This window comes from Pelecanus crispus, chromosome W (assembly GCF_030463565.1).
Source record: "Pelecanus crispus isolate bPelCri1 chromosome W, bPelCri1.pri, whole genome shotgun sequence".
Lineage (NCBI taxonomy): Eukaryota > Metazoa > Chordata > Aves > Pelecaniformes > Pelecanidae > Pelecanus > Pelecanus crispus.
This window is the reverse complement of record NC_134675.1, coordinates 3983122-4055210: the sequence shown is the minus strand read 5'-3', so window position 1 is coordinate 4055210 and position 72089 is coordinate 3983122. Positions and strand designations below refer to the sequence as shown.

The window sequence follows — 72089 nt, the reverse complement described above, 5'->3', positions numbered from 1 at the left end:
TTGTGCACCCCCAGCCTACTTGCTGGTGGGGTGTGGTGGTACATCTCCCCCTGCCCCTGTTTTTCTGTTCTGTTTTTCCCCCTTCACTTCGGCCGCTTTACAATCTCAGGAATTCCAGGCCGCAGCTTTTGTGTAGCGAGCTGGTCAGTTAAGCGCCCCTTAATTGTACCAGAAACTCCTACATGGCTGGAGCAGATAGCGGCCCTGTCCTTATCAAGATTCATATTATGGCTAACGAGGGGAACGAGAACAAACAGCTACCCCAGACAGCCTTGAAACAGGGTGGTATCATCACTGCTGGAATTCCAGCAACAAGCTGACCCGAATTGTGGCTCGGATGGAAATTTACTGGTGATTCAAGTCAATCGTCTCACAATCCTATAAACGGCAGTCCTAAGTGAGGCCCTTTTAGCTCTCCTGGACCGCCGAGGGCCGCACCAGCACCTCCCTCTGATCGAAATGTCTCTCAGAGTCAGCGAAAACTAGCAGACTCCGAAAGTCTGCTGCCACCAGAACTCCATTGCCGGAGATCGACAACGGAGCCTGGGCTGCTGATATTCTTCACTCCTCGAGGCTCTGCTCTCGCCCGTTGAGAAATGCCAAGGCATTAGACGTGAGTATTTCACTAAACTCGAGGGGAATTTTTAACAGGTATACTATTTTCATATATGCATTTATAGTTGTAAGTGTGCATGCATGAATCAGTTTAAGTAGTTTGTAGATGTATGATTTATTTTTAAAAGGAGTTTTATATTGCTGTATTATTCTTATAGCATTACTCTCCTAAACCGTTGACCAAGTCTGAAACTAGGACTAGACCTAGCCGCACCTAGGCTCCTCTCTGAGAAGGAGTTTAGAAAGCAAGGGGGTCTAGTCTAAACCTCGTGACTCAACCGGCGCCCCCCCCCCCCCCGCTTTTATTCCATATATATGCAATGCTTTTATGAATCATTTTAACTTGTTGTGATTTAATTCTCTTTTATGTGCTTCTATGTAGTAATAGAGTGAACCTTGCCATCTTCGAATCTGTAACTAAGTCACTGTTTTGATCAATTTTGTCTAATCACTTTATTAATCATTGATGATTGAGTGCTATTAAAAATACTATAATCAGATTCTGCAATTCGCTACAAGTAAATTCTAACCTTTACTAAATCAAACTGTGTAAAGCCACTCATTCATAGTGAATCGACATAATCAGCAGGATTCACAAACCTGCATTCGTGACATGGGGTGGTGTGAGAAGCAGAAAAGGCCTTGACTGTGTAAGCACTGCTCAGCAGTAACTAAAACATCCCTGTATTATCAACACTGTTTTCAGCACAAATCCAAAACATAGCCCCATACTAGCTACTATGGAGAAAATTAACTCTATCCTAGCCAAAACCAGCACATGAACCTAGCAATTGGTATTGGCAAGGTTGCTGAACAGCTTAAAATATTGCAGTGGGTTGACCTTGGCTGGATGCAAGGTGCCCACCAAGCCACTCTATCACTCCCCCTCCTCAACTGGATGGGGGAGAGAAAAATATAACGGAAAGCTCATGGGTCAAGATAAGGACAGGGAGAGGTCACTCAGCAATTACCATCACTGGCAAAACAGACTCAACTTGGGGAAAATCAGTTTAATTTATTGCCAATCAAATCAGAGTAGGGTAATGAGAAATAAAACCAAATCATAGAATGTTTTGGGTTGGAAGGGACCTTGAGAGATCATCGAGCCCAACCCCCCTGCAGTGAGCAGGGATTGAACCTGTGACCTTGGCATTATTAGCACCACGCTCTAACCAACTGAGCTAACCCAGCTGGTCAAATCTTAAAACACCTTCCCCCCACCCCTCCCTTCTTCCCGGGCTCAACTTCACTCCCGTTTTTCTCTGCCTCCTCCCCCTGAGTAGCACAGGGGGACAGGGAATGGGGGTTGCAGTCAGTTCATCACATGTTGTCTCTGCTGCTCCTTCCTCCTCAGGGGGGGTCCCTCCCACGGGAAACAGTCCTGCAGAGCGACAGCCTGCCTCACCATGGTCTTCACCAGGGGCTGCAGGGGAATCTCTGCTCTGGCACCTGGAGCACCTCCTCCCCCTCCTTCTTCACTGACCTTGGTGTCTGCAGAGTCGTTCCTCTCACATATTCTCATTCCTCACTCCAGCTGCAGTTTGTGTCCCGGTGGGTTTTTTTTTTTCCCTTCGACCTTCTTAACTATGTTATCACAGAGGCGGTACCACCATCACTGATTGGCTCGGCCTTGGCTAGCGGTGGGTCCGTCTTGGAGCCGGCTGGCACTGGCACTGTCGGACATAGGGGAAGCTTCTAGCAGCTTCTCACAGAAGCCACCCCTGTACCCCCCCACTACCAAAACCTTGCCTCACAAACTCAATACACTAACCCATTACATTTATATATAAATGCCTATATATATTAATTAAAACTTAAAGAGGTTTTAGTGAAATGTTATGTATATATATATGTTTTTTAAATAATTGTTACTAAACTTTTTTTTTAACACAGAAATATATTTCTGGGAGAGATGTTTTCCAGTTACATTAGTGTACATAATGATAGTAATCAGGTTGTCAAGGACATACTGGTAAAGGTATGTGAAGATAAATCTACTTACTGGATTTATAAAAAATAAAATATGTTGAGTAGGTTTTCTGACAATATCTGGTATGTTTAACGCTAATATATAGACTTGAAGAAATATCTCACTTTTTCCAATCCAGAAAATATCCCTGGAAACTGGAAGCAATAAAATAAAAATAGAAATTATGATAGAAATCTTTAAAGATTAAAATAACAAATTAGGAGTCTATTTAAAAAAAAAAAAAGATTGGTTGTAAAGCTTCTCTGGAAAATTGGTGAAGCAAAACTTCCACAGCCAAAAAATTGGACTTATATACTCTTACTTGCACTTTCAGTGAGGTAATCGAAGCAAGTCTCTGTAAAGCATGTGTTGACTTGTATTTTGCTTATATTTCAAATGAGTTCTTTTCTAGTGTATCTTTTTTTTTCATTTTCTGCTGAACAAATAATACGTTGAGATTAGAAATTCTAGAAATCATTGTGGAACTCAGTGTAAAAAGTAAATGGAGATTTTTATAAACTGCATGTTAAAGGATTGGACCGTTTATATATATTTTAGAGTTGTCTTTAGCTTTGACAAGTATCTTGTCATCTTAACATATCTTAGTTGTATTATATGTATAAAAGCGTGTAGGCTACAGAATGCTCAGTGAAACCTAGTACTTTTCAACATAAGTTATTTTTCTTTAGATTGCTTTAAGCAGCTGTAGTTCTAACCAATGCTTTTTTTTTCTGTCCCCAGGCTGATCTTCAAGCAAGTTCTCAGTGCCTGAACCTTTTAGCTTCTAGTGCTGCAGTGGCAGAACTTAAACCTGACTGTTGTACTGATGATGTGATCCATCATGAAGTAAAGGAAATAGGAACACACATGTAAGGTTTTAAATTTTTCCTCTTTATTTTTTTTTTTTTTAAATTATGGCAGAGCTTAATCACGCTTGAATGAAACTGCAGCACATGCATGCTATTCTGTTTCTGCTTTGATATAGGCACAAAATTTCAAGTAATTAAAAATTCTTTTTTAAAAAAATTGTTTCTTTCAGCTTAGTGTGTCCAGTAAGTTACACTATGCAGACAGGAGAGAAGATGTACTTCAGAAAGTTCTTCAAATTTCAGGTATTGCATGAAGTATTCTACTCGTAATAAGTAGGTAAATCTGGAAAACCCATTTTAAAAGAGTTGGTACTTTAAAAGCACTTTTACATACTGAAAATATATTTTACTTTTAAAATTGAACCAGTAAAAACTATAGCTTCAAACTTCACATGAACTGATGGTTTCTAATTACCATGCAGTTAAACATTTCAGAAGTAATAAATATTACCTCTTATAATTTTTATTCATTTATTGGGAAAGAAAAATCAACCCTTTAAAAAAATCTTTTTATAGCAGACAACTTTATGATTATTTTTAAACAGAACAAGTACTGTTCATTCTGACTTTGACACATCTAATTGTGAAATTCTTGTTTTGTTTTAGTGTGTGTAACCTTTTTTTTAATTGGAACTTAATGTATGTGTATGTTTATTTAATGGATGTTTATTTTTTAGAGAAATATGCTGAGACTTGGATAATTGTGGGTCCTTTTCCATGGAAAGGAGGATTAGGCAACATGCTTTACTGAATACATTTTTAGATATTGTCATAGAGTTTCTGGCAATACAGGAGTATTATATCATTTAGACCTGTATCTTTTGCAAGTTGCAGGTGATTTAATTTTGCTCTTTTAGCCCTATATTCAATCTAGATACTTCAGACAAAAGTATTTCAGTCTTTAGAAGGCTAAATTGCCATGTGCTGCAGACAAAGAACACCCAAGTGCTGTTAGTACTTGTGGGCCTTGAAATGGGAGGTATCAATTAGGCAAGATGTTTATAGAGTAATCCTAGGGTATGATCCCTACCAATTTTTGTGTTATACTTTCCTCTGAACTCAGAAACTCTGCAGTGTTTCTTCATCTTTATTGAAGTTGATTTTCAGCTTTGTGTGTTTTGTCTTGCTCTCCTTGTGAAACTGTTTCCCTTTCAAATTCTCCATTATTTGTCCCCCAGGTGTTCAGTATTCTGTCCCTCTGTCTCCTCTAGGCTTTCTCTGATCTCTGATGTATGTATCTGCAGGCTTCCAGTTCTCATCATCTCTCCCCTCCCTGCCCTTGTTCTTGCCAGAGCCTCATTCAGGATTGTTGATTTGTCTCCTTTACATTTGATACAGACACTTATTTGGACACATTTTTCAGGGGTCTACATACATTTTTTTGTATGTAGAAAAATTTTCCCTGTTTAAAGGAAAATAAATGTCTTTGGCAAGATAATTTAAATTTGTTTCCTTACAAGTATAATAGAAGATTATTTCTGAGTTATATCAATGTATATCCATTTTGTATTTGAATATGTTACCTGTAGGGGCTTTATGCACAAAATTCAAGCACTTAAGAACCAACATTTTATTATCACCTTTTACATCATCAAATTGTTCTCTCTTGCTGATTTAATCTTATGTGATTAAAATGTTGGGGGTTTTGTGTGTGGTGTGGGTTTTTTTGTTTGGTTGGTTGGGTTTTTTTTAAATTTCTTGTAACGGTTGCATTTTCAAGAAGGAAGTGAAGGCTAGTAATGGTTTGTTGCTTAAGCCAACCACATGAATAGTTCTCTATTTAATTTATTTTTAGAGAAGCCCTCAGCAGCTTTTGTTTGCTGCAAAACACTGAAGGACTTTTAAATATTACATGGTTCTTGCTCCCTCTTGAAAGCAAGTGCAGACCACTTCAGGATACAAGATGGATGTAATGTTATTTTAAAGACCTAGATCTACTCAGTGCACTGGATTTGTCTGGTTTCATAAGAGGCCAGTGCTTAGGTGGAAAAGTATTTGTTATTAGTCTGAGAAAACTGCTCAGTAGCAAAGCAGTAAAGTGTGCAAATAAGAAGCAGCTAGCATATACTATGAATTGTGAGGTTTTAGCTGAGTTGATTCTATCATATATTCCATTATGCATCTGTTCTGCTTAAGATGAAAAAGAAAAATAACAATTTAGTAAAGGTCCTAGCACTTATAAACAGTTTATGCTGAAGTTGTCTGAGAAACCCATTGTCAATCTCTCTTTTTTTTTCATTTTGTTCAGGTTCTTAAACCACTAGATGTGAAAACCAAATTCTGCAATGCTGAGGCGAGAGCTGTGTGTATTTGGGTTTGTTTTGGTGTGCTGGGTCTTTATCACTTCACATTAGGTGGTTAGATTAAATTTAAAGAGCTTCTTAAGTACACAGTTTCTTAGAAAGATGATCTGTTCTAAAGGGATAAATTAGGTGGTAGATTTATATCAGTTAGTTTAAAAATATATCTATTTTTGATGAAGGGGAAAAGAGATGGTATCTAAGGCAGACACATCAGGACCTTAATGTAATTGACTGAAAATTTTGCATATTTTCTGCTTTCCCATGAACTCAAATACTTGCAGTTATTGCTTGTATATTTAGGCTGATAGAGTACTTACTGTAAGGGAGATTAATTGTTTGGAAAGCAGATAATAATTTACCAGACTGGGAAAATTTAAATTTATTTTTCTCCAGTGTAAATATGACCCCTCTGTTAAATGATTTATTTTTTAGGTTTGTGGCAGTTATACACAGTACTTCAAAACTAAATGACCTTACATATGCATTAAATATTTTTTGGACATACTCAGGCATCTGTCTTCAGTTATTTACAGGAAGAATTTTAATTGAAGGTGACTCAGATAGTGGAAACTCTTACAAATTACATGCAGCATTCTTTTTGTTTGTAGATATTCCCTGCAGATATATGTATTGTATGGGTCTGTTGTAGGGTATAAACTTCCACAATATCTCACTAGGAGTAGTTCATAACATAGGAAGTTAGGGCATTTGTTTCCATTGTTACTTACTTAGTGAGCATGTTCTGTATTGGTTGTACGAAGTTCAGAATGATACTTGCAAAGTACTTTGAGAGCTTCCATTATGAGTATTAAACTTGTTCCATAACCCCTGAAATATGGGCAACTCTTACACTGCTGTTCATTTGGTTGAAAACCTTCATTAGTATTCTGAAATAGTTTGATTGAAATAGTTTAAAAGATACAGTGAAGTTGCTGGTGCTTTATGCTACAGTGAATAGTAGATGGGAGAAAAAAGACCAAAGTGTCAGGGAGAGAGGAGAAGAAAATAGTTGGAATATTGGCAGTTTGAAAAATAACTTGTGTTAAGCTAAGTAGAAAATATTTTGCTACCCTGTTTGTTTTTAACTAAGCAGATATATGTGCTATGAATCTGCATGTAGAAAAGCAGTCAGTCTCCAAATCTATTGTTCTAACTATTTATCTCCATCATAGTCACACCTGCGGTTCATCATGCAAGATTATGGCTATAGAGGTGTAAAAAGGTATATTTCTTTCCCTTCCTGACAGTATCAACAGAGAAAACAGAAGGGAGAAATAATGGAGAATAATTTCTGGTCTACAAATGAGGATTCCAGATGCAAAGATCTGTCTTGTTCAGAGTTGTACAGGGAGTTTTCCATAAAGATTTTTTTCTCTGCTGTGAATGAATAGCATGTAAATTATGAGACATTTAATATATAGCATGTAATTTATTTAGAAGGAGGATAAATCAAGGTATAGGCCATAAGGGATTTAAATATCATAGTTGTCGTGGTTTAGCTCCAGCCAGCAACTAAGCACCATGCAGCTGCTCGCTCACTCCCCCTACCCCGATGGGATGGGGGAGAGAATCGGAGGAGTAAGAGTGAAAAAAAACCACTCCTGGGTTGAGATAAGAACAGTTTAATAATTGAAATAAGGTAAATAATAATAATAATAATAGTAGTATAATAAAGATAATAATAATAACAATATACAAAGCAAGTGATGCACAATGCAATTGCTCACCACCCACCGACCGATACCCAGCCAGATCCCAAGCAGCGATCGCTGCCCCCCAGTTTATATACTGAGCATGACGTCATATGGTATGGAATAGCCCTTTGGTCAGTTTGGATCAACTATTCTGGCTGTGCCCCCTCCCAGTTTCTTGTGCACCTGGCAGAGCATGGGAAGCTGAAGAGTCCTTGACTGGCATAAGCAGTACTCAGCAACAACTAAAACATCAGTGTGTTATCAGCATTCTTCTCCTACTAAATCCAAAACACAGCACTGTGCCTGCTGCTAGGAAGAAAATTAACTCTATCCCAGCTGAAACCAGGACAATAGCACAGAGGAAAAAAGAGAAAAATGTTTTCCTAAAAATATCTTGGTACATGTATCTAGGCCACAGGCTTCAATCCTTAGGTTGACTAGGCATGAGATAGCTGAGTACGGTCAGAATGTTGGCACATACCACTAGTCAAGGGCTTTATAGAACTGGTGTTATCTGTAAATGGGAATGCCTGGAAATGTCTTCTGCTGTGACTTAGGATTATTTTTGTTCTTAAGAGACTAGGTAATTCCTCTGGGAGCAAAATAAACCTCCATGTACATGTACATCCATGGTACATGGATTATTTTTTCAGATAGAAAATATGTAGTAGATGAAAGAGGGACAGATATCTTAAAGTAAATGTTGCTGTCTATACTTCAGGTGTAAGAGGTTTTTTTGTGCTGAAACACTTCATAACAAATGGAAATAAAAACCTTTTAAGGTAAATTTTGGGCAAACTTTTGACATAGATCAAAAGTATCCTTTTCTTACAAAATTGTTTTACTGCCTGGCCTTGATAAAGGACTGAATAAAATATCTCCATTCCTCAATTAGCCGCCAATTCCTCATGATAAAGATCTATGAGCAGTTTTGGTGTCTGAGCTGGTATTTGTGGGTGGGGTTTTTTTTCTGCTTTTTTTTCCCACCCCACAAAGGTTTTAAAAGGCTGCTTTGATGCCTTTTCTTCTTTCCGTCCAGGAATTTATGACTCCCATTACCATAGAATCCATATGATAATTTTTTTTTTAACTTGGGGAAAATTAGTTTAATTTATTGCCAATCAAGACTAAGTAGGGTAATGAGAAATAAAACCAAATCTTAAAACACCTTCCCTCCACCCCTTCCTTCTTCCCAGGCTCAACTTCATTCCCGATTTTTCTCTACCTCCTCCCCATGAGCAGTGCAGGGGGACAGGCAATGGGGGCTGCGGTCAGTTCATCACGCGTTGTCTCTGCTGCTCCTTCCTCCTCAGGGGAGGACTCCTCTCACTCTTCCCCTGCTCCAGCGTGGGGTCCCTCCCACAGGAGACAGTCCTCCATGAACTTCTCCAACGGGGGTCCTTCCCACGGGCTGCAGTTCTTCACAAACTGCTCCAGCGTGGGTCCCTTCCACAGGGTGCAGTCCTTCAGGAGCAGACTGCTCCAGTGTGGGTCCCCCACAGGGTCACAAGTCCTGCCAGAAAACCTGCTCCAGCGTGGGCTCCTCTCTCTCCATGGGGTCACAGGTCCTGCCAGGAGCCTGCTCCAGCATGGGCTTCCCACGGGGTCACAACCTCATTCGGGCACATCCACCTGCTCTGGCGTGGGGTCCTCCGTGGGTGCAGGTGGATATCTGCTCCACCGTGGACCTCCATGGGCTGCAGGTGGATATCTGCTCCACTGTTAACCTCCATGGGTGCAGGGGGACAGCCTGCCTCACCATGGTCTTCACCAGGGGCTGCAGGGGAATCTCTGCTCTGGCACCTGGAGCACCTCCTCCCCCTCCTTCTTCACTGACCTTGGTGTCTGCAGAGTCGTTCCTCTCACATATTCTCACTCCAGCTGCAGTTTTGTGTCCCTTTGGTTCCCCCCCCCCCTTCTCAAATATGTTATCCCAGAGGCGCTACCACCATCGCTGATTGGCTCGGCCTTGGCCAGCAACGGGTCCGTCTTGCAGCCAGCTGACATTGGCTCTGTCGGACATAGGGGAAGCTTCTGGCATCTTCTCACAGAAGGTACCCCTGTAGCCCCCCCGCTACGAAAACCTTGCCACGCAAACCCAATGCAATGTGATACTACATTGCTGTCAGAAGCACCAACACCTTTGTCCTGAATATTAAGAAATACTCTTATCCTTGGGATCAGGGGAGAAAAAAATTGTATGTGTCAGTTACTGGTTAAGAAAGGTCTTTAAAGGTTGACTAACATTTACTGTTACCATTAATGTTACAGATGTGATACTATCTATTCATAAAGTCTGTCACTAAAATTATTTTCTACTAGAAACTGTAATCCATAATTTCATTTTTTCTGAGACAAGGAATGCTGCTGAACCTTAATCTTTTTGCTTGTCACTCATATTGCAGTAGCATCCAAATCAAGTTGATTGCTGAAATTTGTGCATAGAATGCATGCCCTGTCACCCTAACCTGCTGCAATCCTGGGATTGAATTACCTGCCCCGGTCTATAGAAAGTCTCTCACTGACTTTGGTGTGCCTTGGAAAAAGCTCTGTAAAAGGTTCTGTTCCTGCAAACATGCGTAGGAAGACAAACATGGAGATGCTTAAGAAAATAAAGTTTGCAATTAATGTTGGTTTTTGGGAATGATGGATATTCAAAAAAGAGTTTTTCCTGATTACGTTATGCCAAATTTTGTTATAAGCTGCAGTATTATAGGTTTGTTAGAACACATTACCACATAATTTGAAGTATCCACATATATAAGGTCTCAAAATAAAAATGATCTGTGAAATGACAAGGACTGTTTTTTTCCATTTCATATACAACCCATTTGCATGGATTTAAATTCAGGACAAACTTTAAACTTGCTCAAAAACTAACTCTTTTTTTAGGGCCAATTTGTTCATACCTTATCTGTGACTTGTGTGCTTTAGGTTCTACTTTGGATTGGTTCTGAAGCAAAGCTAGTAAACCATGTAACAATACTAGCTATAACTTATTAGAAATGCAGCGGTCATCTTTGTTTGCATCCATTTTTATTTACATTTCTGTCTTACTAATGATATCTTGTTTAGATGGTGCAAAAAAATGCAAAAAGCATTTTGTTTGAAAGTTAGCCTCTGTTTTCTTTAACATTTAACCCTAATTTCTCTAATGTGCTCTTTTTTTTTTTAATTTTCCCATTAGAGTGACCTCAGTTTTGTGGTATTTTTTATTTATTGTTTTCTAAATATGTATTCTTTTTTAAACTGCCCATCTGTCTCTGTGCTTGTTGTTGACATTGCTTTTCCATTATGTCTTTAAAATAATGTTTGTTCTGCATATCATGAACTGATGTTTTATGATCATAGAATCGTTTAGGTTGGAAAAGACCTTTAAGATCATCCAGTCCAACCATTAACCTAACATTACCAAGTCCACCACTAAACCAATTAAGGGTAGACTAGACTAAACCATGTCCCGAAGTGCCACGTCTACCCATTTTTTGAATGCTTCCAGGGATGGTGACTCCACCACCTCTCTGGGCAGCCTGTTCCAATGCTTGACCACCCTTTCCGTGAAGAAATTTTTCCTAATATCCAATCTAAACCTCCCCTGGCGCAGCTTGAGCCCATTTCCTCTCATCCTATTGTTATCTACTTGGGAGAAGAGACCAACACCCACCTCACTACAACCTCCTTTCAGGTAGTTGTACAGAGTGATAAGGTCTCCCCTCAGCCTCCTCTTCTCCAGGCTAAACCACCCCAGTTCCCTCAGCTTTTCCTCATAAGGCCTGTGCTCCAGACCCTTCACCAGCTTTGTTGCCCTTCTCTGAACACGCTCCAGCACCTCAATGTCTTTCTTGTATTCAGGGGCCCAAAACTGGACACAGTATTCCAGGTGTGGCCTCACCAGTGCTGAGTACAGGGGGACAATCACCTTCCTGCTCCTGCTGGCCACACTATTCCTGATACAAGCCAGGATGCTGTTGGCCTTCTTGGCCACCTGGGCACACTGCTGGCTCATGTTCAGCCGGCTGTCAACCAGCACCCCCAGGTCCTTTTCAGCCAGGCAGCTTTCCAGCCGCTCTTCCCCAAGCCTGTAGCATTGCATGGGGTTGTTGCGACCCAAGTGCAGGACCCGGCCCTTGGCCTTGTTAAACCTCATACAGTTGGCCTCGGCCCATCGGTCCAGCCTGTCCAGGTCCCTCTGCAGGGCCATCCTACCCTCGAGCAGATCGACACTCCCACCCAACTTGGTGTCATCTGTAAACTTACTGAGGGTGCACTCAATCCCCTCATCCAGATCATTGATAAAGATATTAAACAAAGCTGATCTTTATATGTGCAGCTAATCATTTAAATGGTTAGCTCTTTCTTTAATAACCATTGTTGAAACTAAAAGTTGATTATCACAAACTCTTGTTTGTGGGGGTCCTTCTATAAATGTGCTCTCCAACTTTTAACTGCATATAGCAGTTGATGAGTTAGTATGATACTTCTGCAGTCTGATTTCACTTTAAGGTGTGCATTGTATTAAAATAAACTGCATTCTTGTGAAGTACTAAAGGATTTTTTTTTAAAACCATGTGATATTAAAAGAACTTAGGAATAACACTAAACTAACTTGTTTTTTCATTTTGCTGCTTGTTTTTTCTTTTCCCTTTCAAATTAGCTTTTTCTAAATTTCTGCCTATGGTTGCTGCATTGAAAACAACTAAAACTTGGGTAAATGGAGGTCTGACGCAGCGTGGGCGGGGCCAGGAGTGACGGCGGCAGTTTAAAACCTGGTGTAACTGCCACTTGAGCGCAGTCAGCAAGGCGAAGGGCTCTGGAGCGGACGCTCGTGCCGGGGCACCCTTGCCAAGGCGGCAAAAAAGCACAGGGCGAGAGCGGGCAGCCCAGCCCCCCGCCTAGAGCAGGGAAGAGCGGGAAAGGGCGAGCTGGAGACGTGCGGCAGCTCTGACGCACATGGGCGGGGCCAGGAGTGATGGCGGCCAAACCCCCCTCACCTATAAAAGCAGCCCCCAGGGAGCGCGAGTGACCAGGAGCACGGCGACCAGGACGGGTAAACAGGGCGTGGCGCATCAGTTTGCATGGCAGTTCATACGGGCAAGGCATGCGGGGAAGGCCAAGTCCCCCTCCTAGCTCAAGAGGTAGGTTCAGTAAGTTCAGCTGGTGAGAGGGAGCCTTGGCATGGCCATGGTGTCCACCTGGCGGAAGGCTGTATCCTCTACACTACCCAGAAAGGCTGTATCCACCCAGACTGAGCTCCCAGGGAAACACACAGCCATCCAGGTCTCCGGCTGCAGGGAGTGCCACCAGCTTGCTCTGGGAACAGATGGCAGTGGAGCAAACAGCTGTGTGCGCTGTGACCAAGTGGATTATCTGCTTGGCTTGGTGGCAGAGCTAAGGGAGGAAGTAGACAGGCTACGGAGCATCAGGGAGTCTGAGCAAGAGATAGACTGGTGGAATCTCGCTCTGAGCTCCTGGAAACCTGACCAGGGACAGCCTCCAGAGAAAGCCTGTGACCAAAGGGAGCCAGTATCCTCCCCCCACCAGGATGTAGGCAGGGTCTTAGAGGGAAGCGGCGAGTGGAAACAAGTCCACAATCGGGGTGGCAAGCGAACCCTTTCCTTGCCCACCATGACTCCCCAGGTGCCTCTGCACAATAGGTATGAGGCTCTAGAGGTGGAGGACCAGTCAGTGGACGATGTGGGCGTTGATCCATCTACACCCGAAGAGTTGCCAAGACCACAAAGACCTACCCCCCATATTGCTACCACCTCCACAAGGAAGACAAGATGGGTCATAGTCATAGGAGACTCCCTCCTGAGGGGAACGGAGGGTCCAATATGCCGGGTGGACCCTCCTCATAGGGAAGTCTGCTCCCTGCCAGGAGCCCGGGTCAGAGATATCACCAGGAGACTTCCCAGCCTGGTACGGCCCTCAGACTACTACCCCTTACTGCTCTTCCACGTGGGTGGTGATGAAGTTGCAGTGCACAGCCCAAGGGTGATTAAAAGAGACTTCAGGGCCTTGGGACGCTTAGTGAGGGAATCGGGGGCACAGGTCATCTTTTCCTCCCTCCTTCCAGTTGTGGGAGGTGACATTGGAAAGAACAGGTGGATCCAATCTCTTAACACATGGCTCCGAGGCTGGTGCCACCATCACAACTTTGGGTTTTTTGACAATGGGACAGCGTACATGGCACCAGGCTTTCTGGCGTCAAATGGGAGCCACCTTTCTCAAAGGGGAAAGAGGGTCTTTGCACAGGAGCTTGTGGGACTCATTGACAGGGCTTTAAACTAGATGTGAAGGGGGAGGGGGAACATACCAGGCTTGCCTGTGACAAGCTGTGGGATGGTACACAATGGTTAGAGGGACGGGGTGCTACTGTGAGCCCTCAACCTGTTGCACACAGGCATGATGGGGACGTTGCAGCACAGTTGAAGTCTTTCAGAGATGAGCCGGGGGCTCCTGAGATAGTTAGAGCTCACAAGGAAACCTTCGTGAAACACCCCAAGGGAAACAAGGGGTGTTCCACTAAGAAGGTGACACGGCCAACAGCCCAGATGAAATGCCTCTACACGAACGCACGCAGCATGGGGAACAAACAGGAGGAGCTGGAAGCTGCTGTGCTACTAGGCAGCTACGACCTGATTGCCATAACCGAAACCTGGTGGGACGAATCCCACGACTGGAATGTGGCTATCGATGGCTACAGGCTGTTCAGAAGGGACAGGCGAGGAAGGAGGGGCAGAGGCGTTGCCCTCTACGTAAAGAAATCAATACAGTGTGAAGAGCTGTCCCTGAAGAATAGCCACGAGCAGGTCGAAAGCTTATGGGTAAGTGTCCTGGTTTCGGCTGGGATAGAGTTAATTTTCTTCCTAGCAGCAGGCATAGTGCTGTGTTTTGGATTTAGTAGGAGAAGAATGTTGATGACTACGAAGAAAGTATCTCTTCGTCTCTACGGGCCTGTGTCTCGGCTGTGGAAAAACTGTCTGAAAAAATATGCCAAGAGTTCCAACAACTCAGAGAGGATCTGTCCTACTCCCCACCTGCACAGACCAGTGTCTCAGCCATTAGGAGTCAACGTCCCTATGCTCAAGAGAGAGGATATAGAGGATACACACCACGGGGCACCCTGTGGTTTTACCTGCGTGATTATGGAGAGGACATGAGAAAGTGGGATGGAAAACCCACCTCAACCTTAGAGGCACGGGTGCGTGAGTTGCAAGGAAAAACTATTACAAAAGGTGGTTCTCCCAGGAAAATTGCAGCTCCAGTTTCCAGTGAGCAGTTCCCGAGACAGAGTAAGAGGGCTAATTTTATTTCCAACCTTGATCAGGGGACTTTTGATTCACATTTACAGGAAGTGAACAGCGAATCCTGTGACCAGTGTTAGAGGGGCCCTGCCTCCAGCCAGGTGGAGGAAAGGGACAACCGGGTTTACTGGACTGTGTGGATTCCATGGCCTGGAACGTCAGACCCACAGGAGTATAAGGCTCTAGTGGACACTGGTGCACAGTGCACGCTAATGCCATCAAGCTATAGAGGGGCAGAACCCATTTGTATTTCTGGAGTGACAGGGGGATCCCAACAGCTAACTGTACTGGAAGCTGAAGTGAGCCTAACTGGGAATGAGTGGCAAAAGCACCCCATTGTGACTGGCCCAGAGGCTCCGTGCATCCTTGGCATAGACTACCTCAGGAGAGGGTATTTCAAGGACCCAAAAGGGTACCGGTGGGCTTTTGGTATAGCTGCTTTGGAGACAGAGGAAATTAAACAGCTGTCCACCTTGCCCGGTCTCTCAGAGGACCCTTCGATTGTAGGATTGCTGAAGGTTGAGGAACAACAGGTGCCGATTGCTACCACAACTGTGCACAGGCGGCAATATCGCACCAACCGAGACTCCCTGATTCCCATCCATAACCTGATTCGTCGCCTGGAGAGCCAGGGAGCGATCAGCAAGACTCGCTCACCCTTTAACAGTCCCATATGGCCAGTGCGAAAGTCTAATGGGGAGTGGAGACTAACAGTGGACTATCGTGGCCTGAACGAAGTTACACCGCCGCTGAGTGCTGCCGTGCCAGATATGCTAGAACTTCAATACGAACTGGAGTCAAAGGCAGCTAAGTGGTATGCCACAATTGATATTGCTAATGCATTTTTCTCCATCCCTTTGGCAGCAGAGTGCAGGCCCCAGTTTGCTTTTACCTGGAGGGGTTTTCAGTACACCTGGAACCGACTGCCCCAGGGGTGGAAGCACAGCCCCACCATTTACCATGGACTGATCCAGATGGCACTGGAACAGGGTGAAGCTCCAGAACATCTGCAGTACATTGATGCCATCATTGTGTGGGGCAACACAGCAGAAGAAGTTTTTGAGAAGGGAAAGAAAATAGTCCAAATCCTTCTGAAGGCTGGTTTTGCCATAAAACAAAGTAAGGTCAAGGGACCTGCACAGGAGATCCAGTTTTTAGGAATAAAATGGCAAGATGGACGTTGTCAGATCCCAATGGATGTGATCAACAAAATAACAGCTATGTCCCCACCAACTAGCAAAAAGGAAACACAAGCTTTCTTAGGCGTTGTGGGGTTTTGGAGAATGCATATTCCAAATTACAGCCAGATGGTAAGCCCTCTCTATCAAGTGACCCGGAAGAAGAACAAATTCAAATGGGGCCCTGAGCAACAACAAGCCTTTGAACAAATTAAACGGGAGATAGTTCATGCAGTAGCCCTTGGGCCAGTCCGGGCAGGGCAGGATATTAAAAATGTGCTCAACACTGCAGCCGGGGAGAATGGCCCTACCTGGAGCCTCTGGCAGAAAGCACCAGGGGAGACTCGAGGTCGACCCCTAGGGTTTTGGAGTCGGGGATACAGAGGATCCGAAGCCCGCTATACTCCAACTGAGAAGGAGATACTGGCAGCATATGAAGGGGTTCGAGCTGCTTCAGAAGTGGTTGGTACTGAAGCCCAGCTCCTGCTGGCACCCCGACTGCCGGTGTTGGGCTGGATGTTCAAAGGGAGGGTGCCCTCTACACATCATGCAACTGATGCTACGTGGAGTAAGTGGGTTGCATTGATCACACAAGGGGCTCAAATAGGAAACCCCAGTCGCCCAGGAATCTTGGAAGTGATCATGGACTGGCCAGAAGGAAAAAACCTTAGAATATCACCAGAGGAGGAGGTGACACATGCTGAAGAGGCCCCACTGTATAATAAATTGCCAGAAAATGAAAAGCAATATGCCCTGTTCACTGATGGGTCCTGTCGTCTTGTGGGAAAGCATCGGAGGTGGAAAGCTGCTGTATGGAATCCTATACGACAAGTGGCAGAAACTGCTGAAGGAGAAGGGGAGTCGAGTCAGTTTGCAGAGGTGAAAGCCATCCAGATGGCTTTAGATATTGCTGAACGATAAAAGTGGCCAGTCCTTTATCTCTATACTGACTCATGGATGGTGGCAAATGCCCTGTGGGGGTGGCTGCAGCAATGGAAGCAGAGCAACTGGCAGCGCAGAGGCAAACCCATCTGGGCTGCCGCATTGTGGCAAGATATTGCTGCCCGGGTAGAGAACCTGGTTGTAAAAGTTCGTCATGTAGATGCTCATGTACCTAAGAGTCGGGCCACTGAAGAACATCAAAACAACCAGCAAGTAGATCAGGCTGCTAAGATTGAAGTGGCTCAGGTGGATCTGGACTGGCAACATAAGGGTGAATTATTTATAGCTCGGTGGGCCCATGACGCCTCAGGCCATCAAGGAAGGGATGCAACGTATAAATGGGCTCGTGATCGAGGGGTGGACTTAACTATGGACAGTATTGCACAGGTTATTCATGAGTGTGAAACATGCGCTGCAATCAAGCAAGCCAAGCAGTTCAAGCCCCTCGGGTATAGTGAACGATGGATGAAATATAAATATGGGGAGGCCTGGCAGATTGATTGCATCACACTCCCACAAACCTGCCAAGGCAAGCGCTATGTGCTCACCATGGTGGAAGCAACCACTGGATGGTTGGAAACATATCCCGTGCCCCATGCCACCGCCCGGAACACCATCCTGGGCCTTGAAAAGCAAGTCCTGTGGCGACATGGCACCCCAGAAAGAATGGAGTCAGACAACGGGACTCATTTCCGAAACAACCTCATAGACACCTGGGCCAAAGAGCATGGCATTGAGTGGGTATATCACATCCCTTACCATGCACCAGCCTCGGGGAAAATTGAGCGATACAATGGACTGTTAACGACTACCCTGAGAGCAATGGGTGCTGGGACATTCAAATATTGGGATATGCATTTAGCAAAAGCCACCTGATTAGCCAACACCAGGGGATCTGCCAATCGAGCTGGCCCTGCCCAATCAAAACTTCTACGTACTGTAGAAGGAGATAAAGTTCCTGTAGTGCACATGGAAAAATATGCTGGGGAAGACAGTCTGGGTTACTTCCCCCTCTGGCAAAGGCAAACCCATTCGTGGGATTGCTTTTGCTCAAGGACCTGGGTTCACTTGGTGGGTGATGCGAAAGGATGGGGAAGCCCAATGTGTACCTCAAGGGAATTTGATTTTGGGTGAAAATAGCCAATGAACTGAATTGTATGATATTAATTGCTTTATAATACTGTATGTTATCTCTTAACTGCATGTTAATATAATAATATAGTATAATGTTAATATAATAATATAGTAGGTTAATATTAAGTATATAATACTGTATATTATGATTGCTATATGCCACATCAATGGTATTGCAGTAAGAATTGCCCAGCTTAATGAAAATGAACTTTGATTAAACCGTGTTGCAATGAGAACTGACTTCAGCATGCAACAGTCCAACACTGCACACCACATCTGCTCTGAAAGACTGTGATCTGTGATGACAGATGGTACCCAAAGTCATGGGCTAAATGAACTCAATGGACATTTTAGAGGGTGGGCCATAGACGAAGGTAATGATATCTGTGTGTATATCAAGATAGGGAAAGCAGTGGTGCTTAATTGGAACACATTGGAAAGGGGAGTGCCTGTGCATGACGTAGATGGTACAGAATAAGGGGTGGATACTGTCCTGGTTTCGGCTGGGATAGAGTTAATCTTCTTCCTAGCAGCAGGCATAGTGCTGGGTTTTGGATTTAGTAGGAGAAGAATGTTGATAACACGCTGATGTTTTAGTTGTTGATGAGTACTGCTTATGCTAGTCAAGGACTTTTTCAGCTTCCCATGCTCTGCCAGGCGCACAAGAAACTGGGAGGGGGCACAGCTAGGATAGTTGATCCAAACTGACCAAAGGGCTATTCCATACCATATGACGTCATGCTCAGTATATAAACTGGGGGGGGGTGGCCAGGGAGCAGCGATCGCTGCTCGGGAACTGTCTGAGTATCGGTCGGCGGGTGGTGAGCAATTGCATTGTGCATCACTTGCTTCGTATATCATTATTATTATTATCATTATTATACTGTTACTAGTAGCATTACTATTTTACTTTATTTCAATTATTAAACTGTTCTTATCTCAACCCAGGAGTGTTTCTCACTCTTACTCCTCCGATTCTCTCCCCCATCCCATCGGGGTAGGGGAGTGAGCGAGCGGCTGCGTGGTGCTTAGTTGCTGGCTGGGGCTAAACCACGACAGTAAGAGTCGGAGACAGAGGCAACAAAGGGAACCTTGTGGTTGCTGTCTACTACAGGCCGCCTGATCAAGGGGAGCCTGCTGACGAAGCCTTCTTCCTCCAGCTCCGGGAGGCTTCGCGCTTCCAGACTCTTGTCCTGCTGGGGGACTTCAACCACCCTGACATTTGCTGGAAAAGCAACATGGCAAGCTGTAGGCAATCCAGGAGATTCCTGGAATGCATAGATGACAACTTCCTAAGCCAGGTCTGATCTCCCGGAAACCTGACCAGGGACAGCCTCCAGAAAAAACCTGTGACCAAAGGGAGCCAGTATCCTTCCCCCACCAGGATGTAGGCAGGGTCTTAGGGCGAAGCGGCGAGTGGAAACAAGTCCACAATCAGGGCGGCAAGCGAACCCTTTCCTTGCCCACCATGACCTGGCTGATGTAGTTGCCAAGCCACCCTCCATGATATTTGAGAAGTCATGGCAGGCAGGTGAAGTCCCTGCTGACTGGAAAAAGGGGAATGTTGTGCCCATTTTTAAAAAGGGAAGAAAGGAGGACCCTGGGAACTACCGACCTGTCAGCCTCACCTCTGTGCCTGGGAAGATCATGGAACAGATCCTCCTAGAAGCTATGCTCAAGCACATGGAGGACAGGGAGGTGATTCGAGACAGCCAGCACGGCTTCAGCAAGGGCAAGTCCTGCCTGACCAACCTAGTGGCTTTCTATGAAGGAGTGACTGCATCAGTGGACAAGGGAAAAGCAATGGATGTCATCTACTTGGATTTCTGTAAAGCCTTCGACACGGTCCCCCACAACATCCTTCTCTCTAAATTGGAGAGATATGGATTTGATGGACGGACTGTCCAGTGGATGAGGAATTCGTTGGATGGTCGCATCCAGAGGGTCGTGGTCAATGGCTCGATGTCCACATGGAGACTGGTGACAAGTGGAGTCCCTCAGGGGTCCGTACTGGGACCGGTGCTGTTTAATATCTTCATCAACGACATAGACAGTGGGATCGAGTGCACCCTCAGCATGTTTGCAGATGACACCAAGCTGAGTGGTGAGGTTGACATGCCTGAGGGATGGGATGCCATCTAGAGGGACTTGGACAAGCTCGAGAAGTGGGCCTGTGTGAACCTCATGAGGTTCAACAAGGCCAAGTGCCAGGTCCTGCATCTGGGTCAGGGAAACCTCCAATATCAATACAGGCTGGGGGAAGAAGGGATTGAGAGCAGCCCTGCAGAGAAGGACTTGGGGGTACTGGTGGATGAAAAGCTGGACATGAGTCAACAATGTGCACTCACAGCTCAGAAAGCCAACTGAATCCTGGGCTGCATCACAAGAAGCATGGCCAGCAGGTCGGGGGAGGTGATTCTGCCTCTCTGCTCTGCTCTCGTGAGACCTCACCTGGAGTACTGCGTCCAGCTCTGGAGCCCTCAGCACAAGAAGGGCATGGACCTGTTGGAGTGGGTCCAGAGGAGGGCCACAGAAATGCTCAGAGGGATGGAACACCTCTCCTATGAGGACAGGCTGAGAGAGTTGGGGTTGTTCAGCCTGGAGAAGAGAAGGCTGCGAGGAGACCTTATTGCAGCCTTTCAATACTTAAAGGGGGCTTATAAGAAAGAGGGGGACAGACATTTTAATAGGGCCTGTAGCAATAGGACAGGAGGTAATGGTTCTAAACTGAAAGAGGGTAGATTTAGACTAGATATAAGGAAGAAATTTTTTTACGATGATGTGGTGAAACACTGGAACAGGTACCCCAGAGAGGTTGTAGATGCCCCATCCCTGGAAACAGTCGAGGTCAGGCTGGATGGGATTCTGAGCAACCTGATCTATTTGAAGATGTCCTTGCACATTGCGGGGGGGGGGGGGGGTGGTGTGGTGTGTGTGGGGGGGGTGTTGGACTAGATGACCTTTAAAGGTCCCTTCCAACCCAAACTTTTCTATGATTCTATGAGTTTAATTTTCCCAAGTCGAGTCTGTTTTGCCTGTGATGGTAATTGCTGACTGATCTCCCTGTCCTTATCTTGACCCATGAGCTTTTCTTTGTATTTTCTCTCCCCTGTCCAGTTGAGGAGGGGGAGTGATAGAGCGGCTTGGTGGGCACCTGGCGTCCAGCCAAGGTCAACCCACCACAAATGTTTACACTAAAATATGAATAAGGTGCTGGAGTTAGGTTTATTTGTTGTCTATGGGAGGGATTGTTTTTCTTAAGTGTATCATTCTTATACACCAGCCTTCCCCATGCTGTGAAGCTGAGGTGATTTGTTCTCAGCATCTGAAGTACCTTCCTCCATTTTCCTTATGTTTGAGAAGATAGTTGAACTAATGTTGGAGCAGTCAGTTGTAAGAACTCTTGAAAAATAGGATGATGAAATTTAATTTAATTGATCTTTACTGCTGTCCTTGCCTTCAGGTTATTATGTGATAACATCCTAATTCGTTCATTAAGTAATGTTTCAGCACATTTCAGGCAGTAAATTTATTCTTTTATGTTAGAAGCGCCATTAAGTTACTGGCCTTTTTATGGAACCTTTTCAGCATTTTAATAGCAAATTAAAGAATGTATTGAGTTTAGTAAAGCAGGCTATATTTCCTTGTATTGGATTTGCGTGGCAAGGTTTTCGTAGCGGGGGGGCTACAGGGGTACCTTCTGTGAGAAGATGCCAGAAGCTTCCCCTATGTCCGATGGAGGCAATGCCAGCTGGCTCCAAGATGGACCTGCTACTGGCCAAGGCCGAGCCAATCAGCAACGGTGGTAGAGCCTTTGGGATAACATATTTGAGAAGGCGGGGGGGGGGAACCAAAGGGACACAAAACTGCAGCTGGAGTGAGGAGTGAGAATATGTGAGAGGAACAACTCTGCAGACACCAAGGTCAGTGAAGAAGGAGGGGGAGGAGGTGCTCCAGGTGCCAGAGCAGAGATTCCCCTGCAGCACGTGGTGAAGACCATGGTGAGGCAGGCTGTCCCCCTGCACCCATGGAGCAGATATCCACCTGCAGCCCATGGAGGACCCCATGCCGGAGCAGGTGGATGTGCCCAAAGGAGGCTGTGACCCCGTGGGAAGCCTGCGCTGGAGCAGGCTCCTGGCAGGACCTGCGGACCCATGGAGAGAGAGGAGCCCATGCTGGAGCAGGTTTTTTGGCAGGACTTGTGACCCTGTGGGGGACCCACACTGGAGCAGTCTGTTCCTGAAGGACTGCACCCCGTGGGAGGGACACATGCTGGAGCAGTTCATGAAGAACTGCAGCCCGTGGGAAGGACCCACGTTGGAGAAGTTCATGGAGGACTGTCTCCTGTGGGAGGGACCCCACGCTGGAGCAGGGGAAGAGTGTGAGGAGTCCTCCCCTGAGGAGGAAGGAGTGGCAGAGACAACATGTGATGAACTGACTCAACCCCCATTCCCTGTCCCCCTGCGCCGCTCAGGGGGAGGAGGCAGAGAAAATCGGGAATGAAGTTGAGACCGGGAAGAAGGGAGGGGTGGGGGGAAGATGTTTTAAGATTTATTTTTTATTTCTCATTATCCTGCTCTGATTTGACTGGTAATAAATTAAACTGATTTTCCCCAAGTCAAGTCTGTTTTGCCTGTGATGGTAATTGCTGAGTGACCTCTCCCTGTCCTTATCTTGACCCACGAGCTTTTTCGTTATATTTTCTCTCCCCTGTCCAGTTGGGAAGGGGAGTGATAGAGGAGCTTGGTGGGCACTTGGCATCCAGCCAGGGTCAACCCACCACATTCCCTTTGCATTAATATCCATCCAACAAGTTGTTGAATAATAATGTGTTGGATTAGCTCCCAGTTGGCACCTAAGCACCAGCGAGCCACTCGCTTACTCCCACCCGGTGGGATGGGAGAGAGAATCAGAACGGTAAAAGTGAGAAAACTCACGGGTTGAGATAAAGACAGTTTAAAAGTAAAGCAAAAGCCGCACACGCAAGCAAAGCAAAATAAGGAATTCATTCACTACTTCCCATTGGTATTCAGCCATCTCCAGGAAAGCAGGGCTCCATCATGTGTAATAGTTACTTGGTGTCCTATTTTCAGCTGGCATAGAGTTAATTTTCTTCCTAGTAGCTGACATAGTGCTGTGTTTTGGATTTAGTAGTTCAGAAGCAGTTTCTGCGACTTGTCATATAGGATTCCATACAGCAGCCTTTTACCTCCGATGCTTTCCCACAAGACGACAGGACCCATCAGTGAACAGGGCATATTTCTTCTCATTTTCTGGCAATTTATTATACAGTGGGGCCTCCTCAGCATGTGTCTCCTCCTCCTCTGGTGATATTCCAAAATCTTTGCCTTCTGGCCAGTCCATGATCACTTCCAAGATTCCTGGGCGACTGGGGTTTCCTATTCGAGCCCGCTGTGTGATTAGTGCAACCCACTTACTCCACGTAGCATCAGTTGCATGATGTGTAGAGGGGACCCTCCCTTTGAACATCCAGCCCAGCACCGGCAGTCGGGGTGCCAGCAGGAGCTGGGCTTCAGTACCAACCACTTCCGAAGCAGCTCGAACCCCTTCATATGCTGCCAGTATCTCTTTCTCAGTTGGAGTAGAGCGGGTCTCAGGTCCTCTGTATCCCCGACTCCAAAACCCTAGGGGTCGACCTTGAGTCTCCCCTGGTGCTTTGTGCCAGAGGCTCCAGGTAGGGCCATTCTCCTCGGCTGCGGTGTAGAGCACATTTTTAACATCATGCCCTGCCCGGACTGGCCCAAGGGCTACTGCATGAACTATCTCCCGTTTAATTTGTTCAAAGGCTTGTCATTGCTCAGGGCCCCATTTGAAATCGTTCTTCTTCCGGGTCACTTGATAGAGGGGGCTTACGATCTGGCTGTAATTTGGAATATGCATTCTCCAAAACCCCACAACGCCTAAGAAAGCTTGTGTTTCCTTTTTGCTAGTTGGTGGGGACATAGCTGTTATTTTGTTGATCACATCCATTGGGATCTGACGACGTCCATCTTGCCATTTTATTCCTAAAAACTGGATCTCCTGTGCAGGTCCCTTGACCTTACTTTGTTTTATGGCAAAACCGGCTTTTGGAAGGATTTTGATTATTTCCTCCCCTTTCTCAAAAACCTCTTCTGCTTTGTTGCCTCATACGATGATGTCATCAATGTACTGCAGATGTTCTGGAGCTTCACCCTGTTCCAGTGCCATCTGGATCAGTCCATGGCAAATGGTAGGGCTGTGTTTCCACCCCTGGGGCAGTGCTGAGTACAGTCTCATGACCGATAATTTTATCATACCATAAGCCAGTGTTACACAGTACAGGAAAGCAATAACTTTAATCCAGCTCCCAGAGATGATAAACAGCACCACAGGGAATGTATACGGCAAGTAAGGTGTTACATAGCACAACTCTGCGAACAAGCACAACAACTCTGAGAGCAAATGAATAAACGTTGCAACCAGTGACTATTAAACTAATATAATGAATGCTTATCACAAATTTGTTTTAACATGCTCTGGTCAGATCTGTCGTTATCTCAAACCCTTCATGCCCTACGTTGGGCACCAAAAAGGACTGTTGTGGTTTAACCCGGTAGGCAGCTAAACACCACACAGCCATTTGCGCACTCCGCTGCTCCCCAGTGGGATGGGGGAGAGAATCAGGGAAAAAAAAAAAGTAAAATTCATGGGTTGAGATAAAAACAGTTTAATAGGACAGAAAAGGAAGGGAAAATTAATAATAACAATATACAAAGCAAGTGATGCACAATGCAATTGCTCACCACCCGCCGACCGATACCCAGACAGTTCCCGAGCAGCAATCGCTGCTCCCTGGCCAACCCCCCCCAGTTTATATACTGAGCATGACATCATATGGTATGGAATAGCCCTTTGGTCAGTTTGGATCAACTATTCTGGCTGTGCCCCCTCCCAGTTTCTTGTGCACCTGGCAGAGCATGGGAAGCTGAAAAGTCCTTGACTAGCATAAGCAGTACTCAGCAACAACTAAAAACATCAGCGTGTTATCAACATTCTTCTCCTACTAAATCCAAAACCCAGCACTATGCCAGCTACTAGGAAGAAAATTAACTCTATTCCAGCCGAAACCAGGACAGTTTTAAAATCTTTTAAAAAGATGTGTATGCATTTTATCTACTGAAAATAAAGCCTTTGAAAAAAGTGTAGCTTTAGCAAATTATATTGCATTAACATCACCTTGGGGGGGGGGGAGATTAATATGAAATAGTAGCACTTTGTACTTATTTTTGCTATTTTAATTATTTTAAAAATATTTAAAAAGTTTTAAAATTGTGCTTCTGACAAAACTGCTTCACCTTGAAGGAACTGGCCTTTTACAGACCAAGTTCCTGGAATCCAAAGCTCTAAAAGAAATACTTCTGGGTACCTGGAATGGCAGTGAATTTGCATGGTTACATGCATAGCCATAAGAATTAGTGCCTGTGTGTACGGAAGGGTTAAAAGATGGAATTTTGGTCCATGGATGGACACTGGGTGAGAAGTAGATAGCCGAGGAATGCAGGTAGCACAAGAAACAGATAATTTATTGTTTGAAATGCTGACCATAGAGATAAAAAGCTGAGAAATGTTAGGGAGGATGTGCAGCTGTGAAGATACAAGGCACAGCTCACGATTTTGCTTGCTTTGCAAGTATCCTGTTATTGGCTTGAGCATAGTCAATACGTCACTGCTGGATTATGGTAATATGCCGCGTGAACAAAGCCCATGAACCAGTAGACGGGATGACTATGTCACGTGCAGCGTGCCTGGCCAGCGGGCGCATGCGCCATAGGCTCCCTTTGTTGCAAACGAGGCCTGTTTCGGCACTCGCTGGCCACGTGTGTCAAAACCCGTTTCCTCTGCCATATGAATACCGGGATTTCCTGAAGAGGGGTGGGCAGGTGTACGGCGAGGTCACCGTTGCCTCCATGGGGACGCCCACGTAAAGCTGGCACCTACTGACCGCTGGGCTGAGCTCGCAGCGCAAGACGGCACAAGATTGTACGGATGGACCATCTTCCTCACAGTCCTCGGGTCAGTAAGGCTATTGCTTTACTGAATGCTTGTAGTGTAGTTAATAAAGTTTTTTGTGCTGCTAGATAGTCTGTGTGTGTGTGCCATTCTTTCCCCGGGAATCCTCGAAACCACTCTAAAACAGCCTGATAAAAGCATGCAATGAGAGAGTGAGTACAACCGGCACTGTCAAGATGCTAGTAGCTAGAAAGTAGAGTATCAGCCAAAGAATGTGCTAGTTGTGGCTCAGTCACTGTGAAGGAGTAATACAGGAAATCTGTTCCAATTAGCTGCAGTCTTGTGCAGAGCTGTGCATCCCTGCAGTACAGGGCATGCTGTGAAACAGGTATGTTATTTCCGAATTAATAGAGAACTGAAAACTAAAATAGCAGAACACAGGCTTTTTTTTTATTGTTAAACTGAGGTGGTGCAAATTATTCCTCCCATGCTAGAGGCATTTAAGTAGATTATTAGGAAAATGAGAAAAACCATGCATAGCTGCCCTAGATCAAGTTCTCCAAAGCACATGCAGGAAGGAATTCAGGACTTGTTTAAGCACTGAAATGTACTTTTCCCTAGCTTTTGTTTTGACAAAAGATGGAAAAATTTTTGGCTGAAATATCTACAGTCACCTAAAGGTAGCCATTTAATACAGAAAATGGTGACTGGCTTTCCTAGTTAACTAGTGTTAAAGATTCTACTCAGTGGCTTGTCATATTTCTCAGCTACCGTATTGGCACTTAGCAACCTTAGTTAGTTTTGACAGTATTTATTTAAGACTTTCCTATGTATAAAATTTAAAATGATGGATAAATTTATGACCAGCTTATTAAATTAAGTGAATGAGTCCATACAGGGGAAAAAAAAACCAAACTATATCCTGCACATCTAATAAAATGCATAACAACCAACATAAACAGGTATTTATGTGCTGGTTTGACCCTGGTTGGATGCCAGGTGCCCACCAAGCCACTCTATCACTCCCTTCCTCAGCTGGACAGGGGGAGAAAAATATGATGAAAGGCTCATGGGTCGACATAAGGACAGGGAGAGATCACAGACTCAACTCGGGGAATTAATTTAATTTATTGCCAATCAAATCAGAGTAGGAAAATGAGAAAATAAGAACAAATCTTAAAACACCTTCCCCCCACCTCTCCCTTCTTCCCAGGCTCAACTTCACTCTGGACTTCTCTACCTCCTCCCTCCAAGCAGCACGGGGACCGGGAATTGCGGTCAGTTCATTACGCGTTGCCTCTGCTGCTCCTTCCTCCTCACGCTCTTCCCGTGCTCCAGCACGGGGTCTCTCCCACAGGAGACAGTCTTCCACGAACTGCTCCAGCGTGGGTCCCTTCCACAGGGTGCAGTCCTTCAGGAGCAGACTGCTCCAGCATGTGTCCCCCACGGGGTCACAAGTCCTGCCAGAAAACCTGCTCCAGCGTGGGCTCCTCTCTCTCCATGGGGCCACAGGTCCTGCCAGGAGCCTGCTCCAGCGTGGGCTCTCCACGGGGTCACAGCCTCCTTCAGGCACATCCACCTGCTCCGGCGTGGGGTCCTCCACGGGCTGCAGGTGGATATCTGCTCCACTGTGGACCTCCATGGGCTGCAGGGGGACAGCCTGCCTCACCATGGTCTTCACCAGAGGCTGCAGGGGAATCTCTGCTCTGGCACCTGGAGCACCTCCTCCCCCTCCTTCTTCACTGACCTTGGTGTCTGCAGAGTTGTTTCTCTCACATATTCTCCCTCCTCTCTCCTGGCTGCAGTTGCACAGCAGTTTTTTTCCCCTTTCTTAAATATATTATCACAGAAGTGCTACCACCGTTGCTGATTGGCTCGGCCTTGGCCAGCGGCAGGTCCGTTTTGGAGCCAGCTGGAACTGGCTCTGTTGGACGTGGGTGAAGCTTCTGGCATCTTCTCACAGAAGCCACCCCTGTAGCCCCCCCTGCTACCAAAACCTTGCCCCACAAACCCAATGCAATTGAAAAAAAAAAAAAAAAAAAGAACATAATTTACCTGTTACTCTAGATATATCAACAAAACCAGTAAAGCCACAACTATCCACACAAAAAAAAAAATGTAAATAGCTTTATTTATAACCTATTTTCAAGTTAAACTGACACAAGTTGAAGAAGATGTAACTATATGGTAATAGGAGGTAGGAGAGATACAGAAATAGTAGACAAGTTGCATTTTGCCAGTATGACTATCTCTAGCCTTCAAACAGTGTATGAAGATTTCTTCTCAAGTTGCAGACTTGGTTCTTTCTCAGTATGAGTGAATGATTTTACTTTGTATTTGTTACAAAACCAGAAGTGCAACTGAAACAATTTCTACACTGAATATTTCATTAGCTGTTTTTCTTATCAGGCACAGTTAGAAGAATATATTTCCATACAAGCAGGTTACAGGAGTTTACAATTTGAGTGCAAAACATTTTCTTCTCTAACAATTATCACACTTATATGCTGGAACAGTAATGATACAAAACCAATTAGGTGTTAAATGCATATTTGTTCAATTGAATGATAAATTGCAATTGACCTTAAATTAAAGCAGTATTTACTGGTATTGTCATTTACCACTTGATCTAGCAGGATGAAAAATTTTAGTGCAAAATAAAGTGCAGTTATTACACAGGAAAAGATTCCTTCCTTACCCTGTGATTAAGACATATTGCATGACTCTGTGAAACAATCTAGCCTATTTAAGGCAAAATAGATTTAAACATAAATGATATCTCTCTGTTCCTGGCTTCAATGGAAAAGCATGTAATGATAGCTGCTGTTATTGGTTTCACTGTTTTTTATTTAGGCTATAAAGCCCTTTCTTTTAATATACAAGAAATAAAGAATGTTTACAAGTTAAGTAGTGTGCCAGTTGTAGCAAATTCCTGAAGGGTTAGCTAATGCCATCAACATTTTAATAAATACTCCGGTTATATATGATCTGTACTGGAGTAAAACCTAAACATGACAATAGCGTAGCATGAGAAATGAAAGTTACTGCTCTATAAAGATTATTTCAAGAGAAATTTTCAGATAACTAACCAATGCTTCATTCCATTTAACCTTGGTGATAGTTCTCCCATAAATCCAGTAAACTATAGGGCTTGCACTTGACAGTAGAACTACTATAGCCAGTCTTTGAATATTATCATATTTTGCAGTTCTTAAGGAACTCTGAAGAGGTTCTTGACACTCTTTCTGTTTTGAAGGAGAAAGGTAACCGACTGCATGAAGATTGCTGTCTGTATTGGGTCTGGCTGGGATGGAGTTAATCTTCCCCACAGCAGCCCTCATAATGCTGTGCTTTGTATTGGTAGCTAGAAAGGTGTTGGTAACACACCAGTGGTTTGGCTACTGCTGAGCAGTGCTCCCACAGCATCAAGGCTGTCTCCAACATTTCCCCCCCTCACCAGTAGGCTGGGGGTGGGCAAGATCTTGGGAGGGGACATAGCCAGGACAGCTGACCCAAACTGACCAAAGGGATATTCCATACCATATGACTTCATGCTCAGCAATAAAAGCTAAGAGAAAGGAGGAGAAGGGGGGGCATTCACTAAGGTATTTGTCTTCCGAAGCAACTGGTATGCGTACCGAGGCCCTACTTCCCAGGAAGTGGCTGGACATTACCTGCTCATGGGAAATAGAGAATAAATCTTTTGTTTTCCTTTGCTTCTGTGTGTGGCCTTTGCTTTTGCTTTATTAAACTGTCTTTATCTTGACCCATGAGTTCTTTTTCATGTTATTTTCTCCCCCCGGTCCTGCTGAGGAAGGGGAGTGACAGAGTAGCTTGGATGGGCACCTGGCATAGGTGATATAGGAGATATGCTTGGAGCAATGCTTCTCTCCTGACACAACATACTACTCCAATCAATGTTTGCACACTAGTTGTAGCACACCTACAGCCTCCATCTATCTTTCTTGTAAATGGTATCCTGTCCTATTAAATGTGACTGAACTTAAGTAGCAGTTTTCTTGAATGGATTAGATTCAGAATTGGAACAACCTCTGAAAGAAGTTCATGTTAGGGATTTTCTTCTTTGTCATCAGATGTTAAGCCAGAAGCTGTTACTTGGAAATGCATTTAATGTAAAGCTTAAGAAACTCTACAGCCTCAAAAAGGCAGCTACAGCAATTTATATAGAGAATTTTAAAAAACCCACACATTTTAATGTTGTGTGTAGGCAAGCTCTATTATTGAATAAAGTGTGAAATGTCTTACAGTTGTTTAAGTTGCTCTATTAAGCTTTACCTCTTTATTTAACAGATGGTAATATAGGTTTCCTATTTTTGTGTTTTCTCCAATTCTTTTCATTTCTCCTTGGATCCAGCTGCATTTTTCCCCCTGTTTTAGTAGAAGATGACTCATACAATAGATACACAACTAGCATTTGTTACAGTCAAGTGCCTGACTTGGCCCCAAATTTTGCATTTGCTTCTACTCAAGGTGCTCTTTTTTTGACCACAAGATGAATCAGATATAGTGTCTGAGGTCCAGGAGTTCCTGTGTATTTCTCCATTTGGCAGTCTCTTTTGTTACTCCTCCACATACTTTCTCCAGTCTAACTGGCCAGCAGAGGTCACTTTGTCTTGGGAATCAAATTAGTTTTGATATACAAATTGGAAATTGGGAGTGTTGAGAACCTCCCTGGAGTAAAAACAAGTGTACCTTGTAGAAGAAAGCAGTGTGAACAGTAAGCAGAATAAAAAAAGATAACTTAATAAAATACAGAAAATCAGTGGTCTCTGAAAGAGTAAGATTAGCTGAGCAGGGTAGGAAGAGAAATGCTGTAGACTAGAAAAATCTTTAACTTGGCCATATAACCATCACTTAAGATAGATATGTGTAATGAAACTTAAAAAAAAAAAATCCTTAATTGTTTAAGCCAGTGATTTGCCACACAAGAATAGGAAGAGAATCCTTCTTTCTAAGGCAGTTATTTTTTGATAAATTTTCAGTACTAATTATTTGTACAATCATAGGATCAGTTTTAGCTTATTACAGTTAAGAATTTTAAGCTTATATTAAATACTGCATACATATGTAATGGAATACAGTTTGCCATGCCTAGGAAAACAGTGCCATAATGCTGACCTCCAAGGCTACCATCATGATTTGAGGGTAGACATGGCAGTAGAAAAGCCTAAAACTTCTTAATAATCTTTCCTTTCCCAAGCCAAGTTCTATTTTGGTTTATTGTGTATTAGCCTACTCAGGATTAACGTCTTCTCTTTCTCTACAATTTGTGGTACTCCTTCATATGCAATCATCTCCCTCTCTCCTGCCAAATGAAGTTGAAAAGTATTTCATGTTACTAATGACAGCCCTTCCACAGGCTAAAAAGAAACAGAATTTTCAAGCATTATTTTTAAGTACATTCTATACTCCAACACTGATTTATGCTCCTTATACAAGGGAACATCAGATGGGTCTATTGTTTCAATAGCATACTTGACAGGGAGTACAGCCATAACGATTTTCACCATAAGAATAATGTGCCTTTTACACTAGGATTTTAGAATTAAGCTGTTATGCAAGATCAGCCTACTACAAAACTCCTCCCCACTCAATAGCCCTGGAGATCAATCTCACGCACATACTGAAAATGACTTGTACGTAGGAATTTTAATAAACCACTTAATCTATTTAGTGTATTCATTTTCAGAAGAGTAACTATACATAAATGATATGTTCCAAGTTATGTGCAACAGATTTATTCTTGTTTGCAAACATGCACAAATAATTTTCTGTCTTCTATTCAAGCAGAAGTTACAGTGGTGCTTTTGCTACTAACTATGGTATGCATTTTGGGGTTATATACCATTCCAATTCACATGCCTCCTTTAAGTCAGGAATGCTCTTCAGTGCTGCCACTGAAAGATCTGCTCCGGACATGATTTCTCAGTTGCTCTATGAGCTCTGGATTCTGTTGCTGTATCTGTTGTGCAAACTGCTGCCCCCTGTGTTGAACAGTTTGATTGTAAAATCAACAAGTGGAAAAAAAAAAACCCCAAACAACAAAAACAACACACCTGTAAGAAAACAGGATATCCTAATATAACCAAAAGCTGCATTATATGAAAGTTAAGACTAAAGATATCTTGATTAAGACTATACAGCAAGATAGCTGTATTATTACCACTTTATCTAGTTAAAGTCTCTCCAAACAGGATTATCATCAGGCCTTCATTTTCATTCTTTAGGACTATTACTTCTATTTGATAGCATGGAGGAAAAAGTATTATCTTACTTGCTAAAACTAAAATTTAGCAACAAATCTGCTCTAGTGATTTGCTCCCTTCTTTTTGAGAGGATCCATTCTAGTTGTTTAAGATAACTACTCTTATAGTCGAAGCTCTAGTTTTTCCAGAAATACAGTATGCAGCTGCCAACTTGTACGGCCAACAAGATGTCATTAGTAGAAAGCAAGCATACAATTACACCTGTATGACTGAAGTAATGACAGATCCATCTCCATAACAGTTGTAGCTTAAGAGTAAAATTAATAGGTGAGATTAATTCCATGTAAAAGATAAGCATAACCCTGGTTTACTAGAAAGATCAAGTAAGTAAAACATATTACTTCATGAATAGCCTGGCATGGCATTCTCTGTAACTTCTGCATTTTGCCCAAGTAGCAAATTATCAAGACTCCTTTAAACCATAGTGCAGGTTGAAGGAAAGCCACCATTTTCATAGATATAGGCATAGCACATGATTTTTGTGAAAACAGCCCTTGATTTTGTGGGGGCACATTCCTGTCTGTGATGTGAATTATAAATTACTTTTGTCCTGAAGGGGCAAAACTTAAAAATAGTTTGAAACAGGCTAGAATGCTGAAATGAAGTAAAATTGTATGCTTGTTAAGAGCTCTTGCCATATAAGCAAATTGCATGTTTTTGTGCAGACTCTTCCAGATGGATTATCATTATTATATTATAAAAGACTTGGGGTCCTGTTTTTTGTAAAAGCCACTCCTCTCTTTATTATACTGAATTCCCTGAAGCCTTTCTAGTCCAAATGGAGGGATGCCAGAGCATGGTCAGTCAGGAGTCAACTTTAGAACTTGTTGAAACCTGTGCTAAATAAATCTGTAGCTTTTCTAACTAGTTTCTGGGATATCTGGTAATAAATTGATCAACACAATTTGAAAGCACACATAGGAGTACCTAAAGGTTTAAAGGAACATTTTAAAGGTTTAAAGGAAGATTTTTAATAACTGGCATTTAGAAAGTAAACAGTGTATGAGAACCAGAAAGTGAAACTGAGCACATAGTTCAGTCATTCCAAATGATGGAAATGTAGAAAGCAAACAAACAAGATAGTGGAAAATAAGTCTTCAAGTTCTCAGTTTTAATAATAATCAGGTATACAATGGGGACATGCCACAGTATAATTGTCTTGACACTATCCCTTTTAAATAGATGGCGCACAATGATGCTTCTACAAATGTAACAGTTAAAACTATGCAATTCATAACACTTACGCATGGATCAGGCTGGACAAATCTGACAGGCCACCAACACCTGCAGCAGGGCCACCAATGGCGTTTGACATCATCCCTGACATCCTGAAACAGTTAGCACAGTGTTGGCATTGGGGTATGCAGAGACCTTTAGAGTAAGCAAGAAACGGTAGTTCTTTGTTGAATTGCTGGGAGGAAATAAGCTGCAAGAGGAAGAAACTGCAGTAGTTCTATTTACAGTAAGCAAAAATAAAATTACATTTTCAGGAATATAGTACTATCCACCTTTTATTAATTCAAACCCCTAAAGACATTTATTTCAATGGTACTCCATTTTAATACTTACAATTGTTGAACTTGAGGATTCTGCATTAAGCTTGCTGCCTAGAATAGACAATATATAGCTAAAATTACAACACATTTACTTGGGTATCACTGAGGAAAATGTGGGGGAAAAAAAAAAAAAAAAAAGAATACACCTTGTGGGTTTTTCATGTTGTATTACAAAATTAAGCTAAGTTTATGTGCACAGAGGTGTATGGTCCCCAGCAAAAAGAATCATTACAGGAAAGTATTTCAAGGATATGAAGCTGAGACAATTTGTTACACATTAGATAACAAATACTGGTTACAGATTGTCCTGGTTTCGGCTGGGATAGAGTTAATTTTCTTCCTAGCAGCAGGCATAGTGCTGTGTTTTGGATTTAGTAGGAGAAGAATGTTGATAACATGCTGATGTTTTTAGTTGTTGCTGAGTACTGCTTATGCTAGTCAAGGACTTTTTCAGCTTCCCATGCTCTGCCAGGCGCACAAGAAACTGGGAGGGGGCACAGCTAGAATAGTTGATCCAAACTGCCCAAAGGGCTATTCCATACCATATGACGTCATGCTCAGTATAGAAACTGGGGGGGGGGTGGCCAGGGAGCGGCGATCGCTGCTCGGGAACTGTCTGGGTATCGGTCGGTGGGTGGTGTGCTCGGGAACTGTCTGGGTATCGGTCGGTGGGTGGTGAGCAATTGCATTGTGCATCACTTGCTTCGTATATCATTATTATTATTATCATTATTATACTGTTACTATTAGCATTACTATTTTCCTTTATTTCAATTATTAAACTGTTCTTATCTCAACCCAGGAGTGTTTCTCACTCTTACTCCTCCGATTCTCTCCCCCATCCCATCGGGGTAGGGGGAGTGAGCGAGCGGCTGCGTGGTGCTTAGTCGCTGGCTGGGGCTAAACCACGACACAGATTCAGACATGAAAAATATGACAAGATATTAAACATGAAAACCCAGTACCAGAAAACTTAAAAATAAATAAACAAACTTAAGACTTCCAAGGACAAAGGTTTTCTATTGGGCTTTTTGGAGAAATTTTGTTGATTCCCAGCCTGGATAAATCAGTTTTGCAACTATTATTACTAGTGGGTATAAACTGTTAACATTACGGCCACAAAAATATTGCAGAGTAAATCAGTGGGGACTTACTTTGTACTATGGTTTTGTGGCAACATATATCTTCTGTGGTAACTTGCATGTCATCTTACTTTGTAGTAAGCATGAGGTTATTTAAATTTCTCATTCATAAGGTACCTCAAAAATTATATTGTGTAGGTGTAAGGTGTGTATATGTGTAAGTGTAAGGGTGTATATGGACAGATACTATAGAATAAACCAGGTGATGGTTTAAAGTTAGTAACATAATTCCTACAGAAATCAGTCTGTATGAATACAAGACCAATAGGCACAACGCAGTATCTGCTCATTCACTATCTTATTAAAGGTACTACAAAAACCAGACATATACACTATTAATTTTATCGACTGATATATTTCCATGCAACCTCTCAAAAGTAAATCAACTGTTTTCTCTAGTCTACAGCTGGATATAGAATTGACCTGAATATGGCATTTTATGGGAAGTATAGGATTTTTTTCTCTCTTCCATCAGTAACAAGTCTGATCTAAGTTAGGGGCCCAAAATGGAGAAATAACTTTCTCAAGGTCAGACAGCGAGTCAGTTTTTTTCCTTAAAACCAAAACAAAGCAAAAAAAAAAAAAACCACACCACAGGAAAAGAATTAATTCATTCCTGGCTGAATTCCCTGTGTTCTATCCACTTGACCATGCATCTTCTAGAAATGATGCAAAAATCCTTTCCCTATAGTTAGCTCCAAATTGAAGAGTACATCTTTGTCTCTAAACAGATGCAGACTGAATAAGTCACGTGGCCACTGAAGTGGTACATGGAGTTCTAGTGCTATTTAATCACTAATGCCATTGGAGAACTCGTTTGCTTCTTCCTTGCCTACCATCTCTATTATTTGGACCACAGTATCAGACCAGATGTATTGATCTCTTGCATGCAGTGCATTTCCACGCTGAAGCACCGGTTAAAATGTCCTGTCCTAATGAAGCTACCAGATGGGTAGTAAAGTTTTAATTGAGTTCTCAAAGAAAATAAGTGTTTTTTACATTTTTTTCTCAAATTCTATTCTTCAAAGTTAATTCATACAATTTGGCTAAGCAAGCCATGCATGGAGAAAAACTACCGAGGGACAAAACCACAATTTGCCATTGTACTGGAAGTAATGGAAAGCACTGTGTGTTTGCTATTCACTTAAGAGGCGATTTCTTTGTATTCATTGTTAACTGCTATGTGGAGAATAGAAAAGATATTTTCACCATGCTGTTGACAAGTGTTTTGCTATTCATGCCATCTATAAAAACAGCATAGCTAATCTATGCACATTGTTGTTCATAAGTAGGATAGAATCAATTGGAAATAAGACAGGCATTATAGGAGATTTATGTTACACTTCTTGGTTTGAGTGTAAAATGACTAAGAAAAGTTTAAATTCAGTATAATCATAGAATCATAGAATGCTTTGGGTTGGAAGGGACCTTGAGAGATCATCGAGCCCAACCCCCCTGCAGTGAGCAGGGATTGAACCTGTGACCTTGGCATTATTAGCACCACGCTCTAACCAACTGAGCTAACCAGGCATGAAACCATTGCCCTTATAATAAGCATTAAAATCGCTTGTGTCATTAAACAAGAGTTGTTCTTAAACTTCAGTTTTAAAAACAATATAATGTAAAGCTTGAAATATACTCACCATACTAATAAAGGCAGGATTGTTTATCAAGCTTGCCATGTCAAAACTCAGTCCAGTTCCAGTCTACAAAAAAAAAATTACAATTGAAGATGAGTTTACCTACAAAATCCCAGTTAAAACTACTGTAAATAAATAGATGCAGAGCTAACTTACAGGACTGGACACATCTCTTAGTTTCTGTTCTGCTATTTTCAAATTTGACTTATAAGAGTCATTTTCTGGATCAAGATCCAGTGCTTTTTGGTAACTTGTAACTGCTTCTTCATATTTATTCACTGAGGTCAGAGCCAACCTAATGTGAAATAAAGAAATCCCAGGTAGAACATAAATAACCATCAAAAGATAATGATACATTTTCTGTTCTAAGTAAAACAGTATCTCACAACTAATTTTTAGCTTAAGCACTAAGTTAAAGCAAGTTTTGCTATCATGCTACTATTGCTTAGTGTAAGCCCTTATTTTTGCAGAACAAACGAACCCTCAAGAACTCATCTTGCACTGTCTGTTCCATATATATGCAAGTTTCATTAAAAACTCTTTGGCATCATCAAGTGATTTATAGTCTGTATTTGAGAGCACAAGCTGGATCCAGCATCCGTGACTTTTCACATAAGCTCAGAAATTCCTCTAAATGTTTCCTCCAGTCCTTTTGATCCAAGAGATTATTCACAAGGGTACATGGGTAAGTAGGGTGAAGATACTGCAGCTTCAAGAAACCAAATACTGGAACCACAAGTTTCAGCATAACAGATTTTTGTCTTAGGATCAGTGCAAGATTCTCCTCTTGGATCTTCTACTTCAACAGCTTGACAAATGGGTTATACAGGAGAGTAGTAACATCTGTAAGACTCTAAGAAACCCTTGTATCAGGGAAGCCTGCTTAATGTTTTGAAAAAGATTCTTCTCCAGCAGCTCAGGAGAGCACAGGACAGATTATCTACTACTTTTGAAACGCTATTTGTTTTCAAATTTTATTAGCTACTACATTTAAAACATCATCTTTCTTTGAGCTATTCCAGAAGTCCATCTGGTTGCAGTTTCAATTCTATCTTCTACTGTATTTTCAATTTATGCTGACCACAAAACTAAACTGATCTTTTCCACATTTTGTGAAAGATGTGTATAACCCACATTCAGCTATTCAGTACTCCAGTCTCCCTTTAGTATGTGGTGAGCTACACAGACTAGGTTGATAAGCCTGTGCTAATGCCCACTAACAGACCTTAGTCTTTTATGTCAGGCAAGAGAGCTCAGTATGTTAGATACATCAGTCACAGTCATTACTCTCAGTGGCAATGAACTCAATAATAGTATGAAACTCCAGGAGATTCCAGTAACGCTCCTGGAGGAACCCATGCAATATTAATGTTTTCTCCCTTAATACAGTTACTCCCATAAACAACATTCTCCCTATTGGGCCATTAATTTGCCAAAATAGTTTCTGACCAGATGAGAAATGCAATCAGGTATTTCTGTGATGCAATCGTGCTTTTTTTTTTTTTTTAACAGAGAAAGTATGTAAAAATTTGCTTCTTGGAACACAGTAAAAGTCAGAACAGCGAGCAACAGTTTCTTTGCTCACAATTCCAGGCCCACCTCCTACCCAGACAAGTGCTTTCTCAGGGTCATGCTGGAAGCATCTCTTTAACTGTCTACATGGCTCCCATCTCTGCATATTTCTGCAGCACTTCTGCTTCTTTCTGTGACATATACAGAATTTCTGTCAAATTCTCTGAAAAACTGATATCCCTGCATAATGCAGTCAGAAAACATAGCTTTCTCATAAGGATTTTTTGCTGAGAAGGTGGTTTTTGCACTTGTTTTTTGCAGTTATTACTAAAAAAAGCACTGTTTCCTCATTCAGCCTATGCCAAATGTATTATTATATCCATAATTGTTGCTGAGTTAAGCAACAGCCTGTAGCTCAAAATATATCCTCTATCAAAACAACCAGACAAAAAAAAAAAAAAAAAAAAAAAAGAGAAGTTTGATTGCCCAAGAATGATCACACTTACATTGTGTATCAAAAGGCACACTGGTCTTACACCCAAAACTCTAAAATAACCTCCAATTTTCAATTAAATCAACCTGTAGGCTCCCTCCATCTCACTGAAATCGGGGGATCTCAGGTTGTGCTATATAAAGAAATGATCTAAAGAGAGTTAAATAGGACAAAACCAATTCACCAATCCCTAAAATTTCAAAGTGAATTAACCATCTCAAAAGCCAGTCAGGCTACATTTGTACTAGTAAAATAAACTGTATCAGGGAAAATTTTCAGGTGATAGAATTTCATCATCTTTGATCTTAAATAAACGCCCCCTGGCATGGTTTTGTCCCAGGCCAACAAGCATTATCCCATACAATTTTGGGGCATGGTTCAGAATTTAACACAGGCCAAGGCGATTTAGCAACAGGCAGTTTGGATGTGGTCACTCCATACTGCAAACTAGATTTTAATAATACGAACATGGGCCATTTTTTTCCAGCTGACCCCAAAGAACAATCCCAAGTATTTTTTAATTTACTAGTATAGATATAACCTCAAAAGCCTTAAGCAGCATTCAGCCCACACCCACAATATGTTTGATTATTGAAAATGCAAAGCTACACATCTCGGAAGAACAGCCCTTCACTCAAGTAGATATCCCATTCAGGAGAACATTCCTGACATTATTCTTTTTCAGATAGCACTTAATCAGATCCACCGCCTAAAAGGACAATACTGTTAATCTCTCAGACATGACTGAGAAAAACTACTAAAGGGACATAGCTTAGTCTTGCTAAAATATCTGCTTCCTGAGAGTTATTGAACAGAAAAATTAAGCCTCTATTCCTGCTAGTGTGAAGCCTCAATACTTTTAGGATCCTGTTCTCTAACAGCATCATTAACAGATTCACTGATCCAACTGCAGAATTTGTATTACTCATAACCAGGTAGGAGGTAGAAAAACACAGCATGACTTCCTAAACTAAATTTGCAAAGTTAAAGTTTTTTCCTTGCAGATAAACTGAAAGAAAAAAAAAAACCACACCAAACTGACAAAATCTGATATGAAAATGCTGAGATCAACTACCTATATAAAACTTAAAGCTGACAGCCTGATAGGGTCATCTTCTGAAAATTGCTACACTTTCAGAACAAGAATATCAGCTAAGTAAAACAACATAGTTCCACTTATTTCAGAAAACCTATGGTAATTTACACTTGGGTCTTCAGCATTTACTCAGATTTGTATTAGCTTACCCCATTCTCCCATATGCTTTGCTGTACTTTGGATCTATTGCTATGGCGTTCTCACAATCCTTTATTGCTTCACTGTAGTTGTTGAGCTTACTTTGAGCAGCAGCCCTAAGAGGAAGAGGGGAGGGAAGGGACAGAGCTTTGTAAAAAAAAAAAAAACCAAAACAAAACACAAAACAAAAAACCAAAAACCAACCCCCCCCCCCCAAAAAAACCCCACCAATAACAGCAAAAAAAAACCCCCAAAAAACCGCTTAGATATTCACATGTCCATATGTCCATGACTAACTTTAGACTTGTTTAATCTTACTGACTTTTCATTTGCTATTTAGGCAATGTCTCAGCTTTCCTCAATTAAGCAGGACAAGCAAATGTTCTGAATTAAGTATGTGCTTAAGTGCATTGCTAGACTAGGGCTTTGGAGAACGCACACCCACCTTTGAAGACATAAAGGATAAATAATTCTAAGGAACTGGTTTAGATCCAGCACATGACTATGCACAAAATACTTCACAAAACCTATTACAAGTGAAACTCTCAAGTAGTTGTAGTTTAAAAAGAAGTATTTTATACAATTGCGCTTTTCCAGTAAGAAGTATAGTTTTACTGCTGCTGAGAGGAATGCTGTGATTTTTCCCTGCTCAATTTTTTAGCAGGCAACTCATACTTGCAGGTCAGAATAACATTTCTCAATAATCTTATCACTCTTATGCTGGTCTTCAGGGCAGTATACTGAAAGAGCATACTGCTGCTACTGGGATAATATGCCCTTCCAGACTTCCTCTGGTCCCATGTCAGTACTATGGTAAAGAATTGATTATACAATGAAACTATAACAGTCTTGTTATTTTTCAAAAGGTCATGCATAAAAATGCTGAGTATTTATACAATGCTTGAAGTCTCCAAAATGGTATACCCACACTGATGATATATTGAAAGCCAATACTAGGGGAGATGGAGATGGCAGCTGAGTCACTAGAACACCAGAAAAGAGGCTCTTAACTACTCTCCACAGACTGGAAACCACAGCCTAAGTTATAATTTAATATAGACATCCTAACTCACAAAAACCTGATCTCAAGGTGTTACAAGTAATTTTAAAGCCCATATTACACCTTTAACTGATACAGATATGCTGAATTAGCTCACTTTTCTTTCAAATCTGTTACAAATTTAACATAAATTTCTGAATTGCGGGTTTTTCTAGCCTCATGTTGTTTTGATCTACTTCACAATTTATCTTTAAAATAACATTCATGAAGTTCAGGAATGAAAAGTGTATATTATTTTGGTTTTACCTGTTGCAGTAATAGACTGCGTTGTTTGGATCCAGTTCTATAGCCCTAGTATAACAATCCACTGCAGCACCATAATTTTCTTCTTTCATATGATTGTTACCTGAAATAAATTATAAAAAGCTCTTAAGTAGTTAAAAGATACAGTGCTATGTTTGAAAGAAATAGAGCAGCCACATTATAGCATCTATATAAGGCAGTTATGACTGTACTTTTTTGATACATTCTTTTAAATGGAACTGGCATGGAATAATGCAAATAAAAATATCTACTATGTCTGTAAAGTTTATTATGTACATTGTAGTCCACCACATAAACCTTCCCCTTCTCATCTTGCTATTTCACACTTCCCAGACAGTTTCTGCTGTTAAGCAAAGATCACTTTGTTGAGAAGTGTAATTGTAATTGCAGTTCCACTCTAATATAGATTCATCAGTCTTAACTATCTTTGCAAGCCTTGTAATCCAACAGGCTATATGTTAATTCCTTTTTGGTTTCATCTTCTCACATCTCCCAACAACTTGCCTGTAACTACCCATATAACATGGAAAAATCAAACAAAAGCAAAACCAATCACATAAGCCCCACGTCTGTGACGTTGTCACATAATTCATTCATTAAGATAATGTAAAGCACATATAGCAGAGGCAATCTAAAATGATTCAGAGGTAAAATTTCTCACCTTCAAAGCTCAGAACTTCTGCTATATAATGAAGTTTCATATTTCATATTTTTTAAGCCTAGTATAGTGAAAAAACTAGAAAAATATAACTTCTCCATGGAAAGAAAATTCTGGTGTAAGGTCTTTCAAAACAAAAGATACCTTACACATTCTTTCCTCCCCAAAACAGGGCAGTCCTGGTAGTTTCTTTCTTGCGTCATGACAGAGTAGTAGAGAAAAAGTCCTAGTTCAGAGTGCCCAAGCTTAAGGATGTCCCTGGTCCCACCACTATGGATCCTTGGCCTGCTAGATCCTACAGAGAAGCCTTTGTTCCCCAGCAACATCAAGAAATTGTCAGGAAAATTACAGACTTTCACTGACTTCCTTGTTGTTGTGGTTTAGCCCCAGCCAGCAACTAAGCACCACGCAGCCGCTCGCTCACTCCCCCTACCCCGATGGGATGGGGGAGAGAATCGGAGGAGTAAGAGTGAGGAAAACTCCTGGGTTGAGATAAGAACAGTTTAATAACTGAAATAAAGTAAAATGGTAATGATAATAATAACAATATAATAATAATAGTAATAATAATATACAAAGCAAGTGATGCACAATGCAATTGCTCACCACCCGCCGACCGATACCCAGACAGCTCCCGAGCAGCGATCGCTGCTCCCCGGCCAACCCCCCCAGTTTCTATACTGAGCATGATGTCATATGGTATGGAATAGCCCTTTGGGCAGTTTGGATCAACTATCCTGGCTGTGCCCCCTCCCAGTTTCTTGTGTACCTGGCAGAGCATGGGAAGCTGAAAAGTCCTTGACTAGCATAAGCAGTACTTAGCAACAACTAAAACATCAGGGTGTTATCAGCATTCTTCTCCTACTAAATCCAAAACACAGCACTATGCCTGCTACTAGGAAGAAAATTAACTCTAGTCCAGCTGAAACCAGAACACTTGTATTTTGGCAAAATATTTCAACCCTTCCCAAAATAAACAAGAGAAGGGATAGGTCAACAGATTACTACAGATGTATAAAACTGCATAAGCAAAGGCTGGAAAATTTCAGTCAGTGCAACAATTTATCTCTGCTAAAAAACAAGAGGCTATGGAGTAAGCAGTTCTAGGTGCCAGTACTAAACGAAAACAACTATACTTGCATTTATTTGTGAACATGGAGAGCTTAATAAACAAAATGAGATTTAAGTAACTAAGTTTCATCAATGTAGTACAAAATCACCTCTTCACAATAGTGATATACTAGACTGTAATTATAGTCAGCAATCCCTGCCACTGAGAAGGCAAAATGAAACTGTAATTGCATGCATACCTTCAAAATATACACAGAATGTAACCATATCTGCCTCATTTTTACAAGCCCACCATCTACACACCTTTCCTCTGATCTAAGGTAAAGGTCTGCACACTAAATCCTATTGTCAGTTAAAAGACTTGCAAGTTACCTGCACTCAACAAGATTGCAGCAATTAACATTTCTCTAAAATAAAACTGCTATCAAAGACTATCAAAGTTAGAATTTCTGATACTACTCTAAACCAAAGATGACCTGGGATATGGGGCTAAGTTGGAGCTAGTATCAATGGGTACCACTCTTGCTCGCTCTTTCCAGCTCAAAACTGGCTAAAGGAAAAGCAAAAAACAGCTAGATCTACTATTTCTAAGAAAAGCAATTTGGGAAAACGGGAAAAAGCAACTGTAACATTTTACTTTAAAACCAGACAAAAATTCTTAAGACAAAAAAACCTAAACAAATGGTTATACTTTTTAATGTGTGTCCTTTATAACAAAAATACTACCTGTTGTTATAATTTATACTGTAGTAAATACCCAGCTCTTTTTAGAATTCAGCCACAGTTACACTATAAAAACCTGCACACACTCTGTGCTCTACATGGCTTACATAAAGCCAAAGTGTTGAGTGATAAGCAAGTAAATTCAAGTATTTACTAGCCCGGGGGGGGAATACTGCTTCCTGGTTTCATAACAATCAAAAAAGACAACTCAGTGTCGTGGTTTAGCCCCAGCCAGCAACTAAGCACCACGCAGCCGCTCACTCACTCCCCCTGCCCCGATGGGATGGGGGAGAGAATTGGAGGAGTAAGAGTGAGAAACACTCCTGGGGTGAGATAAGAACAGTTTAATAATTGAAATAAAGTAAAATAGTAATAATAATAATAACAATATAATAATGATAATAATAATATCCAAAACAAGTGATGCACAATGCAATTGCTCACCACCCGCTGACCGATACCCAGACAGTTCCCGAGCAGCGATCGCTGCTCCCCGGCCAACCCCCCCAGTTTATATACTGAGCATGATGTCACATGGTATAGAATAGCCCTTGGGGCAGTTTGGATCAACTATTCTGGCTGTGCCCCCTCCCAGCTTCTTGTGCACCTGGCAGAAGACGGGAAGCTGAAAAATCCTTGACTAGCATAAGCAGTACTTAGCAAGAACTAAGACATCAGCGTGTTATCAGCATTATTCTCATACTAAATCCAAACCACAGCACTATGCCTGCTACTAGGAAGAAAATTAACTCTATTCCAGCCGAAACCAGGAAAACTGCTTATACTAGTAACCCAGACTGTCTTCCCCAGCATATTTTTCCATGTGCACTACAGGGACTTTATCCCCTTCTACAGTACGTAAAAGTTTTGATTGGGCAGGGCCAGCTCGATTGGCAGATCCCCTGGTGTTGACTAACCAGGTGGCTTTTGCTAAATGTGTATCCCAATGTTTGAATGTCCCACCACCCATTGCTCTCAGGGTAGTCTTTAACAGTCCATTGGATCGCTCGATTTTCCCGGAGGCTGGTGCATGGTAAGGGATGTGATATACCCACTCAATGCCGTGCTCTTTGGCCCAGGTGTCTATGAGGTTGTTTCGGAAATGAGTCCCGTTGTCTGACTCAATTCTTTCTGGGGTGCCATGTCGCCACAGGACTTGCTTTTCAAGGCCCAGGATGGTGTTCCGGGCGGTGGCATGGGGCACGGGATATGTTTCCAGCCATCCGGTGGTTGCTTCCACCATGGTGAGCACATAGCGCTTGCCTTGGCGGGTTTGTGGGAGTGTGATATAATCAGTCCGCCAGGCCTCCCCATATATATATTTCAGCCATCCTTCACTATACCCAAGGGGCTTGAACCGCTTGGCTTGCTTGATTGCAGCTCATATTTCACATTCGTGAATAACCTGTGCAATACTGCCCATGGTTAAGTCCACCCCTCGATCACGAGCCCATCTATATGTTGCATCTCTTCCTTGATGGCCTGAGGTGTCATGGGCCCACCAAGCTACAAATAATTCACCCTTATGTTGCCAGTCCAAATCCACCTGAGCCACTTCAATCTTAGCAGCCTGATCCACCTGCTGGTTGTTTTGATGTTCTTCAGTGGCCCGACTCCTGGGTATGTGAGCATCTATGTTACGAACTTGTACATCCAGGTTCTCTACCCGGGCAGCGATATCTTGCCACAATGGGGCAGCCCAGATGGGTTTGCCTCTGCGCTGCCAGTTGCTCTGCTTCCATTGCTGCAACCACCCCCACAGGGCATTTGCCACCATCCATGAGTCAGTACAGAGATAAAGGACTGGCCACTTGTCTCGTTCAGCAATATCTAAAGCCAGCTGGATGGCTTTCACCTCTGCAAACTGACTCGACTCCCCTTCTCCTTCAGCAGTTTCTGCGACTTGTCATATAGGACTCCATACAGCAGCTTTCCACCTCCGATGCTTTCCCACAAGATGGCAGGACCCATCAGTGAACAGGGCATACTGCTTCTCATTTTCTGGCAACTGTCAGGAAAATTATAGACTTTCACTGACTTCCTTGTTGTTGTGCTTTAGCCCCAGCCAGCAACTAAGCACCACGCAGCCGCTCGCTCACTCCCCCTGCCCCGATGGGATGGGGGAGAGAATCAGAGGAGTAGGAGTGAGAAACACTCCTGGGTTGAGATAAGAACAGTTTAATAATTGAAATGAAGTAAAACAGTAGTTATAGTAATAACAATATAACAATAACAGTAATAATAATATACAAAGCAAGGGATGCTCACCACCCGCCAACCGATACTCAGACAGTTCCCGAGCAGCGATCGCTGCTCCCCGGCCAACCCCCCCCTAGTTTATATACTGAGCATGACGTCATATGGTATGGAATAGCCCTTTGGGCAGTTTGCATCAACTATCCTGGTTGTGCCCCCTCCCAGATTCTTGTGCACCTGGCAGAGCATGGGAAGCTGAAGAGTCCTTGACTAGCATAAGCAGTACTTAGCAACAACTAAAACATCAGTGTGTTATCAACATTATTCTCATGCTAAATCCAAAACACAGCACTATGCCAGCTACTAAGAAGAAAATTAACTCTATCCCAGCCGAAATGACTGACACTTTAAATGGCCTTTTGTTGAAGTTTAGACCCCTTCAATTTTTTTAGTAGAGACTTGGAATTGCTTTAGTAGCACCACACAAAGACTAACACATAGCACACATTAATTTCATTTTCTTAGTCCATGTCACAAATCCTTGAGGGCTGACAGATATAGTTGCAATCATGGAAACATGGAGGGATGACTCACAACTGGAATGCTGCAATGGATGGCTATAAACTCTTCAGAAGTGATAGGCAAGGAAGGAGAGGTGGTGGGGTAGCCCTGTATGTTAGGGAGTGTTTTGATTGTCTAGAGCTTGATGATGGTGATGAAAGGGTTTATGGGTAAGAATCAGGGGAAAGGCCAACAAGGCAGATATCGTGGTGGGAGTCTGTTATAGACCACCCAACCAGGATGAAGAGGCAGATGAAATATTCTATAAGCAGCTGGCAGAAGTCTCACAATCACTAGCCCTTGTTCTCATGGGGGACTTCAACTTACCAGATATCTGCTGGAAATACAATACAGCAGAGAGTAAACAGTCTAGGAGGTTCCTGGAGTGCGAGGAAGATAACTTCCTGATACAGCTGGTGAGTGAGCCAACTAGGGAAGGCTACCTGCTGGACCTGTTGCTTGTGAACAGAGAAGGACTTGTGGGTGATGTGACCGCTGGAGGCCGTCTTGGGCACAGCAATCATGAAATGATAAGAGTTTTTGATTCTCGGAGAAGTAAGGAGAGGGGTTAGCAGAACTGCTACCTTGGACTTCCAGAGGGCAGACTTTGGCCTGTTTAGGGGCCTGGTTGACAGAGTCCCTTGGGAGGCAGTCCTGAAGGGCAAAGGAGTCCAGGAAGGCTGGACACTCTTCAAGAAGGAAATCTTAAAGGCACAGGAGCAGGCCGTCCCGATGTGCCAAAAGATGAGCTGGTGGGGAAGACCACCAGCCTGGCTGAACAGAGAGCTTTGGCTGGAACTCAGGGGAAAAAAAAAGAGTTTATGACTTTTGGAAGAAGGGGCAGGCAACTCAGGAGGACTACAAGGACATCGTGAAGCTATGCAGGGAGAAAATTAGAAGGGCCAAAGCCCAACTAGAACTTCATCTGGCTACTGCCGTAAAAGACAATAAAAAAATGTTTCTATAAATACATTAGCAACAAAAGGAGGGCTAAGGACAATCTCCATCCTTTACTGGATGCTGGGGGGAAACATAGTGACAAAGGCTGAGGAAAAGGCTGAGGTACTTAATGCCTTCTTTGCCTCAGTCTTTCATAGTAAGACCAGTTGTTCTCAGGGTACCCAGCCCCCTGAGCTGGAAGACAGGGATGGGGAGCAGAAGGAAGCCCCCATAATCCAAGGGGAAATGGTTAGCACCCTGCTACACCTCTTAGACATACACAAGTCTATGGGGCCGGACGGGAACCACCCAAGGGTACTGAGGGAGCTGGCGGAAGTGTTCACCAATCCACTTTCAATCATTTGTCAGCAGTCCTGGCTAACCGGGGAGGTCCCAGTCGACTGGAGGTTAGCAAATGTGACTCCCATCTACAAGAAGGGCCGGAAGGAGGATCCGGGGAACTACAGGCCTGTCAGTCTGACCTCAGTGCCAGGGAAGGTTACGGAGCAGATCATCTTGAGTGCCATCACGTGGCACGTACGGGACAACCAGGTGATCAGGCCCAGTCAGCATGGGTTCATGAAAGGCAGGTCCAGGTTAGTCAAGCAGATATCCTTCTATGACAAGATGACCCACTTAGTGGATGAGGCTGTGGATGCTGTCTACCTGGACTTTAGTAAAGCCTGTGACACCGTTTCCCACAGCATTCTCCTGGAGAAACTGGCTGCTCATGGCTTGGACAGGACTACTCTTCACTGGGTTGAAAAGCTGGATGGATGGCCGGGCCCAAGGAGTTGTGGTGAATGGAGTTAAATCCAGTTGGCGGCCAGTCACAAGTGGTGTTCCCCAGGGCTCAGTACTGGGGACAGTTCTCTTTAATATCTTTATCAATGATCTGGATGAGGGGATTGAGTGCACCCTCAGTAAGTTTGCAGATGACACCAAACTGGGTGGGAGTGTTGATCTGCTCGAGGGTAGGATGGCCCTGCAGAGGGACCTGGACAGGCTGGACCGATGGGCCGAGGCCAACTGTATGAGGTTCAACAAGGCCAAGTGCCGGGTCCTGCACTTCGGGCACAACAACCCCATGCAACACTACAGGCTTGGGGAAGAGTGGCTGGAAAGCTGTCTGGCGGAAAAGGACCTGGGGGTGTTGGTCGACAGCCGGCTGAACATGAGCCAGCAGTGTGCCCAGGTGGCCAAGAAGGCCAATAGCATCCTGGCTTGTATCAGGAATGCTGTGGCCAGCAGGACTAGGGAAGTGATTGCCCCTTTTTACTTGGCATTGGTGAGGCCGCACCTGGAATACTGTGTCCAGTTTTGGGCCCCTCAATACAAGAAAGACATTGAGGTGCTGGAGCGTGTTCAGAGAAGGGCAACGAAGCTGGTGAAGGGTCTGGAGAACAAGTCTTATGAGGAGCAGCTGAGGGAACTGGGGTTTTTTGGAGAAGAGGAGGCTGAGGGGAGACCTTATCACTCTCTACAACTCCCTGAAAGGAGGTTGTAGTGAGGTGGGTGTTGGTCTCTGGTTTCGGCTGGGATAGAGTTAATTTTCTTCCTAACAGCAGGCATAGTGCTGTGTTTTGGATTTAGTAGGAGAAGAATGTTGATAACAGGCTGATGTTTTTAGTTGTTGCTGAGTACTGCTTATGCTAGTCAAGGACTTTTTCAGCTTCCCATGCTCTGCCAGGCGCACAAGAAACTGGGAGGGGGCACAGCCAGAATAGTTGATCCAAACTGACCAAAGGGCTATTCCATACCATATGACGTCATGCTCAGTATATAAACTGGGGGGGGTTGGCCGGGGAGCAGCGATCGCTGCTCGGGAACTGTCTGGGTATCGGTCGGCGGGTGGTGAGCAATTGCATTGTGCATCACTTGCTTCGTGTATCATTATTATTATTATCATTATTATACTGTTACTATTAGCATTACTATTTTACTTTATTTCAATTATTAAACTGTTCTTATCTCAGCCCAGGAGTGTTTCTCACTCTTACTCCTCCAATTCTCTCCCCTATCCCATCGGGGTAGGGGGAGTGAGCGAGCGGCTGCGTGGTGCTTAGTTGCTGGCTGGGGCTAAACCACGACAGTCCTTTTTGGCGCCCAACGTGGGGCTTGAGATAACAACAGATTAATCAGAGTGTATTAAGGAGTCTGTTAACAGTTGCCGGTCACGATATTAGTTCTTCTGATCTGCACCATGTTCTTTTTTTTGCAGCACGCGTTAAAGCTTGCTGTCAGTTTGTGTAGTGTGCTATGCTCTGCAGTGATTCATGATCTTTTGCTTGGGAGGTTCCTTATCAAAGCCCTGACCTTGAGCATTCTTTGGTATTTGGGTTTCATACAGAAGTCACTACTGTACTTCGGGTACTACCTCATAGAGAGAGTTAGCAATTATACTTCTTACTCTGAGAGGCTTGTTGTGGAGGAAATACAGAATGGCACCTTTGCTGCTTTCTTCTATGATGTTTCCTCCTTCATTACAACAACTTTCCTGTATCTTGAACACCCCTGGGCTGTTAAGATACTTCTATTGATAATTCTTGGGAATGTTGTTTCCATTTTGATAAAGGTCAGTAAGCAGTTTAAAAATACCATCCAGAGATCTACCCCAAGGCTGGATAGTTATGAGTGGCAGGGTGTGTGGGATTGTATGCGCAAGTACCTAGGGCAGTGGGGACCTCCAGTGTTTTGGAACTTTACCCCTGAACAAGTGCAGAATCCTGAAGAACTAGTAAAGTATTTGGAAGAAGTATGTTCTCACCCTGGCAACTCCAAAGAGACACAACTCATTGCAACATGCTGGGGACTGGCCCATGCTTATAGAGCCCTGTTTAACACTATTCAGTACCCTCAAGGGAAAGAGAAGGTCTCTGGATCTGATGACAAAACAACAGGCACTGTGGCTACTCCAACCACAGCCACAAGCACTGCAGCTACTCCAACACCCACCACAGGCTCTGTGGCTACTCCAACCACAGCCACAAGCACTGCAGCTACTCCAACACCCACCACAGGCACTGTGGCTACTCCAACACCCACCACAGGTACTGCAGCCACTCCAACCCCAGTGGCAGGCACTGCGGCTAAACCAGAGAACCAACCTGCACCGGTATCAGTTGCCCCTATACAGAAGAAGAAATACACGAGGAAATCAGTTCGTTTAGTAAGGGATGAAGATGAACCAGGGCCATCACGAGAACCAGAGGAGGAAGAACCCATAAATGAGATGGTGACCACCCGATCCCTATCCCTGAGTGAGCTGCGAGATATGCGAAAAGATTTCGGTCGTCATCCAGGCGAGCACATCATCACCTATCTGCTCCGATGCTGGGATAACGGGGCCAGTAGCCTGGATTTAGAGGGTAGGGAAGCCAAGCAGCTGGGATCCCTTTCCAGGGAAGGGGGCATTGACAAAGCAATTGGAAAAGGGGCAAAACCGCTCAGCCTCTGGAGGCGACTTCTGTCAAGCGTGAAGGAAAGGTATCCCTTCAAGGAGGATGTTTTATACCGCCCAAGCAAATGGACCACTGTAGAGAAAGGTATCCAGTACCTGAGGGAATTAGGCGTGCTGGAGGTGATTTACAGTGACCTGAATGATGAGCGGTTAACCAAAGACCCAGATGAAGTCAGGTGCACACAATCCATGTGGCGGAAGGTGGTACGGAGCGCACCAGCATCGTATTCCAACTCGTTGGCAATACTAGCCTGGAAAGACGACGAGGCACCAACGGTGGATGAAGTGGCTAGACAACTCCGGGACTACGAAGAAAAGCTCTCTTCCTCCCTACGGGCCTGTGTCTCGGCTGTGGAAAAACTGTCTGAAAAAATATGCCAAGAGTTCCAACAACTCAGAGAGGATCTGTCCTACTCCCCACCTGCACGGACCAGTGTCTCAGCCATTAGGAGTCAACGTCCCTATGCTCAAGAGAGAGGATATAGAGGATACACACCACGGGGCACCCTGTGGTTTTACCTGCGTGATTATGGAGAGGACATGAGAAAGTGGGATGGAAAACCCACCTCAACCTTAGAGGCACGGGTGCGTGAGTTGCAAGGAAAAACTATTAGAAAAGGCGGTTCTCCCAGGAAAATTGCAGCTCCAGTTTCCAGTGAGCAGTTCCCGAGACAGAGTAAGAGGGCTAATTTTACTTCCGACCTTGATCAGGGAACTTTTGATTCACATTTACAGGAAGTGAACAACGAATACTGTGACCAGTGTTAGAGGGGCCCTGCCTCCAGCCAGGTGGAGGAAAGGGACAACCGGGTTTACTGGACTGTGTGGATTCGATGGCCTGGAACGTCAGACCCACAGGAGTATAAGGCTCTAGTGGACACTGGTGCACAGTGCACGCTAATGCCATCAAACTATAGAGGGGCAGAACCCATTTGTATTTCTGGAGTGACAGGGGGATCCCAACAGCTAACTGTACTGGAAGCTGAAGTGAGCCTAACTGGGAATGAGTGGCAAAAGCACCCCATTGTGACTGGCCCAGATGCTCCGTGCATCCTTGGCATAGACTACCTCAGGAGAGGGTATTTCAAGGACCCAAAAGGGTACCGGTGGGCTTTTGGTATAGCTGCTTTGGAGACAGAGGAAATTAAACAGTTGTCCACCTTGCCCGGTCTCTCAGAGGACCCTTCGATTGTAGGGTTGCTGAAGGTTGAGGAACAACAGGTGCCGATTGCTACCACAACTGTGCACAGGCGGCAATATCGCACCAACCGAGACTCCCTGATTCCCATCCATAACCTGATTCGTCGACTGGAGAGCCAGGGAGTGATCAGCAAGACTCGCTCACCCTTTAACAGTCCCATATGGCCAGTGCGAAAGTCTAATGGGGAGTGGAGACTAACAGTGGACTATCGTGGCCTGAACGAAGTTACACCGCCGCTGAGTGCTGCCGTGCCAGACATGCTAGAACTTCAATATGAACTGGAGTCAAAGGCAGCTAAGTGGTATGCCACAATTGATATTGCTAATGCATTTTTCTCCATCCCTTTGGCAGCAGAGTGCAGACCCCAGTTTGCTTTTACCTGGAGGGGTGTTCAGTACACCTGGAACCGACTGCCCCAGGGGTGGAAGCACAGCCCCACCATTTGCCATGGACTGATCCAGACAGCACTGGAACAGGGTGAAGCTCCAGAACATCTGCAGTACATTGATGACATCATTGTGTGGGGCAATACAGCAGAAGAAGTTTTTGAGAAGGGAAAGAAAATAGTCCAAATCCTTCTGAAGGCTGGTTTTGCCATAAAACAGAGTAAGGTCAAGGGGCCTGCACAGGAGATCCAGTTTTTAGGAATAAAATGGCAAGATGGACGTCGTCAGATCCCAATGGATGTGATCAACAAAATAACAGCTATGTCCCCACCAACTAGCAAAAAGGAAACACAAGCTTTCTTAGGTGTTGTGGGGTTTTGGAGAATGCATATTCCAAATTACAGTCAGATCGTAAGCCCTCTCTATCAAGTGACCCGGAAGAAGAACGAATTCAAATGGGGCCCTGAGCAACAACAAGCCTTTGAACAAATTAAACGTGAGATAGTTCATGCAGTAGCCCTTGGGCCAGTCCGGGCAGGGCAGGATATTAAAAATGTGCTCTACACCGCAGCCGGGGAGAATGGCCCTACCTGGAGCCTCTGGCAGAAAGCACCAGGGGAGACTCGAGGTCGACCCCTAGGGTTTTGGAGTCGGGGATACAGAGGATCCGAAGCCCGCTACACTCCAACTGAGAAAGAGATACTGGCAGCATATGAAGGGGTTCGAGCTGCTTCAGAAGTGGTTGGTACTGAAGCACAGCTCCTGCTGGCACCCCGACTGCCGGTGTTGGGCTGGATGTTCAAAGGGAGGGTCCCCTCTACACATCATGCAACTGATGCTACATGGAGTAAGTGGGTTGCATTGATCACACAACGGGCTCGAATAGGAAACCCCAGTCGCCCAGGAATCTTGGAAGTGATCATGGACTGGCCAGAAGGAAAAAACATTAGAATATCACCAGAGGAGGAGGTGACACGTGCCGAAGAGGCCCCACTGTATAATAAATTGCCAGAAAATGAAAAGCAATATGCCCTGTTCACTGATGGGTCCTGTCGTCTCGTGGGAAAGCATCGGAGGTGGAAAGCTGCTGTATGGAGTCCTATACGACAAGTCGCAGAAACTGCTGAAGGAGAAGGGGAGTCGAGTCAGTTTGCAGAGGTGAAAGCCATCCAGCTGGCTTTAGATATTGCTGAAAGAGAAAAGTGGCCAGTCCTTTATCTCTATACTGACTCATGGATGGTGGCAAATGCCCTGTGGGGGTGGCTGCAGCAATGGAAGCAGAGCAACTGGCAGCGCAGAGGCAAACCAATCTGGGCTGCCGCATTGTGGCAAGATATTGCTGCCCGGGTAGAGAACCTGGTTGTAAAAGTTCGTCATGTAGATGCTCATGTACCTAAGAGTCGGGCCACTGAAGAACATCAAAACAACCAGCAAGTAGATCAGGCTGCTAAGATTGAAGTGGCTCAGGTGGATTTGGACTGGCAACATAAGGGTGAATTATTTATAGCTCGGTGGGCCCATGATGCCTCAGGCCATCAAGGAAGGGATGCAACGTATAAATGGGCTCGTGATCGAGGGGTGGACTTAACTATGGACAGTATTGCACAGGTTATTCATGAGTGTGAAACATGCGCTGCAATCAAGCAAGCCAAGCAGTTCAAGCCCCTTGGGTATAGTGAACGATGGCTGAAATATAAATATGGGGAGGCCTGGCAGGTTGATTACATCACGCTCCCACAGACCCGCCAGGGCAAGCGCTATGTGCTCACCATGGTGGAAGCAACCACTGGATGGCTGGAAACATATCCCGTGCCCCATGCCACCGCCCGGAACACCATCCTGGGCCTTGAAAAGCAAGTCCTGTGGCGACATGGCACCCCAGAAAGAATTGAGTCAGACAACGGGACTCATTTCCGAAACAACCTCATAGACACCTGGGCCAAAGAGCATGGCATTGAGTGGGTGTATCACATCCCTTACCATGCACCAGCCTCCGGGAAAATTGAGCGATACAATGGATTGTTAAAGACTACCCTGAGAGCAATGGGTGGTGGGACATTTAAACATTGGGATACGCATTTAGCAAAAGCCACCTGGTTAGTCAACACCAGGGGATCTGCCAATCGAGCTGGCCCTGCCCAATCAAAACTTTTACGTACTGTAGAAGGAGATAAAGTTCCTGTAGTGCACATGAAAAATATGCTGGGGAAGACAGTCTGGGTTACTTCCCCCTCTGGCAAAGGCAAACCCATTCGTGGGATTGCTTTTGCTCAAGGACCTGGGTGCACTTGGTGGGTGATGCGAAAGGATGGGGAAGCCCAATGTGTACCTCAAGGGAATTTGATTTTGGGTGAAAATAGCCAATGAACTGAATTGTATAATATTAATTGCTTTATAATACTGTATGTTATCTCTTAACTATATGTTATCTCTTAACTGCATGTTAATATAATAATATAGTAGGTTAATATTAAGTATATAATACTATATATTATGATTGCTATATGCCGCATCAATGGTATTGCAGTAAGAATTGCCCAGCCTAAGGAAAATGAACTTTGATGAAACCATGTTGGAATGAGAACTGACTTCAGCATGCAACAGTCCAACACTGCACACCACCTCTCCTGCTCTGAAAGACTGTGATGACAGATGGAACCCAAAGTCATGGGCTAAATGAACTCAATGGACATTTTAGAGGGATGGGCCATAGACGAAGGGAATGATATCTGTGTGTATATCAAGATAGGGAAAGGGGTGGTGATTAATTGGAACACATTGGAAAGGGGAGGGCCTGTGCATGACGTAGATGGTATAGAATAAGGGGTGGATACTGACCTGGTTTCGGCTGGGATAGAGTTAATTTTCTTCCTAACAGCAGGCATAGTGCTGTGTTTTGGATTTAGTAGGAGAAGAATGTTGATAACATGCTGATGTTTTTAGTTGTTGCTGAGTACTGCTTATGCTAGTCAAGGACTTTTTCAGCTTCCCATGCTCTGCCAGGCGCACAAGAAACTGGGAGGGGGCACAGCCAGAATAGTTGATCCAAACTGACCAAAGGGCTATTCCATACCATATGACGTCATGCTCAGTATATAAACTGGGGGGGGTTGGCCAGGGAGCAGCGATCGCTGCTCGGGAACTGTCTGGGTATCGGTCGGCGGGTGGTGAGCAATTGCATTGTGCATCACTTGCTTCGTGTATCATTATTATTATTATCATTATTATACTGTTACTATTAGCATTACTATTTTACTTTATTTCAATTATTAAACTGTTCTTATCTCAGCCCAGGAGTGTTTCTCACTCTTACTCCTCCAATTCTCTCCCCTATCCCATCGGGGTAGGGGGAGTGAGCGAGCGGCTGCGTGGTGCTTAGTTGCTGGCTGGGGCTAAACCACGACATCTCCCAAGTAGGTAGCGATAGGACGAGAGGAAATGGGCTTAAGCTGCGCCAGGGGAGGTTTAGGTTGGATATTAGGAGAAATTTCTTCATGGAAAGGGTAGTCAAGCATTGGAACAGGCTGCCCAGAGAGGTGGTGGAGTCCCCATCCCTGGAAGTGTTCAAAAAACGGGTAGATGTGGCACTTTGGGACATGGTTTAGTGGTGGACTCGGTAGTGTTAGGTTAATGGTTGCACTCTATTATCTTAAGGGTATTTTCCAACCTAAATGATTCTATAACTTAAAACATGCATTGCTATAATACCCACGCCTGGAAAGTGCTGAATATCCCTACAGTCCAATAACCATACTGAGTGCTGCAGGTATTCTTCACTTTCCATGAGCTAGCAGTAACAGACAACAAAATGAAAAGCCAGCACGCGCAGCAGGTATGTTATAACTTAGAAACTAATTTTCACTTGTGACCTAACCTTGTTTGAGCTCTTATCCTCAGGATTAGAGAGGTAATGAGAAACTTCAACAATTAGCAAAACTTACTTTCAGAGTCAGTAATGAACTGCATTCATGACTACAAATGACCAGTTTTAAGATAAGACAGACATGGAACTTGTTCTCAAATACAGTAGAACTTTTTCCACATGATTATCCTGAAATTTTTGAGAGGATTACATCTGTGTTGCAGTTAGAAACTTACTTATTTTTTCTATCAACTCAAATATTTGAAAATCCCTGGTCATAAAAAATGTGATTTATAGAGCATCTATCCACCTGATACCAATTCTTATCAGTTGTCAGTGCTACATGTTATTTTTTTTTTTTTTTTTTAGGGGAAATAAAATGGATTCCTCCTTAGGTAGCATTAGTAAAGACTTCTATGGTACAGCTGCTTTTCCTCATGTCAACAGCAATAACATCTATCAAAGGGAAAACCAAACAACTGGCTTTTTTGCAATTTTTATAGAGCACACAAGTTATTTCACATATGTGAAATACTAACCATAGTAAGCTGACAGGAATTTTTCCATTGGCTTCAGTGACCAATGTTTTAATATTCCACTAGCATATAATCCTTGCACATCACACCACCTTTTCAACATAAACTAGAAACTTGTATAGAAATCCCATAGACAGACAGACACATCTATAATATACCGAACAATAACTGTTCATTCTTTAAAGCTTCTACTATTCAGGAATGTTGCCCAGGACTTCATGTGTTATCCCTTAGTTTTTAAGCAACCTCCTGAGCAAGGGAGAGAATAGACTATATTTTCTTGAATAGACTATATTTTCTTAAATCGCAGATGGAGCAAATCACTTAGCCCTCTTACAACATAATAATCACCAGAGAATGCAAGTTGAAGTTTTTGTGCAGGGTGTGCATTGCCCAGCTGCTATACTATCACTATCCATGATAACCCAAAAATCTTAGTAAAAGCATAAGATATTTTTATTTCTATGTTTATTACAAACCTTCATCCTTCAGTTGGTCAGCCTTTTCAACATCCTCTGGTAAAGAATCTGAGAGAGGCAGCGTGTCATTCTGTATGTAAACAAACCAAGACTTTTTAAAATTAAAATATAAGCCCTGATTATACTAAAAAGTTATTTCATCCCAGGCAGCATTGTATCAACAAGCAAACAGATTTTATGTAGTGCACAAGTAGTATGAAAGAACTAAAACATCACTAAAACATCCTTAGAAGAGAAAGATAGCTTACTTTCTACTACTAAAGAAACCTTATGGCTCACCACACATTTTAAGGAAGTCAAGGGGAAGAGAGTTAACATGTCTCTACAGTCTTGGTTTTTTTTACTTCTGACTCTCCTATTTGCCATCCTGGTGGTTCCTGTGCTTCCTATACTGGGGACTCCCAGATAGAACGTATTATTAATACACATTTTTAAAGTTCCCATTTTAAGGTTAGTCTTCATGGGGATGTTTTTAAAACTGAATGACTAATTATTTCCAGAAGGGAGTGAGAAGCATCAGAAAACTGCGGATGACCTCAAGCACTTTGTAGACATTTATCTCTGGGAATTGCAAGATGCTTAACTGAAGGATAAAATGCTTCAAGTGAGACTAAGACATCCACTGTTTAGTAATTTTCTATATGGAATTGTCCTTGTCTAGCTGAAGTTAATTCCTCCCACTGCCCCAAAAGATTCTCATTCTGCTAGCTTTTATGGAAATATCACTTTTTTCATGTTTTCCTTAAGTTTCCTCATCATTTTGACCTATACAGCACTTCATATTGTATACACAACCTTAAAATCTTAGCACATATTGGCAAAGTAACTCTAAAATCTAAATTAACTTCTTACCTTGTGAGAAGAATTTGTGAATATTTCTATCAAATGCTGTGGAGATGCAAGATGAGTATCTTCCAGGTTAATCTTAAAAACAGTCTCCAGACACTGAATTGCAACTTACAAGGAAAAGGAAAAAAAAAAAAAGGAAAAGAAAAAAAAGTCACCAGTTTCTTATAAGTGTAATTTCATTTATTTATAAAGCTGTGATTCACTTCCTTATTCAGCTAGTAAAAGCAACTCTTTGGAACACATCATAAAATAAAGAGAGGCTACCTGATCCCCAGAGAACTGACTGCCTGGAAAATAGTATAAGCTATACAGAATCTATATATAGTTCGGCCATTATTCTTAAACCAATTTAAAACTTCTATTTCCATTCTTTCAATCATTTGATGTCTTCTTTCTTTCTTTTTTACATAAAAATATGAGTATATAACAAAAGCACCACAATTCATAATACAACTATGCATATGTCACACACTTCACCCCAAAACACCACAACCAAACAGCCATATATTTGTGTGGCATAATAGTTGGAAGAAAATGGCTCATCTTTATTGTAAAGAATAAATGCAAGATACTTATTACTCTTATCTTTTTTGGAATGAAATATATTCATTTGAAGACAGTTTATTAATAAAATGCTTCATTAATCACAAGCCTTTATCCTGTAAGAAAATACATCTGCAGTATCCTTTCGCATGTTCTGTTGTGTAAGGATTAAATGGCCCTCCCAATCCTGCAATAATACAAGTACACTCACAATAAGCAGTTCTGAAAAAAGTAGAACAAAATACCAAAATGAAGTTTTAAATGTGCTCACATACTTTTAGACAAAAGATAAATGGCAATTACTGTATACAATCCTCTATATACATGTATTCTGTTAATTATAATATCTCAAATTATATTAATATTTTCCCTTTCATTTTGAGAATCTAGTAAAACGTTTTTATTAAGGTATATCATCTAAATGTTTTAGACTGGAAACTGAGGAGGAACAAAGAAGAATCTTTGTAAAGCCTAGTTTGAACAGGAAAAATTACTTTTATGGTATATTTTATTTTATAGATGTGACTTTTTTAACCCAAACTACAAATAACCAGGAGTAGCTGAATTCAAATTAAGTATCAGTAAAAACTGAGTCTTAGAATTTAAATTTAATTTCAGTCCAATGTTAATATAATAAATATAATTTGAATTCTTATTTGCATTATAATGAACCTGAACACTGACCCAAAATTAGGAAAGTAAAATTACTTGAACAACAGAAAGGCCAGTTTGAGGAGCCTATTTTCTACATCACAGCTAGGAGAAAGGAGGAAAAAGTAAACTTGTAAAATAAATAGTAAAACTTGGAAGAGGTAATCTTTTTTTTAAAACTCTGATAACATACAATAGAAAATATTCAGAAAAAGTCAAGTATGACGCAAATTTAATGTTGATAACATGTAACACTAATTGAATACATGGCTAAATATGCATACAATTTGCTCCTATAACCTAGAAATGCTAAAAATGTATCAATTTGCCAGGTTCTAAATTACTCAGTAAGAGTGCTGAAGGATTTGGGTTAAACTCCTTTGTCTCCTGCTATGTAGAAAAACTTAATTATAGTAAAGTGAGCACTGATTATACTGAATTATATATTAATAGTACTTCTTACCAGGCTTATCATAAAATCAGTGGAATTAAATATCTTGTTTTTCCTTATATACTATAGATCTATAGGTAATCAGGTAAACCTTTATACTCTAAACCCAATGTTTATCAGTTTTATTATAAAAACAAAAGTAATAGCTTCATTTTTCATTACATGATTTCCAAAAACATTGCTTGCTTTCATCAGCTCAACACCATATGTATTGGGTTTGCGTGGCAAGGTTTCGGTAGCAGGGGGGGCTACAGGGGTGCCTTCTGTGAGAAGCTGCTAGAAGCTTCCCCTATGTACGATAGAGCCAATGCCAGCCGGCTCCAAGATGGACCCACCATTGGCCAAGGCCGAGCCCATCAGCGATTGTGGTAGCACTTCTGTGATAACATATTTAAGAAGGGGGGAAGAAACAAACCAATGGGACACAAACTGCAGCTGGAGTGAGGAGTGAGAATATGTGAGAGGAAGATCTATGCAGACACCAAGGTCAGTGAAGAAGGAAGGGGAGGAGGGGCTCCAGGTGCCAGAGCAGAGATTCCCCTGCAGCCCCTGGTGAAGACCATGGTGAGGCAGGCTGTCCCCCTGCACCCATGGAGGTTAACAGTGGAGCAGATATCCACCTGCAGCCCAGGGAGGACCCCATGCCAGAGCAGGTGGGTGTGCCTGAAGGAGGCTGTGACCCTGTGGAGAGCCCACGCTGGAGCAGGCTCCTGGCAGGACCTGTGGACCCATGGAGAGAGAGGAGCCCACACTGGAGCAGGTTTGCTGGCAGGACTTGTGACCCTGTGGGGGATCCATGCTGGAGCAGTTTGTGAAGAACTGCAGCCCATGGGAAGGGCCCCCGTTGGAGAAGTTCATGGAGGACTGTCTCCTGTGGGAGGGACCCCACGCTGGAGCAGGGGAAGAGTGTGAGGAGTCCTCCCCTGAGGAGGAAGGAGCAGCAGAGACAATGCGTGATGAACTGACCGCAACCCCCATTCCCCTTCCCTGTGCACCGCTCAGGGGGAGGAGGCAGAGAAAATCGGTAGTGAAGTTGAGACCGGGAAGAAGGGAGGGGTGGAGGGAAGGTGTTTTAAGATTTGGTTTTATTTCTCATTTTCCTGCTCTGATTTGACTGGTAATAAATTAAACTGATTTTCCCCAAGTCGAGTCTGTTTTGCCCGTGACGGTAATTGCTGAGTGTCCTCTCCCTGTCCTTATCTTGACCCACGAGCTTTTTCGTTATATTTTCTCTCCCCTGTCCAGTTGAGAAGGGGAGTGATAGAGCAGCTTTGGTGGGCAGTTGGCATCCAGCCAGGGTCAACCCACCACACCATCATAACCTGATACAGGTTAAATTCATAGATGACTACCACTTTTCAAATCTACAGAATGCTCCAGATTCTGATGTCAAACCAAATCTTTTGGTTTTTATTCTTTTGGAAATATCCTTTGAATATCATGGTACAAATGTTAACTAATATAAGCAAGAAAGAAACAACTGCACTGTAAAACCAATATACACTGGAAGGAAGAACTATCCAGCTTTATCTTTTTAAGTTTATGCCTCTGAGAAGCAGGACTTGCTTTGTACCTGTGGAAAGTCTACTCCCCACACCTCAGATTTCAGGTAACTCAATGATCAACTGCCTGGATGTTGTTTATTGCACTGCTGATCCTAGACTTCCCCGTCTTACCTCCAAATTCCTCCTCTAGTTGAGTCATACAACCAAAGACTGCTTGAAACAGGGCACAGGTCTTTTAAATAGATTCTATGAAAAGGTCATTGCAGAATTAAGACTCTTTGTTCTTCTCTTGCTTAATTCCACATTGTGATACCACCTCCCATGAAATCTCCAGGAATTAGGGAAAAGGAATGAGAGCAATATGAAGGAGAAAGGTAGATACTATGAAGTTACAAAGACTTAATGAATGTCTTTCAACAGACTAATACACACAGAAGCCCATCTTTCTGTAGCTATGTCTTCTGTTAATAGAAACTACACCATACTGAAAATATTCACTACCATGTGCTCTTTGGAATCACTGTTCAAGTGAAAAAGCGATGCAAAACATTTATTTTATTTTCTGTATTCTTAGGATCTCTTAGCCTTCCCTCATAAATTACATGGAATTCTTTCAAGTATGAAACAGGAGTTCTTCCCATATACCAAAACCAATATATGGTAATTGTTTTACTTCCTCCATGGCCAGCACAGCTACCATCACACACAAGATGCAAAAAGAAATGAAACATAGAAGTAAATTGAAAAAGAATCAGCTGGCAAAAAGTTGTGGGACACATACACAAATCATCCCATAGTCTGCATTATGGCACTGCCTAACTTGATGTGATTCAAAGTACCTGTTGCTCAAAATTAAGGTAGTACAAATTTCATAACTTTAGAACATTTTTTAAATGAGAGATGTTTTAAAATTAATAATATCAGAAATATTAAGATTGTGATCTTATTCACAGATATGTGGTGGCAGTTTCAGTTAGGTCACTCCAGTTACTTTCTATGATAATATACATCAAACAATTTAACATATGTATGTATAATACCTACCCATGCGTTAGCACCTTTATCACTTACCTTCCAAGCTTTCTTGTTCATCTGGAGTGAAAGTACCCATCTGACTCTGCTCTCTCAAGAAATGGATGACTGCATAAACCAAGCGTTTGACTGATGACATTTTGAAATTGATGAGTTTCTCCTATGTCTTAAAAAGAATAGGATCTCTTATTTCAAAAAAATGAAGAAAAGCTTTAGAATATGACAGGACACATGCTTTGGGCCCACCCATGAATTCCTTGAGTATTCCAACCTCCCACTGACCTCAGTAAAAAGTATACACAATACACAAAAACTTATCCTTCACCAGAAAGCCCAACAAAGTGATGCTTTGAAACAAGTTGTTAAATTGTATGAATTACAGAGAACTCCTGTAATCATTTAATTTAACTATCAGCAAAAGGGCACAGATTTCCGCAGATTCATTCCTGTGGAAGAGTTCATCGAGGATAATTTAGCAACTTTTCTTCTGAAGGACATAGTTTGGATTTTAATTTTAAGACACATGCACTTTGAAGCAAGAAATGATTGTTTAAAAAGCTGCATTGATAAATATAATGACACAATGAAACACACTTTAATAAAAGCTGTTCTATTTTCTGACATTCTGCTGCTGAATGGTTTATATTCACTCTGGACAAAAAACTGGAACACTGTGACCTCAATGCACACTTGTGAATAGTGACACTACTAGCTCAGTCTGATTTGCATTCAGCATCAGCTGGAAGCTACATAACTTTAAGGAAAATCTTAGTTCCAATTTTCTGAGTTATTTTTCCTTAAACCGTTTTGATTTAAAAGGGCACAACCTTATCCAGTCGTCGGGGGAAGCAGGTTAAAAAAAGAGCATAAAATGAATGGCAAGATCAGGGCCAACCCTCACTAAGTTATTCTCCCTCTACAACCCCCGAGCAAACCGATGTGCAGCCAAACCCACGCCGAGCAACCGCCACCGCGGGGAGGCTGCCGGAGGTGTCCGCCGTATTTGGGCTCCCCGCACAGAAGGGTCGAGGAAGCAGCCACCGCCGAACCCCACTCCTCGCCGAGAGGCCCCACCAGACGGGCAGCACGGGGCCCCGCTGGCTTGGGCGGGCCCCCACAGGCATAGCCGGGGGCCACGATCCACCCGCCACGCCCCCCTCCCCCCCGCGTCCACCTCCCGGTCCCGCGGCAAGCCTGGAGAGCGGGTCTGCTCCGCCGCCCGCCGGGACCCCTCGGCACCGCGAGGACAGCGGCCGCGCCATCCGGCCCCTCCCACCACCTCGGGCCTAGCGAGCGCCCAGACGGGGCCCGGTGCGCCCCGCCATCCCCAAGCTCTGGGGACGAGGGGCTCCGGGGAGAAGACGCGCAACCTCCCCGCCCCCGCAGAGCGGGGCTCCCTACAGAGACAGGGAAGCACCCTTACCATGCGAGACGCAGCGAACCCCACGACAAACACCGCTCCAGTCCCTGTCAGCACCGCCGCTGGGTAGGAGAGAAAAGGGGCGCAAGGGCGAACACAAGCCCCGCCGCGGCTAGAGGAAGAGGGCGGGCGGGCGGGAGGGGGGGAGGAGGGCATGTGCGGTGGTTGCGCGTGCTCGCGGCGGGCACGCGCTCTGCTCGGTAGCGGTGGGAAGGGTGTGAGGAAGCAGAAGTGGATGCGCATGTCGGTGAGCTATGCCTGCAGCCGCTGGAGTGAAGCTGCCTCGTCCTCCTCTGACCCCGCCTCCCTTCGCGTCGTGCTCCTGATGCCGGCCCTGTGCGCGGCTCGCAGGTAGGCGCGGAAGAGAGGGAGACGCCTCATGGCTAGCCGCGGTGGGTGGTGTCCGGTGCGGGAGCTGCCTGTTTGGAAGCTGTGAGAGCCCCGAGCTGTCCGCGGCTGACAGGGAGATCTTCGTCCCTTGGGGAAGATGGGCCTGGGCTGTGGCCAGGTGTCCTGGCGCGGTGGTGGGGTTTGGCTGACCCCCTGCGGCCGGGCTGAGGGGGGAGCTGCTGAGTGGCTCTGAGGAGAGAAATGCCCGCTCGCCTGCGGGGCGGGCCGGGTCGGGTGGTGGGCTGCAGGTGTGCGGGGCGTGCTCCGAGGGGCCAGGCAAACAATAGGGCAGGAAACTTTACGTTCTGTGGGGTTTATTTCCTTAGCTCTTGGCGTGTTTCCTGCAGTCTGCCTTCCCTGAAATAACTACTGTTATGTACAGCTTCCAGGTGGACGGTGTGGGTGAGGTGAAGTCTTTGCCTTATAATTCTTGCACCGAGTATCAGGCGTACCGCAGGAGAAATGGGCAGGAAAGCAATAGAGTGAGACTAAGGCTATAGCAGTGGGGCTTTTCAGCAAGGTATGTGCGAAGCAAGACGAGGCAATGTGTTTTTAATAGCTTTATAAAAAGGCATGTTGCTATTTAACACTATATGAGGGGTGAGATGAGTACAAATATATTATCAGTTTTAAAATAAGGCGGTAATTGTTTTCTCTGTAATGAACGCTAGGTCTAAATGGACCTAGAACACCAGTGTGGAAGAAGGCTTGTAGGCAGTATTAGATGAACTAGACAAATGAGAACCTGAAATTAGCATCACTGGAGAAATTGAGAGGACAGAAGAACATAAGCAAAGGACCAGATTTAATAGAGAATATGGAAATAGTTGAAAGGTCACAATGTAAATACATTGTGGTGATGAGAATAGAGCTGAATTTGAGTGTAAAATGAAGATGATGGTTACCTCTTGTGGACTTTTGAGAAATGATAATTACCTGCTTACTGCATAAAATTTACCATTTTTGTCTCATTTCACAGCCTTTGTTCAGGTCAAATTAGGATTGAGGGGTACTAGCAGTTAGAAAATAAGATTCATAATCTTTTCATAAAGCTCCTGCTGTTGTAAATGAATTGATCAATTTACTGTTGTCAAATAAAGTGCACAACTATTTTTTTTTCCCCAATATACATTTACATTCTTTTCCTATAGTCATTTTCACTGTTCTCCATGTTTTGTGTTGACTGTCCTTGTTTGTCCTACAGATTTTTCAAACAAAAAAAGGAAAGGAAGTATTTGAAGGATGGAAGGTTTCGTTTTGTTTTGTTTTTTTAAAAAAAATTAAAAGGTCTATCTTTGTTTGCAATTTGCATTTGGAAACTAAAGATACCTCCTTCTTAAGTAATAATAAAGTATTGGGTATTGATTTAAATATTTTATTTTTTCATCGCTTGTTGTAAGTACAGCTGGAAATGATCACTGCAGTTTGTTAATTGTGATTTTTTTTTTTGTTAGTCATCATTTGAGTGTGCCCAAATAATTATTTCCCAAAACAGAGTGATCTTGAATGCCAAATAGTGACCTCTAACTTTAAAAAGTTAAGCAAATGGTCACAGGCATCTTAACGTGAGATAAAAATGACAGTTCTTAGCAAGTTTCAAGAAGCATGTCTTATGTTGAATAAAACAACACTGAAAGTTTGATTCTTTTGGTTAAAATAGGCAGCTTTTGTGAAGGAGGCTATTTCCAGTTAAATATCTTTCCTATTAGAATCCAAAAGGTTCAAAGATTAATATTTATTTCAACAAAATGCATAGAAAGAGGCTAAAATGTAGATTAATTAAATTTGCACAGTAGTCTGTGTATAGATATTCTTAGTAATGAAAAAAAATCTGAATAAAAGCAGTGTGACATTTAATTTCAGTGTCCTAAAATAATTCTCTAGGATTCAAGAATTCTGGAGTCTTTCTTTTAAAATCTTCAAAATGAGGTTTTGAATAGGAAAATATACATATGTGGACTCTGGAAAAACTCTGAACACTGACTTTTCTGTTGACGAGGAAGTAAACCAGCAAGAAACTGGGGCTGAGGAAAAGAGGCAGGAGGAGCGGGGAATGGCATTGGAAGGCAAAGAAACAGGAAGAACTTTTATAGTAATTTTCTTATATTTATCACCGTAGTGTGTGTGTATACTTTCATTACGCTATAAACTATCAGGTCCAACACCTCAGCAATGGCAAGGGCCAGACAGGACACTTGGAAAAATTTTCCCTTTCTCTGTGCTCTCTGGACTGTACAACCTCCTGTGTGTACTGCAGCAGCAGTTTTTTGGGGGGATTTTGCAAGCATTGAAGCAATCCTGGCATGCTATAATGCACTGTCTTCCCAAGAAGAATAGTGACTTAAAGTGGTGCATGTAAGCAAGATTAGTCATCATCTGCCATGAAGGCGTACAGTCTTCCAACTAACTAGTGATGGCAGAGAACATTTCTCATTGTTTTGACTGTATGAGACTTAGGATCAATGGGAAATCAAAGGGCATTACCATAGTACAGGCTGAACTGATTAACTGTGGGTGTAAATCAAAGAAACCTTTTGTGTTTACAAGCCTTCCTTAATAGTTTTCTCTGTCCTGCAGCACCACTTCTTTTTTAGTTGGAGTCAACAAGTTGTTTTTCATGCATTAGCTGGTTGCATTCAAGTACTGAACTATCCTGGCAGTAATAGCATGTGGTGTTTGCACTAAATAGCATGCACTTTACCTGCTGTATATGTTGTTGGTATGATAGACATATGCTTATGCAGCAGCACCTAAGAGCGCTGTAGGGCCTTAAAACCAATATTTTTTTCACTGTGTATCGCATGGTTCATCTGATGGTAGAACCAAACAGTAAAATAAACCTAATGAGCACCTCCTGCATTAAATTGTGTAGTACACTTATTGTCTGCATGCAAGTGTTGAAAAGTGTCTCAACTTCCTTTCTCAGATCCTCCAGGCAAGGTGTGCTGTGATGGAGGTTTGCTGTGACACAGAATGGATTCAGTTCACAGAATGGGTTTGAAGCCTAGTTTAGCAGTCCTAGTAAGTTTGGGTTTTGGTTAGTTTGTTGGGTTTTTTTTCTTCTTTTTTCCCTAGAATCATGGGTACCATAATTTTAGGAGTGGGGAGAGAAGAGATCAGAACACTCTGCAGAAACAGTACCCTGATGCTTCTATGTGGTCCACTCCAGACTACTGTGTGGAAATCACCTCCTCTTATGAAAGTCAGTCACACCAGTTTCCAAATTCTTTTTGTTTAAAGACTCTTGGAGGGGGTTGGGGGGGAAGGGAGAGGATGCAAGTACAGTGTAACGTCATGAGCATGTATGAGTTCCTACGTAAGTCTGAATTTGCCATTAGTTGCCACAGAGTGCCTTTTTCAATTACTTTGCTGTTGATGTGTATTGGGTTTGTGTGGCAAGGTTTTGGTAGCGGGGGGGCTACAGGGCTGGCTTCTGTGAGAAGATGCTAGAAGCTTCCCCTGTGTCCGATGGAGCCAATGCCAGCTGGCTCCAAGACGGACCTGCCGCTGGCCAAGGTCGAGCCAATCGGCGACAGAGGTAGGGCCTCTGTGATAACATATTTAAGAAGGAGGGGAGAAAAAAAAAACCAAAACCAAACCAAACTTCTTACTTTTTTTTTTCTTTTTTTTCTTTAAATGAAGTCATGTTCCACTGAATATGAGGCTTGGCTATTATAAAGCTTTACTTAAACCATGCTTGTCTGCTATCATTTATATATGTTTGGTAGCACTTGAGTCTTACTTTCAGGGAAATGCCAACATATGGCATATTATTCAAGTATTAAATAATTTGTCCTGAGGGAAACTGTCAGTTTTTATATTGCCTTAATGGGATGTCTAATTTTTTTTTTTTTTTAACAAGGCTGCTAGGTGGAGTCAAAGTATTGAGGCCCTGTGAATGTTGATTGCAGTTACTTGATGCATATGGTCTTCACATACACAATACTGGCTTCCAGCATGCAGCACTGGTTCTCCTGCAGCATGTAAGACTAGGAAGTGTTGTTTAACTAAGATCTACTATTTCAAAAGATAGAAAGACCAAAATGATCTTGCTGTTCTTATTTTTCAATTAGCAGCTTTTACAAAGCTTCATACAGTAAATTATTGCTTAATAAATAAGTTCATTGTGATTTGCAAATTTGCTCTTATTTATATCCATAGGAATACCCCCCCCCCCAAAGTGTACATAAGGTGCAGCAAGAAAAGCATCTTTGTATTTATTTGCCCTCAGAGTATTTAAAAACTAAAAGATGACTAAATCATCTGAATGTGACTCTCTCTCTCTCTCCCTCCCTTTTAAAATCTCCTATCTTGGCTCCCACTTTACCCCTGAAGCTGTTATCCCAGACCTCTTGTCAGCAGAGACTATAGTTTTCCATCCTACGTGAAGCTGATATACTCTGAATTTTGTGTGGCTACATGGAACTGTCAGATCTATGGGCAAATACAATAAACCTATGTGTATATATATTTCCCAGAAATACATTTGTAAATACATTTTATTATTCTGTAAAATTGTACTTGTCATTGTAACTAATACTGTTTAGGGGAAGACTAATTTGAAAACTAAAAATACCATTAAAGAGTCTTGGATGGAATCATAGCAATCCATATGTAATCAGAATTAAATGAGACAGCAGAGTTAAATCTTGACCGTATTAGAAAGTGATTGTCATTAGTAGGAGTGTCTTGTGGACAAGCTTGCAGATTTTTGTGTTTGTATTTTTTAAAGCTTGTACTACCCTTTGCTGCTTCTGATTGTGGCGCTTTTAATAGTGTGCTATTACAAAGGGTTGCTTGGCATGTTCCAGTCATGGAAAATGTTCTTAAACAAAACCAGACTTACATAAATGTTTAATATATTTAAAATATTTACTACGCAAGTTAAAAATCAGCCTGTAAATTCAGTTGCTTTTTTTGTCTCTGCAGCAGTTATGTTGGCCACTGTATTGCTGTAAGAGTATTATAAAGGTCCTTCTCATTTGTAAAATAAAATCAAATTTATATTTTCCAGAGGCAGCAAATAATCAAATTGTAGATTTGTTGGTAAAATAAATTACCTGGCATTCTAGCAAAAATAGCAATGATTGCAGTCTATAACTTAGAAGCTTTGATTTCTTCTTAAAAATCCTCTTGTAGAAGTAGATACTAAGTTTTTAAATTATTATTCAACTTACACTGCTTTTGGTAGAAATTATCATTGTTATTGCTTTTGGGATTGGCAGATTAATACCATAATTTGTGAAAACAGCTGCTTTGTAGTCTTTGTAGCTGAAAGTCCAAACCAAACCTTCTGTGCCATTCCTCCTCAAAGTCTCATAGATGGATGAAGCAATCCACAAATGCATAATATATTTAAGTCTGCCCTGTATGTCATTCCATTGACGTTATTAGATAGGACTCACCCAAAAAAAAGGCCAGTGCAAGTTGCTAGAAGAGGCCAGTTAGATATTCACAGTAAAAATACAAGGTAAATAAAGGTGCTTTCATTTTGAAGGACCTTGCAGGAACATAGGGACTGGAAGGGACAATTGGAGTGATCAAGTCTAGTCCTGTGCTACCTTAGGTAACCAAGTAATATGATCCATTTCATAAACTGGTCAAGCTCCATGTTATAAAAAATAAATAGAGGTGTTTTTACTTCCATGATGCTTATTGGGCAGCTGTTTCAGAATCTGACTGCCCTGATGGTTACAAATGTGTCTTAAATTTCTAGCTTACATGTTTTCCTGACCATTTTATTCTAATTTGTTCTTATGTCAGTATTGCCTCTTAGCATCAATAGCTCTTTTCACTTTGGGGCATTTAACTGGTATGCTTAATGACAGCAATCATCTTGAGACTCTTTTGCTAGACTAAACCCATGCATTTAATATGTATTTTCTAGCAGTAGTGCAGGCTTAGGTGGCTATTGGCACTCTCTTGATCCTTTGTTTATGCTAGTACAACTGTTTTGAAGTCACACATCAAATAGGTGATGGAACTGATAAGCTGAAAAAAAGCTGCCTCCCCCCTCCATTTTTTTTGGTCTGCTTCATTTTTTCACCTGTATGCTGCCCTGACTCTCTTTGAAGTATGACCCTACCAGTAGTTATGCTGCTGTCATTGATGGAGTGGTGTACAGGGACAGAAATGAGCAGCAGAGGGAGGAACAAGAAAGAGGAGGAATATCTTAAGGCAATACTGCTGCTGAACATGGACCTTATCCTTAACCCAGGCTTGTTTAGATAAGTCTACTGTTCTACAGCGCCCTGCAGAAAACTGAGTGTAATATCTGAAACAGTTTGAACTAGTCAGTTCAGGCATTAGCAACAGCCTACACACGGCCACACTGGATAATTGTGGTATATACGTAACCTTACTTTTACAGACCTACACTTGTTTATCCTTCTGTCTAATTTAAACTGAATCAACTTCTGATTGCTCAGTCCAAGCAATGGTTGGTGCTTTTATAATGTTGATGCCATTTACCAAAAGCAAGCCTAAAATAATAATTGCATCTTGTTGGTTCAGTTACTCTTTGAAGAACGCTGTTTGCTATTGCATCTGGTTCCTACCATTATTAATAGAATTTATTTTCCAGTTTATATCTGGGAAGTTAAAGTTTCCCTCGGTGATACAATTCACTGTAATATTTTCTTTCTAATAACATGACACGTGTAGTTGCAGAGCATTTTTTAAACAGTCATACTATTTAACTATGTTCTCCTTTCTTGTTTCCTTATAGCCTATTTAATCTTTAATTTTACATTCAGCATTGTTTCCTTATTGAGCAAATAAGATGAAATTAGTAAATTATCAATTTTATTGCAGTATGATACATGACATTTGGGGAACTTATTTGTTTACAGTTTTATGTAGACAAAGAATATGAAATACCAAGGCATGAAAGGAATGGCCAAGATTATACCTGTGCATATATTTTTACTTGCATGCTGTTTTTCATTAATCTGCTGTGAGTTACATTGGCCCCAAGTACAATCTGATTGACTGGTAGTGAGGCAACAACATGTGTAAATGGTTATTTGAAGATGGTTGCACATAGTGATTGTTTTTATGTGAAATGTTATGTTATGGTTTTTGAAAGCCCACCTTCATTTGGTCAATTAGAAAGACTTACAGGTCTTTCTTGAGTTTGTACCGCCTTTGAAGGGAAAGTGGTGGATGTAGTTTTTCTGGATTTTAGTAAGGCTTTTGATACTGTCCCTCACAGCATCCTTCTAGACAAGTTGTCCAACTGTGAGATGAGTGGGTTCACGGTGTGCTAGGTGAAGAACTGGCTGAAGGGCAGAGCTCAAAGGGTTGTAGTGTGTTGTAAAAGTCACTTTCTAACTTAAACGGAATTAGGAGCAAGGCTTGCTAAAGCCTTAGGCTGCAAGCTGTGAACTTTCACCTAGATATGCTAATCGTATATTGAACTTTTACTTAGCTACATGAAGGAAGGCCCCTGAAACTGGAGCAAACCAGAAAGATAAGATAGCCACAATTGTCAGCAGAAGCTGCATCCGTTAAGATAAGAAAAGGAATGTCCTGCCTGAAAACGGAGAAAGGATCCAACGAGGAACAAGAAGACTCCAGACCCAAATATTGCTATTGGACCAAACTGTCACTTGAGGGGGAAGGGAACTTAAATTGTAAGGGTATAATTGCCCAGGGATTTCTTTGTTTGGGGTCCCTCTCTGGAGGCACCCAGCTCAAGTTGTTTTTTACCCGTGTACCACTCAATAAATTCATCTGGTGTATGTCGTGTTGGAGACTCTGCTTCAGGGAAACCTAGGGTCGAGCCTGAGGGGAGAGAAAGTGCCTGAGGGTGAGTGTGTGTGTGAGTGAGGAGTCGAAAAGAGGCACTGGTTGGCTCAATGGAGCTGCCCACTGCAAAGGGACTCCGGTCCTAGCAGTTAAAGTCTTGGGTGGTGTGTGAATGCTTGGGCAGCAGTTTCTCCCTTAATATAGTGAATGGGGCTACATCTGGCTGGTGACCAGTC

At 42.8% G+C, this 72089-nt stretch overlaps 2 protein-coding genes across 2 annotated transcripts in view; one reads left to right on the top strand and one right to left on the bottom strand.

Moving 5' to 3' along the window:
* The window catches only part of LOC142596569 (trafficking protein particle complex subunit 13-like), a 13284-nt gene extending 7057 nt beyond the window's left edge, over window positions 1–6227 (top strand). Inside the window, exons 3-7 of the mRNA XM_075725751.1 lie at window positions 2509–2593; window positions 3326–3453; window positions 3624–3696; window positions 5702–5767; window positions 6189–6227. Coding sequence (XP_075581866.1) covers window positions 2509–2593; window positions 3326–3453; window positions 3624–3696; window positions 5702–5767; window positions 6189–6227 — 391 coding nt within the window. The remainder of the gene's footprint in view (window positions 1–2508; window positions 2594–3325; window positions 3454–3623; window positions 3697–5701; window positions 5768–6188) is intronic.
* A 25669-nt stretch (window positions 6228–31896) lies between these two features.
* On the bottom strand, window positions 31897–62433 carry LOC142596509 (small glutamine-rich tetratricopeptide repeat-containing protein beta-like). Its single transcript, XM_075725648.1, has 10 exons — window positions 62334–62433; window positions 58116–58219; window positions 57264–57333; window positions 41174–41273; window positions 39879–39983; window positions 36785–36923; window positions 36632–36694; window positions 33860–33897; window positions 33535–33618; window positions 31897–32008 (listed from the first exon to the last, which is right to left on the bottom strand). Exons 1-10 carry the CDS (start codon window positions 62431–62433, stop codon window positions 31897–31899), a joined length of 915 nt encoding a protein of 304 aa, XP_075581763.1.
* Window positions 62434–72089: the final 9656 nt, after the last annotated feature.

What these genes read in the sequence shown, in the direction of transcription:
- LOC142596509 (XM_075725648.1), bottom strand. Translation starts at nt 62,433, where the DNA reads ATGTCATCAGTCAAACGCTTGGTTTATGCAGTCATCCATTTCTTGAGA. An exon ending in TAAGAGATGTGTCCAGTCCT is followed by an intron (nt 36,695 to 36,784) that starts GTAAGTTAGCTC and finishes TTTTTTTTGTAG; the next exon opens with ACTGGAACTGGACTGAGTTT. An exon ending in ATCCTGCCTTTATTAGTATG is followed by an intron (nt 33,898 to 36,631) that starts GTGAGTATATTT and finishes TGTCTATTCTAG; the next exon opens with GCAGCAAGCTTAATGCAGAA.